The 53,553-nt window shown below is 39.5% G+C and overlaps 1 protein-coding gene across 9 annotated transcripts; it reads left to right on the top strand.

Moving 5' to 3' along the window:
• Positions 1-6,954: 6,954 nt before the first annotated feature.
• map7d1a (MAP7 domain containing 1a) lies at positions 6,955-39,643 on the top strand. 9 transcript variants are annotated; one of them, XM_067510584.1, is made up of 19 exons: positions 6,955-7,331; positions 19,295-19,495; positions 21,962-22,030; positions 22,671-22,691; positions 25,575-25,738; positions 25,974-26,085; positions 28,183-28,287; positions 29,572-29,727; positions 29,805-29,950; positions 30,463-30,593; positions 31,259-31,497; positions 32,461-32,713; positions 33,014-33,194; positions 34,006-34,110; positions 35,373-35,423; positions 35,506-35,554; positions 36,480-36,561; positions 36,905-37,140; positions 38,704-39,643. In XM_067510584.1, exons 1-19 carry the CDS (start codon positions 7,262-7,264, stop codon positions 38,712-38,714), a joined length of 2,382 nt encoding a protein of 793 aa, XP_067366685.1. In that variant the 5' UTR covers positions 6,955-7,261; the 3' UTR covers positions 38,715-39,643. The 9 variants fall into 9 exon arrangements, with proteins under 9 accessions (XP_067366685.1, XP_067366683.1, XP_067366691.1 ...); XM_067510582.1 differs by having other exon boundaries at positions 6,956-7,331; positions 32,434-32,713; XM_067510585.1 differs by having other exon boundaries at positions 6,957-7,331; positions 29,572-29,694; positions 32,434-32,713.
• Positions 39,644-53,553: the final 13,910 nt, after the last annotated feature.

The raw sequence follows: 53,553 nt of genomic DNA on the forward strand, positions 1-53,553 counted from the left end.
ACACTGATATTCTTCACATGCTCAGAGTAATCACAATGCTGCAACGTAACACCACACGCAGCAGCTGTCAGCTCAAACTCATTGCTTGTTACAGATAATTGAAAGTAATGTGAGTGCAACAGCATGGGTCACCTTTATTCTAATACGCTTTATAACACAATAGCATTAGGATTGCCAAGCTAATGGGAAGCAAATGGTTCGCTTTCAGAAGATATAAACAGCAGCCATGTCACTATCAGCTGGATCCTGTAGGGGAATGTGTCTATTTACAATGGAGAGGGTGAACAGTCGAGGTTTTAGTGTTTTCTAATTGTTCACACTGACAATGTAGTATTTGTGCTCTTGATTAACTTTTCCTGAAATTCAATGTATTTTTTCTTAATGAGGTGGAATTTGGAGAATATAAAACAGTAATATTTTTGTTGTCTTTGTTTTTCTCAGCTCTCCCTTTGCTACTCTGGAGGTGGGGCTAAGCCACTGATAAATGAGGCAAATAATGGGAACTTCTATCAAGGGGATTTTACTTGGGTCTGGGGGATTTAGGACATCACACTGGGAGGCCTAGAACCTCAGGGATTACTGAGCTCACCCTCTTCGGCTCCCATGGGTCGGGTCCTGGACTCCACCTGTGCCAACATGCATTGGGAGAGCTAAATCTGAGCATTTCTTGCAGGGTTTTTAAAAAATTCAGCAGTGGGGTTGCTGCATGAGTCACATGTCTGCACTGAGGAGTATTTTATAACGTTAACTAACAAGCTGGCTGCCGTGCTTGTCTTACTGACATCTGTATAAAACATGCACTCATATGTTTAAATGCCTGCAGGTCCTCACACATACATGTATTATATGCATGCATAAATCAGGGCCATCATCCCCATTATTTCCTTGATCTGTTGGTAAACAAGTCTGCACTCCATATAGTGTCAGTGCAGTAAAAGTGTGCAACATTATCACAATAACAGACACATGAGATTATGAGCACATTCTTAGCACTCCTCTAAATGTTGATGATACTTCAATGTGTTGGAATTTTGACCTGTATATAAATCAGAAAACCTTAGAAGGCTGACATAAGAAGCAATCATTTAGATGCCGACTTAGTTTAGGAAATAGGTTTTGCTACATCTTTCTCAAGAGGTTTTGTTATCTTTATAACCCTTAGGGAGAGAAAGGCATAATCTTCAAAGCAATTAACTGGAAGTTTATATATTGTCACTTTATCTCTTCTATTCCAGTCTGCCACATTTTAGAAAAAGAATAGTTTGTAAGGTGCAGCTAGTTTTACAGGATCGAAGGCTGCAATAGTTACAGCTGGGCAGAAATATTCCCTCATCAATTCTACAGGCTATAGAATTAATCCTGGCTCTAATCCAGGCAGTTGAATTAAAACAACTAATCTCAATGAATGTGTATGTATAGAGAACATGTAAAAGCACGTGTCTTTGTATATGTGTCACAAAGCTTCTCGGAAGGTTGACCTCAAGAGCTTTCACCCTTTATCTCTGCTCTGCTTAAATCACTGAATAACATTTATTCATATTACTCTGAATAATTTCTTGAGATTGGAGTGATTCTGTGACTTTTTGAGTATTATTAAAGCTTTTCAACAGTGTCAGGGAAAATACATAGAATAAGAAAATACTTCTTTTTGTGTTCCTGACAACTAGTGACTATCATAACATCAGCTACACACATCCATGTTCTCGACAGGAAGAATTCTGACGATTGGTTACACTGTAACTTTCATGTCCTATTATTATGTGGAAATTTTTATTTGCCTTATAATTGATACTTTAACAAAATACCATCAAAATGAATTCGCATTTTCATATTTTTTGAAGTACCAGTTAGCAAATGTTTGCATATTAACATGCAAAACTAAGATGGTGACCTTCAGAATGTTTGCATCTTTCTATCCTATGTAGTGCTTTGCTGATTCTTTCTTACAAACATAAATTAATTCTCTTTTGTGCTACTTAAGGGGCACCTTGTATGATGACTAACCACTATGACGGCTGGTTTCCACTGCTCAGTTTAACTTCCCTGAAAACTCATTACAAATAGTATTAGGGTTCAAACTGAGGCATTTCCACCATTTTATTTCTGCCTCTGCTGCCCCCCCCTCTTCTTCCTTCATCATCAGTTGTCATGGAAATGAAAGCACAGGGAGGGGGACGTCTATTATTGAAGCGGTAGTGGGATTGGTAGTGGGTTGGGAGCTGGTTATAGTGAAATGGAGCGATTCATGCACTCATAAACAGAGAGTGCGCTGGAGCAGAATGGAGGTGGAGGGGCTAGAGGAGAAAGAGACGATGAAAAGAGAGGGGCCCTGGGGGTAAGTGGAGAGAGGAGCCAACTCCACGTGTTTTGGCCCTGCTTCTAACTGATAGCATGTTTTAGGCTATTACGTCATGGTCTGCCAGGCTCTCTGCTGTTTGAGACACAGTGCTGCAGAATCACATTCCTCCTGAAAGACTGGCAAAATGAGCCCCTGATAATGCAACCTGTTGATGAACAGGTCAGGAAAAACTGTTCATGGAAAAGCAAGAGGCGTCTATGAGCAGCGGTGGGCTGTGTTCATGTCATTTAACCTTAAAATGAACAAATCCATAAATATAAAATGATTCTGTGATTTATTATTTGACATCGTGGGTTAAAGTAAAGTGTTACAAGACTTTTATTTAGGCTAACAGGGAAAAAGAGAATTTATAGGAGTACAAAACTATGTTGACCTAAACTCAGCTTCATTAGAAGCACCATCCAGCCTGTGAAATAATTATATAATGTTTAATATGGTTCTGGAGGAATGCTTTGCAATGTTTGAAGTTGGAAACCTTTTTTGGAGCTTCTCCCACACTAGAAACTAGAATTATTATTATTTATGATCATTGTTGAAGTCCTCAGCTTGATGGGAATGCATATTACTTACGTTTTGGATCATGGACATTAAGCCATTTTGATAATTAGCATTTATTTATCCACAACACTGCACAGTGAAGGTGCAGGTTCAAAGATGCTATATTTAAAAAATGCAAATTACATGACTTTAAATATAAAAGACCTCCTAACTGAAGTCTAAACTCCAGCCCACAATGAGAAACAGACTAAATTCAGATGATGAAGACCAAACAGTGCTCTTTTTTCCCCCAAGCACCCCAGAGAGAAACAGAAAGAAGCAGACAACTCTCCCACAATCTGTCTCTCCCTACCTCTCAGCTTGCAATTACACACATTTTCCCAGGATGGCATATGATGTAGTGCCTGGTTAAATCACACTTCAGGAAACAAAAGACAACGTGGCTGTAAATTATATGAATCCACGGCCCCCCACAGGTGCTGGTGACCTTTGATCCTAATAAATGGAAACTGCAATGAGAAAACAAAAAATACAATACATGTTTTAAATCAGAAAGCAAACAACCTCAACTTTAGTGATGACTGATGAAATGTAATAACAGTGTCTTACTTATAGATCATGCACATACAAATAAGCATATGTCAGTAGCAACTAATTAGCCTCATAACCACCATTTTCTTATCCCACGCCACCCCTATTGGTAAAAGTGCTACTATTTGCTTAAGGCATAGATATGGTATGTAGTAGTCCATAACATTGACCGGGTTTACGCTCTCATTCTGATCATTCCTGCTATTGTTATTTCATTCAGTCTTGTAGAATGACGGTTATCTTTGCCGTTCACAGTAGCTAATCTCTACACTGACCAGCTGCAGTGATGTTTTGTCTTTGTAATAAGAAGTGCAGGAGATTAGGAGCTCTTTCTTTGGTAAATGTTTTTGTAGATGGTGACCTGTTCATGTTTTATGGAAAGAAGTTATTTCACCTATGGCTAGAAGCCTTATTTCTGTAATTTAGTTGCCAACTTTTTGGATTCAATTGCTAATTCAATTTTGTATCTATTTAGCCAGGTTGGCAGTGTAACTGAAATATTGAAACACATACTGGACAAATTGTTGTGAGATTTTGTATGGTCCCCTGATGATAAACCTGCTGACGCAGGGCTGTGCCGAAGTACAGCACCTGCTTTGTCTAAGTACAGTGTTTCAGAGCCTTTAGAATGGTCGCAGACCTGTTGATAAATTATATGAGTCTGAATGAGTATGAATTATATGAGTATGATAAATGGCTGAAACTTACGCTGCTATGTCCACCAATACAGCCTTTCTAAAATGGCCCTTGTGACTGTTTAGAATAGAACTAACTTTGCAGTATCACTAATAGAAGCAGAGGTGCAGAGGAAGAGGCACACTGAGCTTCAGAAAGCCACCTTTCCACAGATATGCCACATCAGCAGCTCTGTTTTCCCCTACAGTATTGGTTGTCCCATTTAACTCCCAGTCTTCTGTGGTAACTTTGAGGTGCTCATAATGATTGTGTGCGTGTGTGTGTATTTCTTTGCAGAGGTTTGTGTGTGTTAAATGAGGAGTGCAGCTGCAGCACCAAAATCAAGAAGTCCTTTCGTAAGCAGTCAGAGACCCTCACTTCCTGTGTGCACTGAGATCACACTAGTGGTTTGAGTAATGGAGATGACACAGATTCACAGGTTACTTAAAGAACTTCAAACCAATCACAAAATTTGAGAGGCTAGAATGCACTTACATTAGTTATTATTTCAGCCTGTGGAAGGACATGCATCACATCACTACTTCTATCCCCAGCCCTTTCATTTTCCTATCAAACTCCTGGCTCCCGTACACTGAGCACTGTATAGTAACGATTCATTTGTAACACTGGCACACGTTCTTAAAAAGGGAAGATTACCTTGTTTGTGATAAGGTATAAAGCATCCAAAAAAGCAAAAACCCATTTAAATTAGTAAAAACTGTTACATGGCTTTTGTCACACCTAACTCAATAAATCTTTGTTACAAGTAGATATTTTCAATTTTACATTTCTCGATTATACCGATTCTTTGTGTGCCTACAGGTGTTAGCTGGTGCATATGTGTTAGCTTGTGATCCTTGGTATAGAAACGAGAATGAAAGTGTGAAAGGAATGGAGGGTAACAGCACATGGACTAAAGAATCAGCACAACAGATGCTGAGCACATAAAATTTTTATTCTTACATTTTTTTATTTAATATTTATAGTGCAAAATCCAAAACAGTGAGATAAAAAAAAGCATTTTTTTGCCCCCAAATTAAAAATTTCACTATTTATTCTTTATATTTGCACATTAGATTATTGTTTAACAAGCTGCAGTCATCTTATCTGCCACAACTTTGCCTTCTTCTTGCCATGTATTGTTTGCTTATATGATTCAATTTTTTCGAAATGTTGAGGTGACTTTGTACGATAATGACATGAAAGAGCTTCATAAAGGTAAATCAATCTGTTTTGCTTCTACTAGAAGCAAACGTGGTGATATATTACTTATATGGATACATTAAGCCGGGTGCATTCTAATATGCTCCAGAAGTTTCCAGAGATTTGGTTGCGGTGTGAAACCACTGCTTTTCATTGTCTTTCAATATGTTTCATCAGCAGTTAAGGGCATTTCCTGATCTACTTAAAACCTTAGTGGAACAGAGTTTTCCAGTGAGATACCACACTTATCTGTGATTGAATTACAACTGGTTTAATCAGCAGTTGTTGTGTGAATTAATCATAGACAACGAGAAGACTGTTATTATGAGCACTAGGAGACTTTCAGACATTCACATTAAACAGTTAAATCTCTTAGTTTTATTTCAGCAAACACACACACACACACACACATTTCAGCACACCCAACCCCCATCTCCTTCAACATCCCCCACTTTCCAGTTGCAGTGACAGGTGGCTCTTGGGGGTTTGGACAACTCAACAGCTGCACAAAAGAGTCCTACTGGGGTCCTTTTGATGGGGGGATCCCTCTCAAGCGTGCCGATCAGCCCCTGGCCCAGCCCCCACCTTGGCAGATGCTCTGCGATCCACAGGTGGTAGATGAGGGGCCACTCGGGTATTCTTGAAACTGTTACGTAACAAAGGTGGATTTTAGGTAACTACTTTGAAACTGGTATGTGTGAATATGGATCTACTTTGGGTAGATTAACTTGTTTAGCACATCCTCATTTACATTACACATCGAAAACAGCAAACAAACTCAGGAAAGTCTAGTTTTCATTTAAACATATTATGGTTAAATTCAAATAAAAGGAGTGCTAAACATGACAAAGAGGCAGGAGAACTATACATTCCATTTTACTGTCTCAGGAACAATGGAGCAAATGTTTTTGATACTAAACAGAACTGTCTTGCCTGCTGAAGAGCCTGAACACCAACAAACTGAGTAAAAATATTTTGGGAGGTTGCAATATTAAGTGTGTAAACTTACTTTTTGGAACCTCTCTTATTACCCCCCTAGTTTAAGGTGGCAGAGCTGCAGTTCTTAACTAGATAAACTTAGATTGAATTAAATTTTTAACAATGCATATTAATTCCGCAAAACAAATAAAATGTCTTATGTTGTTTTCTCAACAAAAACATTTGAAAACGTGATGCGTGCATAGTTTTGTTCACTGCAATCTTAAAGCAATTTCAGGTTAGAACTATTTGTTTATTAGTTTGCCATCATGTTGATGGATCTATTTACAGTATATTTCACCTAAATAATAACAAAAAATAAAAATACAGATGCTATACAGGAATGTTTGCAGAGTTGAATGTTTAATATGAACTGTGAACTCCATGTGTGAGCGTTGGGGTTTTGTGAAAGGGCGGAATCAATCTGGTTGGAGGTGATTTTTTTTGTGTGTGTACCTAGAGACATTTATTTTTCTTTCTAATTGGTGCCAAAAAAATAGAATAAGGTTGCACTGGAACTTATCCATCGAAGTATTTGGCTTTCATAACCGCACACAATGTATTATTTAACGAAAAATAGCAAACGTAACGGTCGCACCCCCTGTTGACAATGGTACAGTCCCATCCTGAGGCCAGCGAGAGACCATCCGCACGAGCGGAACTTCAGCTGCGGCGTGTCGGAGAGCGAGAAAGTTCCTCGCTGCTCCTCCTCTGCTTTCAGTCTCCTCCAAGTCCTTCTCTCATTGTGGACCAGCCGCAGCCACCTGTGCCTCCGCGAACAGCCTGGTTCTGGCCGGGTTGAGATCTTTTGTCCCATTTTCCCGGCTCCAGGAGGGTTTTGCTGCCCAGTTCGTTGAAAACATCGGGAGCAACTGGACCAAGTTTCTCCCCCCCTCTCGTTGTGCCTAAGGAATGAGAGGAGCGCCGGGGAGGACGAGCCGAAACTCGCATGTTTGAATGAACAAAAGGACAGAAAACAAGAAAAGAGCTTTCGAAATGGAGGAAAACACTCCACAAGGAGCAACATGTAAGTCTGTATTCACTGTAGTCCAGGCTCCAGTAACACGTTTCTCTTTAAAATCCCAATGCTGTGTCATTCATGTGATTTTTCACGTTGTGATGACCTCTCAAGGATTTCAAATGTCTCGTTAGTGTCAACTTTCTAGTTGTCTCAACCTGTGAGAGACTAAGAAACCGTGTTGCAATTTAGGTAAAGCTACAGTGCGCTTCGTCAGGATGCACTGATGAAGTATGAATAATCCATTAGGGGGTGCGGATATGGGCTACTGTCCACACATCATAAAGATAACACAGCCGCGTTGTTGTCCACAACCTGAACACTCTGTGTGTGTGTGTGTGATTAAAAAGAGGGGACTGATCAGTGTGCAGATCATTTCGGGGTTAAAAATGTGTGTCGTCTCTTCTTTAGGACAAACCTCAGCCATCAGGGTGATAATAACACAATTTGTGCTAGATGAGGTAATCTCACCAGTCCCATCCCATCCCCCTCCTTATGTTATGTTTAGCTCACTACTAACATGATGCAGGCTTAAGCAGTCTGGCGTCCTGTTCCTATCCATTCTTTGCTGCTGCTCGAAGAGAGGAGGCTTTCCGAATAGAGGTAATAGTTGTTGGTGCACAGGTGCAAGTCATGCTCATTTTCCACTGGTGCAGAGATGCACCAATAAAGTCCTGAAATCAAGAAAATCTTTAATGAGATCAGCTCAGGGCCAAAGTGCAGGCAAAGGAATCTGCCTCACAGTCTGGCCAGATCCAGCTTACAGATTTATATGTGCAATTTAAAGTGAGTGTCATCCAGTGATCATGCAGTTCAAGGCCCGTGTCATTCTTACTCAGGCATAACAAATGTCTCACTTTGAGACAGCATGAAATACCCACTTTGGAAAGCTGCCAGTAGGAAGTTGGCCTCCAGATTTGGTATAATGGTTGAATCTCCATGCTAGAGTTTTGTATACTGACATGTTGCCTGCTTCTGAAAATAAAAGGGGACTCACAATGTGACCTCCTCCTTCTAACAACACAAAACTTCCTTCCTGCTGACATGGGGGGGCTTCATGGAGGGAGTTCAGATTGTTTTGGCTTTGCATCAGGCAGGAGGGGAATTGTGCTCCACCCTGATTGTGGGAATCTTGACTGTATGGTACATTGTTGTGTCTTTAAACAGCCATGGTTTACATTTTGTATTTATAACAATAAAAATGGATATGGATGTCATCATAGGCAAAAGCTAAGACATACAAGTGTGATGCACACTGTGTCAGCCTGACTGTTTTACTTTTCATGCTTCCAGATGGTGATCCAAAGTTGTTTTTCCAGCTTGCTCTGGTATGTTATGGTCTTTTACTCTGTGAGCGTGTGTTTGTCACACCTGCACAGGTGTATCAGATATGGATGACGTTCTCAATCTCATTTAAAATCGCAATGTTGTTCTTTAGAAGGGTTTTACTTTTATGGTGAAACTGTGTTATGAATAGACAGGGGGAGCACAGTGATTACCATAACTGTGACAAAACTGCTGCATCAGCTCACTACTGTGTGTTGCAATCAGTGAACATCCCACCTGGGCACAGCAAGGCAACTGTCTCATTCTGTTGTTGAAATATATAGGCACTAAAGAAAGCTCACTTGATCTGTCTCGGTTGTGAACCAGATGTTCTTGCCGGGGAACTGTGGAGAGCCCAGGCCTAGCATTTTGAAGGTCTGCTGTCTGGAATTTGTTTTAGATCTCCTAATCCCTCTTTAACTTATGCAGAGTTTCACTCTCTGCAGTCTCTGCTCTCACAGTCCCTGACAGTACAGTATTTTCTCATTCATTTTTAATCTCTGTACAGCTAAGCTATGACCAGCAAAGATGAATAGAAATGTTTATTTTCCTTTATGATTAGCTTTTTCTAGCATCATGATATTAGGTTTTAACTAAAAAACACAAGCTGCTTCACTTTGCAGACTAGGAGACAGATCATGTGTAGTCCTTGTCTGTTCAGTGATATGGGAGAATCCACGCGTTTGGCTGTCAAGCCTGTAGTGAACAGGATCAGTTGACTACACATCTTCAGCTGCAGGAGATTTTATGTAATTGGGGAATATGTGCATATGTGTCCCATTTGAGGTGACAGCTGCTTTAGTGTCTTTGTAAATGAGCAGGACGCGATTGGCCCGCCAAGATTCACTGCCTAATAATGTATCCTGATAAATACAGGAGAGCTTCTACGGTTAACTGTCAGCAACGTAGAATAACACAAAAATAGGATTGTATATTTGTGAATATGAGCATAGTTATTTACCTCCATGGTTGTATTTTTGAGAGTGCAGTAATATTGCATGCTACTTCAACTCTATAGATATTACTGCATATGTCAACCAACATTACAATCAGTTTTATTGGCCAATTATCTTTGTGTCTACAAGTTTCAACTACAGTTTCTAGTGGCTCTCACGGTACTCCCAGTATTCTTGGTTATGCCAGCATTTTGTCTTGCTGTCTTGTGGGCTGGACATTTGAAGTGCAGTGAAATTGAAAATCCATACCAGAGAAAGACTAGCATGGCACAACCCTACCTAGCCTATGCTGTTGTTAAATTATATTTGTGTCCAATGTATTACTGGAGGTGCAGACAAAAGAGACCAACCTATGTGTGGGTTTTATCCTGCATAAAAAAAAAAATGTGTATATATGACCATAAACAGAGATCATTTTGACAGTCAGTTGTTTGTTTTCTGGCGTATTAATCCTCGCCCTCTTTCAGATAAAATCACAAACTGCTTGTGTGGTTAAAAGGATTAGAGTAGCAAACTGCAAATTATTACACTACACCACATCGTCTTTCATAAGACACGTTTTTTCTTTTGGTGTGTAGAATAATTGATTATTCCTCTAAACTTATGTTCATGAAAGAGTCTGGGGGCTTCCCAGTGTTCACGTGTTCAGATATGTTCAAAGTCCACATTCAGCTAGTTTTGTTTTAGAAGGCTGAGCCCTGTTCCTACAGGATTTAGGAGACGAGAAATGAACAGAAACATCTGAGTCACAAAGACCTGACTGAAGTCACGCCAGCACTGTGGTGTTGAGGTCTGCTTTTGAAACAACAGAGCAGTTTTTAGACTGTGACACATTCTCAGCTGTTTTGGCTCCTATGTAGTCTGTAAGGCTGGATTTAAAACCCTAACCAGTGTTAGACAGTTGAGTTACAGCTTTAAGAGTGTTCACGTCATACTAGTTTGAACAGTGTCGGAATTGAATTCTTTTCAACCCCCACCCCATTTTTAACAAGCACTGCTTTACAATGATTGGTCTACAGTTTCTTTACTATTCACCTAACAAGGATGTACTGAGTGGTTGTTTATTCGCAAGTTAAATTGTAAACCTGCAAAGTCATGGTTTTATTCAGATCCAATAATTTGGTATATGGAGCTAAAATTGTTTTCAAACACTAGTGTTGTGAACCTAATAGTTTAAGTATGGTCGTATTCCCTTTGTGCTAATGAGGAGAGGGGAGGTGTTTTCACAAGGGATGAACTGCTTTTACCAGAGATCCACTCCCCATTTAGAGGAGGCATCATATCTGTGCTGGTCCACTCTCTTCGCACCAGCGCCCAGATGGTGTAGTTCACCCTGCTGAGAGAGTGACTGTCAAGGGTCTCATAGGGGAACGGAGGTGAAAATCTAACCCAGGAAAATCTAATTGTGTAGAAATCCTTGCTATTAATCTGCACTCAAAATGTGCAAATTCTTTGTTTTGAGTATTCTACTAGGAAATTTAGAATACTGCTACTGAAAGCAGTTCATTACATGTTTGCTGTAAAGATCAGTTAAAAGACACAACTAATTGAGATTGTTTTATGTAAAGTTATTGAATTTTGACATCTTGACAAATGCAGTGTTTAATGTAAAAACATGGACTATGTTAGGATTAGACTTGAATATGCCTACCCATGATCATTTAACCTGTTTCTTTTTAATTCCCTTGGAAGGTCAAGTACCACTGTGACCTTTTGGACATTCTCAGTTAATATATAATTTGCCTTTGCCTTTTTTGATAGTTAAATCATAAATCTATTATATCCCCATCAAGATATAGACTGTAGTAATTCACTGACTTTGCGTAGTTTCTTTAGTCTGATTTCATTCACACCTCATTCAAAAATCTGTGGGTCTAAAGTTGTAGTAAACGATCTGAGCCAAACGCATATCTCATTTAACCCAGAACTGGGCTTTGGAAAATATGGCTTTATGATGTATCCACCTCTAGAGCTACTTTGGTCTTTTGCTTGTAACAAGACCCTTTTCATATAAAATATAGTTGAGCATCCTGAGAGCTATGACATGTCAAAGACCAGCTGTGATTACTTTGAGTTAAAAGACTACAAAGCTGCTAGATGAGCTGATATTGTTTGGTTGGTAATTAGTAGGTGTGCTAAAAAATGTATGTTGCAGCATAGAGGAAGATAATTTGTTGAAGGCCAACATAATTCATTTGCAGCCAGTCCAAACTGTAAAATAGCGTTAAAATAATTATTCACCAAAAAAAAAAAATAGAATTTCCTGATGATAAATAGGATTCTACTGTAAACAGAGAAAACAGAAGGGCAAAGCAAAGGTTTTTGAAATTACTGGACCAAGTAAAAATCAGGCAAGTTTATTTGCCAAACTCGAATACAATTCCAAGTTCTCTAAAACCATCACATACAAAATCCGGTATAAGACAAAAGAAACAAGTCAGGTTAGTCCTAAGTTTCCTTCTAAATGTCCTTTCTGTCTTCAGTCTTGACTTTGACACACATTATGAAGGCTGATGCTGCAATGCTGCAGCCCAAATGTATTATTAGTTTGTACTGCTTTTCTTTGCTAGTGCACTAGAAGAAAGACAAAGGGAGGGAAGTCTTATTTTGCACAGTGCTGCTTGCTCCTACCTTCTCCATCAAATCTGAAAATATCCCAGACGAGACTGTTCTCTGCTCTGTGGTTGTTTGAAAGTTCCAGTCACCAGACCTATTTGCTAATATTAGACCTGGTTCAGTTTAAGGACGTGCTTCTTCTACTGTAAATACATCATGATATCCCTAAAAACCCTTGGCAGGTGTACTGTATGCCAGATGCAACCCTTCTTTTGGAACCTATATTTTTTTAGGGACAGTTAAACCTTTTCACTAGGATAGTAGAGGGGATTGGACATTTGGCTATTCTTGGTTACCTGTGTTTATCAAATCTATGATTGGACCGTGTTGGCAGCAGTGAGGTTCTTGGTTTTAGAGTGGGGAGACAAAAATCCAGTTAATGATAACTGTTGGTTGTAATTGTATGTTAAACACTGAAGATTACAGCTTGCTGCTTAACTTTTGCTTTAGCTAATGTTTACAAAAATAACCATATTTGAACAAGATGACAAACTCTGACTGTAAGTCTTCTCAGACAAGAACACACACAGTCACAACTCTTTCCAATTGTCAGCAATATCTCACCAGCTGTATTAACTATACATATTTACTGATTGATTAGTGAGATGCTTCCTTAGTACAGAGAGATCACTCCATACTCTCCACTCTGTTTTCACCAAATGTATAAATGAAAAATGGAAAGTTACCCAAGACTCTGAAAAAGTCATAAGGGATTACAAATGACTGAGGTCTTTGTAGTGGCATTAATGAACAGTTGGCCATGGTTTAGTGATTATCTGGCTAACAACACACCTCTGTAGTGCATCTATTTCAAACCTAATATGAATATTTTTATTCACATTACGTTTTATTGACAGGCATGAGTTTCCTGCTAGTCATGCTGTAGCGACTTTACCTTCCACCCAAACAATTTACCAATCAATAGGAATATTAGTTCGAATTCTTAACCATTGTGGCCTTGAAGGCTTAGTGGAGCACTATCTTTATTTTCAAAATAAAGTTGGTATAATTTTTTTTTTAATTTTTAACTTACACCAGAAGCTAAATTACATAAAATCAAACACTTTAAAAACTAGTATGAATGTTCTGACTTAAAAAGTTCCTTGAATGGGACGCAGGACCTGGGAAGAGATAAATGAGGTCCCTAAGGATGAGATCACTTGCCAACCCCCAAAAGGGACATGCAGCCGGTTGCCTGGAGCAACTAGCTGGCATGCCAATATATACAGCTTCTGGTTATGAATGAAAGCCAGTACTGTCCAAAAATGTAACCTTTCCTTTTTTCTCATTAAGAAAATCTTGAGTTTGGCAGTTTTTGACACTTGTTTGCCACCACTATTTGGGGTACTTATCCATTTGTGTTGAAGCACTCCGTTATGTTGGACCTTGCATCTGCTGCTGCAGTGGCAGCAGATGCAAGGTCCCAATGGAGCTGCTGCTAGTTTAGATAAGCAGAGTCTTTCACCAGTGAAGTGGCTTGGGTACGTACACAGGTGCAGGAGAGAACAGTAAAGAGCAGCAACTAAATGCTAGGCATTGTCCTAGGCCTAGGCCAGGTGATGGGATAAAAGCTGTTGCAGTCAAAGGCAGAGACATCAGTATTCACTGGCTCATGGGCATGTCATGAAGGAATCCTGTCTTTTGATTTTTTTTTTTTTTACTGCACTTGATTGATATGCAGAACCACTTTTGTATTTATAGGCAGGCATCAGCTGTAACCTGATTCATTTTAATCATTCTTTATTCTGTACTTTAGTCTAGGGCTGAAAAAGTGGGATTTGAAAAGGTAACAAATCAAAACTTATTTTATAATCAGTTGTTTTCAAGCAACAATGTCAAACATTATTTGAAGTGCTACTGTATTCACATTTTGGAGACCAAAGTGTGCATATTAAACATCACTAAGAGCAAGTAAATAGTAAAAACAATCCCGGTAGCATTTAAGTGCAGTCACATATATACTTATTATTTAAAGTTTTTCACAGTTCCCATTTAAAAAAAAAAAAAAGTACTCCTTAATGCTAAGCACATCCAATGAAAACTTGGGCTCTAAACACACACATGCAGGGCCCGGTCTGGCGTGAAGCCAGTGCTTGTTGTTTACACTGTGCTTCCTGTGTCTGCCCCCCCCCCCCCTTGTCCGCTTACATCACCCTATTTGGTGCTAGAGGGACAAAACGGGGTGAAGGGTTGACAGGTTAGGGGGTAAGCGATGAGGTAGTGCACTAGTTCCTGGCCCATCCCAAATGATATGCAGATCCATTTTCTGTGTTTCCAGAGTTCCTCTTTTTTTGTTTGCTGTCTTTTCTCCCCTTTTGACTCATTTGATTTTGTGAGTCTCAATACTGCTTCCTTTCCTCCTGTTTGCCTCTTTTAAATTTTTTAGGGTGTAAATGCAGGAGACTGTCCTGCATTTACACCCAGTTTAACATGTTTTTTGTAATAGATTATGTGTATTTACATTGCATATCTATTGTGTATTACTGAAATATAAAAGTTAAAGTTCTTTTGCTGGTCTGACAGTGTGGTAGCTCCTTTTCTTATCTGTGAGATAGAAAGAGCTGCATTTATAAGTACAGCTCTTGGTTTCATAAATATTCCATGTCTTGCCCTATATTTTTTTACTCTGTACAGTATGTTGGCAAGATATTTGCCACACTGTGTGTTGCATTAAAGAAGAGCAGCAGTTGTAAAGTGTGTTCATTATGACTAACCTTTAACATGTCATCAAGAACATTTTAAAGCCGACCATGATTTCTATGTATTTTCTTCAAATTGGGAATATCTGCTTGTTTTTCCTCTTGCTTCTTACAGCTCGTCTCAACCAAAAGTATCTTTCCTTAAGCTGTTAATGAACAAACGGTGTCATAACAATATGCTGTCATAGTTTGCCGATGCTGTCATACAGTGAGTCATGTGTTTTGACCTGATGAAGAGGAAAAATGCTTTTCTTACCCTGATATACAGGACCCATATAGGTAGATAAACTAGTAGAGAAATAACAACTTGCTATGTTGTCTGAAGGTTGTGGTTAGTTAGTGTAGCTCTGTGTTACATCTTAAAGCCTGGATAGCTGTGTGGAAATCAAAAAACTTTTATAATGTCTGCATATACTTTTCCATGGACAAATCCCCTCTTACCTCTCCTTTTGCTTTAGATACGTTTATTTAAAAATGCTTAGGTTTTACAACTAAATATCCACACTCCACACTATTGATCTTGACATACAGAAACAAAACTGGAAGGGCTCCTATGCTCTGCAGTTCTGGAGATGACGGTCTAATTAATGGCACTGGGGCAGCACTACATGAAGAAGCAAGCTTTGTAGTGTGAGTATTTATAACCTGCTCTATCAAAATATTACACTGTGAAATAGGATTTCTGCTAAATCACATTATGTGTGGCAGTATTACCAGTTGTCCCAGTTTTAACTTGGCTCTTTACTAACAGCAGTGCCAGCCAAACTGTAAAATAAAACTCGTTTGTAATTGTACTGTGAGTAAATGTACAATAAGCCTTTCAGAGATTGTGCTACATTTTTCCAAACTATCATTTGAAGTTGTACATATTTTGTGTAGTCTGTCATACTGGGAAATGGCATGGAGTCTTTGCTAATTACCTGCTGATTCCCAACCTGCCATTCTGCTCCCACACTGTGCTTATGCATGCATGCATACACCTACCCCTGCATGGGGTTCCTTTAACAGTTCGTCTGACTTTAACAGATATCTTATTCAATTATTTTACTTTTGCATATGAAAGATTTGCAGCTAGACAATCCCATAAGAGGACATGAAGGGACCAATTGGCTGGTGCAGGATCATGGTGTGATGTCCAAGCGGTTATTAGTGCACTGCATGCCCCAACTCTGACCCATTTCGCAGGATTTCATAGTGCCCATTTAATACTTAATAGGAGGGTTAAACAAAGCCACAATGGCAGAACCGCATTACATTAAGATGCTCTAATGAACAATTTACTTTACATCACCATGTTGGTAAGACATTATGCTCATACTGTTAATAGTATTCTATCTATCTATCCATCTATCTATCTGAACGATTATAATATGGAAAAGATCCATGCCAACAACAAACCCCTAGGGGGAGGATGGACCAAACACAAATCTTTACATTTAGTCAGTGAACTTTTGAGTTGATCACCCGTCCTTCATCTTCATTTTAATCTTTCCTTTGGAAAAATTATGTAGGACAAATTGCTTTTATTATGAAGCTTATTGACCTGTTTGTTTTGTTTTTTAGAATGTGTGCAGCAATACTTGAAATTTAGCTCCCGTGCCTCCCATTTCTCTTGATCGTTGCTAAAATGTTTCTATACCTTGGCTGGTATCCACCTCTGGTCAATTAAATTCATTGGATATGATTTGGAAAGGCACACACCTCTCTTTAGAAGGCCACACAGCTGACAATGCACACTACTAACGGAGCAAAATCCATGAGGTCAAAGGAACTGCCTGTAGAGCTCAGTGACAGGATTATTACAAGGCATAGATCTGTGGAAGGCTACAAAAAATTTTGCTGCACTGCAGGCTCCCAAGAGCGTAGTGTGCATCAAGGGCCTCAACAATTCTGAAATGGAAGATGTTTGGCACAACTAGAACCTTTTCAGGAGCTGGTGATCAGGCCAAACTGAGCACTTGGGGAAGAAGGGTCTTACTAAGACAGGTGACCAAGAACACAGATGATCACTTTGACTGAGCTCCAGAGATCCTTTGCAAAGATGGGAAAGAGTTCCAGCAGGACAACCATCACTGCAGCACTACACCAATCTGAGCCTTATGGCTAGACAGAAGCCAAAAAAATTTAAAAACACGAACAGGGTCTGAAAACTTTCTGAATGTCTACCTCTCTATCTCTTTATATGCTGGAAAAATGTTGTCATTGCAAGTTTTGGCAATTATTACTTTGAAAATTCTCTTCAAAGCACCTCATGTGTGTCCCAATCTTGTTTGCTGTAAGGGGTCACTGGTCATTCTGTAGATAGGTTTCTAAATACACTACACATCACTGTGTCACGCTAGGACAGGCAAAAGGTTTCTGAATTTGAGTGATTCAGCTTAGCTGATTAACAGTTATTTTCATTATTGGTTAGTTAGTGTCATAGTATAGTAGTACAATACTTGTCTTATATTTTATACCCCTCTAGGTTGTCTATTGTACACTCTGTTCCTCCAGTTATCTGGTAGCCCAGACAGTTGAGTGCTGCATCAATCAGCCCTTGTTTCACTCCCTGGCTACACAGCAGCAGTCCTGCCTCAGCTCCATCCCATTTCTTCTCCTGAGAGCTTCAGGTTTCATTGGTATTCATTGTCAGGCCCACATACATACCAGAGTACATTACATTTACAGTCTCTCTTTCTTTGACAGTATACATCACAGTGATTGTATGAGAAGTCACCCAAAATCCAGTCATCCAGACAATTCTTAGTAGCTCCAGTTCCCAGGTGTATGTTAAAGTGCTTCCAGAGCATGAGGCAACACAGTACCTGTCTGTCAGTGCTACACTTACTGCGATCGCCTTTGGTACCCAACCTATGATATTTGCCCCTAGGGGTCTATGAGAAAAAGGCATAGGATGATACATTCAGAGACAAAGCAGATATAATTCATAAATTCTACTGAGTAGTCATATTGGTATAATGTAAAAATGTTGTAGTCATATGGTTGTTAACAGCAATATAATAAGTAATAAAAATAAGTTTCGCTCTGTCCTAAAATTCCACAGGAAACTCACAACAAGGTGAGAATAGAGGAGTATTCTTCCTCTACTTTCACTTCATCTCACTACCGTTACGCTTTCTTCCTTTCTCCTCTCACTGTCATTTGGCTGTGTTTGGCTGCTGTCCCGTTGCCATGCTGAGACCACGACAACGGACCCCTCTCAGTCAGAGCACAGTGCTGCCTGAGGAGTGCTTATTTAATAGTGGCATGCTTTGACAAAAGAAACACAATGTCTTGTCTCCCAGCTGAAGTCTTTCATAGATTTATACTGCTAGAATCTCTCTCTGCCCAATCAGACTTTGTCCAACTTGGGGTTATAAGTAACTGTCTCCATTTCCCAAACAGATGACTTAGCCTTTTTCTATGCCAAGAAGGACTCAGGCCTTTTTTGCTATAAGGCCTGATATTTAACTAAATACTAAGTGTCTGTACCTCTCAAGGATTTTATAATATCTCAATTTTACTGACATAGTGTTAGTTTGTATGGGGAACAAACTATATGGCCTTCTTAGTTGTCATGGCTTGAGAAGCATTCAGTTGCATATTCTATACAAAGTCATAATCAGTTGTCTTTAAAGTTGCATGACATTAGTTATGCTCTTTATTGGTACTCTCCCTTCTTTGCAAACTGTTGAATAGCACAGCATTTGTATAGTAAATCTTCAGTGCACTCAGTGCTTCAGTGTGACAGCCCCCTACTGTCTGTGTTGTTTTTAGCCAAAGTCTGAATAATTTACAGCATGTTGCCCCAGTGTTTACCTTCAGAGACTATGCAGAAAGAACTGTGTTCCTACATGGTTGCAGAGTGAGCTCAGGGGTACAGTGCTGAATTGACAAAGCCAAGTGTCTCTCCCATGAGGGTCTTTGTTTGGCCGTCAAAGCCTGGGCAAACTAATGTTTGAGTAGGAGATTCAAGTTCAGCAGGCTGCCAAATGTGAGTCATAGAGCTACTGTCCTAACAAACCAGCCCAGCTATTGTTGTTTGTTTTTTTTGTTTTTTTTTTTATGTTAGTGCAGGTGACTGAGCTGCTAGAGAATGGTTTTTAAAGAAATAAATGGCTAGTTTCTGTAAATATGATGCAATTACTGCATTTTGCTTTGCCAGAGAGTCAAGCCGTTTGCTCCGAACAGTCTGTCTGTACATCAGCTTTGCACACTAGAAATGGGGTATATAGAATTAGAAGAGAAGACTTGAAACCTAGAGGAAGATCACGTCATCTGCACTAATGAATGGAATGAAGAACAACTAGTTGAGTACCATATCTGGGCTTCTCAGACCTTTTACCTTCTAATTTCACCACCTGTTTTTCACCTTGTCTTTCTATTCAACCAGCTCCTCACTCAGATCAGAAAACGAACCTCGTGAGGCCTGACCCAGAGGGGGAAAGCAGCCCCCCGAAGTCTGACAACACCCAAAGAACTGAGTCTCCAGCTAAGAAGAATACAGATCGGAGACTCACTACCCCCACAAAATCGGATTTCATCCCTCGATCACCTGGATCACCTGCATCACCTGTTCAGAGGTTGAAACGAGGTAAAGGAACAGCAGTTTTACTGTTTAGATATTCCTTATATAGAAACCTGAATGTTGCCTGGTTTAATGCAGTTCTATGATCTGGTGTTATTACGTCCGCACCCTGATGGAGTTAGGTCAGCCCTCTCAAGGCAAGCAATGCTCCAGTATCGAAGTAACCGTGGCCACATGCTTTCAGATAAGAAGCTAAACCCAAGATAGCTGCTTGAGGAGTTGAAACATGCATTGAACTGAAGTTCCTGTGGAAGAACCTCAGGTTTGGGTTTGAAAATTGTATGCAAAATTATATTAGTCAGGAAAATATCCTGGTTAATTTTGGACAAATTAGCTTTATTTGGAAGTTGAAACTTTCAACTTTATTTATATAGCTCCAATTCACAACAAACTCATCTCAAGGAAAGCTTTTGCTAATCACTGACAATGGAGAGGAGGTAAAATGAACATGAATAAGAATCTCTTTCCTTTTTTTTTTCTTTTTTTTTCTTATTTTAGCTAATTATGCCATAAAGAGCATTTACAGCATCACTGTTACTTCCACAAAGCCACCACTTGAGCTCGGTGTACTGACTGACTAACAGGACATGCAAACTCTAAAGAACACATTTGAGGGTTTTGGAGTGTAACCTGCTTTTTCCCCTCTCTCCCTAATTCTTTATTAATCCATTCATGGTCTTTATTGTGTTAGTGTTAAGTGATGATCCAGAAACTATAACAATAAAGTCAGTTAGATACTTAGTGATAATATTTTGCCAAATCAATCATATCAGTTTATAGTATTATTTATGTATTTGCCAAAGGCTAGCCTGTTTTAGACAAATATATTAACTGCCAAGTGTCTCGATTCCAAAAATGACCCACACCTCCCTTTGTCCTTCAAGTTCCTATTCCACTTGTTCTTTAAAGCTCATTACTTGTGAGGCTTTGCACTACCCAGAGGGGTGAAGATGAAAAGCACTCTGCAGCTACTTAATTAGTAAAATTAAATCCTGAAGCTTGTAGTTCAGTTGCCTCTTCTAGTTATAGGCTTCTCAGACATATTTTATTTTATATCATTAGCATTTTTCTGAAAATGCTGTGATTTTCTTCTTGTGGTGATTGTATGAGGATTATCCTACTGTTGTGACTTAGGTTTGAGTAAGATTTGTTGGAAAGGGTAGTATCATTTTTGTTACCCATTCTGTGTCCATGGTGGCTGCACCACTAGACAGTATACTTTGCACTGCTCCAATTGTTCCCCAGTGTTGAGCCAAAAAATTACATACAGCTGATATTTCAGTTAGATGCCAGAGTGTATGTGCATAATCAACATGTTGGTGAGTTGCAAACAGCAGCACCTTACAAGACTGTCAATGTGTGCTTTCTAGTCCTCTAAATATAGTGGGTCCACACTGAAATGTATTCTATATGAAGTATCAAAGAACTGATTATAATTTCAGCTGTAAAACAGGTTAATTAGAATAATATTTACAAAACTCACATAGGAAAAGTGTAACATTGGGACATCAGAATGCCATCTTTTCCCAGGGAGAAGCGGCAGCTAATGCTGTAATGCGGTTTAAATTCTTGAAATGGCTCAGTGTTTGCTTTCACTGCTCTCCCTCTTGGCTTTTTCACTGAGTGGTTCCACTGAGGTATTTGGAAAGAATGTTGTGTGTGCAGACACTGGAGATGTCACAGAGAGAAGAGATATATGTACGTGCACCCCAGTAGTCAAAACATATCGTAGTCAAACCTACACCCACACCCAGATGGCAGAGGAGATTTATTGCGCCTCCCATGAGCTGCAGATTTTATATAGGAAAGATTGGCATCCTTTCAGAATTTCGTTCAAACATTGGTCTTTTGGGCTTTTCATTAATATAGGAAATATATTACACATCAGCTTCAGCCGAGTGTTCTTGTGTATCAACATTGCCAGTTTCCTGTCATTGTTTTGTGGCATGCTTTTCCTTGATTTTCTGGCATTTAAAATTTTTTAAAATAAGCACATTAATGTGCTTATTTAGCAACAGTGAATAAAAACAGTCATGTATTTGTTTATTTACCTGTGTGGGTACAATTCCTAAAACTTTGTGTCAAAAATATAGATGGAAAAATTATAAGAAATGCACTGTTCTTTTCTGTCTGTAGAGCTGTGTAAATGTACTTAATTGTGTTAAATATTCTTTGCTTAACAAGTCCTCATCAAGGAATGATTCTAGCTAAACTGAGTTCAACAAATGGGCTTTAATTTAGCTCTTAGTAAGAACCTTTCGATCTTAATTTTTCATTTATGTGGAAGTATGTCATGAATCTCATTCTTAAATAAAAGTAAAAGTTTCACAGGGATAAAGTTAACTTATTTACAAGAAACAATAAATGAAATGTTTTGTGACTAAAGGCTGAATGGACTGGACATGGAATATGACACCTCATTCACACATCGTCTCCCCGTTTTTCTCTTTTCACCCTCCATTCTCATTTCAGATATCATGAAGTCAGAGGAAAGGCAGAAGCTTGCTAAGGAAAGAAGAGAAGAAAAAGCAAAATATCTGGGTAAGTTGAGCCAAAGTGTGGAAGGAGAAGCCCTTTACACACACAGAGAGAGAGAGCACCCTCTAGTGTTGGGGTGAAAGAGGTTCCATTTGTGGGTTGTGTTGTTAAGGGCTGACTGTATGCTGCAGGTGGCATGTGCATGAACCAAGACACCATTTTACCAAATATGAGCATGTTCATGTTTTGCATATTACTCCTACTACGTCAAAATGCATGCTTACTGTATTTAGTTTTCTTTAACATTGCTCTAGCTCACCTCGGCAGTAAAATCTGTTTTTATACAATTTGAATTAAATCAGATATTCCCTACATTGACCAAAAAATCAACAATTAACGATTTGTGACTATGTAGCTTTTTGCAGTGTGATGAATCTCTCTCTGTGACTTAAAATTTCTTGCATGGTCCCAAACACCATTTCCTATGATTTATCCCAACTTATACAGATGCTCTTTGTTTGATGCCACAAGTTTGCAATGAATGCCACAGCTGTGTGACAGCTGATACAACATGTCCCTGCTCATGGTCTATTATACTTTTGTTTAACACATGGCTGTTGTCACGCAAATACATGCTGGTCGTGCACTGCTTTGCATGATTGACAGATGCCTCTGTCTTCTCTCTCACCCTTTCCTCCTGCAGAAGAGCTCAGCAAGTTACAAGGTAAGTCACTCACCTATGTTTATGTGGTGGTGGTGGTGATGGTGACTATGAGGACCATTTCAGATTATTATTGTTTATTATTTTATTTTCTTCTTAGTTTGAACGTCTTAACTTATTGAAATTGAGTAGTTTTGATTTGAGCTGGGCAATACCTCAGACATTTCAATATTGAAATTAGGAGTTGGAAACGTAGTTCTGGTTTTTAAAATATGTCCTCAAAAAAGAACCAGTACATGACAGCATCTATTCACAATATGCTTGGACCACATCCCTTTATGTTTTCCAATAAAGTGAAATCATTGATAATTGGGGACTATTGTTTTAATAAATGAGCACATATTGAAATAGTGATTCAAAGGTCAATTTTGCTATTATAAAGAAACGTGCATTAAGTACAATATTGAGTATTGGTCGTATTGTCCAGCCCTAGTGTTTCATTCACCTAATCTCATGTTCCTTGTTTAAAAATCATGGTTGTTTCCTATTTGTTCTTGTCATATAAATTTCATCTGATCGTTCTTTTTAACGGTCTGAATGTCATCATTGTGTCTTTCACATAAATTCATGTAGCCATAGACTGATTATGTTACCAATCATTTTTGTGTAAATAAATTCTGGTTTTTAAACAGGGCTAAGTGGCTGACCTACAGTTCAATTAGAAGAGCATGTGTCATGCCCCAAGTTTGACCTTTGTCCATCCACGTGTCTTGAACTGCAGACACTGTGGAACAATGTGGATTTTGTATTTAAAAGATAATGTTTTTAAACCACTTTCCACAGAACCACTATGATTACCATCCTAAAGCAAACATTTGAGGTTTTTGAGGCACTTGAACCCAAATATATCTTGGCTGTGAAACAGAAACCACATAGTTCACAATTTTCTGAAATAGGAAAATACGTTAACTAGTGTGCACTTGTTGTGATAAAGAATAGAATGATACTGTTTATCTGAGCTTGCATATATATAAAATTTATAAAATATATAAAAACAGAAAGAAAAACAGGCTTTATGCATTGGAAATGTATAGATGGTATATTTATTAACTTGGAGTTAGAGAAAAGCAGACTATAAAATATACCACTTTGCCCTCATTAGAGCTTAAAGATCTGGAAACATTTTTTATATTTAACAAATGGATTTGTGGAATAAATGCAGAATAAATTCATAATTGTAACATTTATCATCTCACATTTCTTTAAACTAGTTGTTTTTCTTTCAGTAATGCCTTTAGTCTAATCCAAGTGTGTGTTCGACAGCAGTAAGATGACACACGTCATAGCATGGATCAGTCTAATTGCACGATAACTGGGGCATGCCAGATGGCATGAGTCTGATCTAATGCTCTGTCGAACTTGGATAAAAGATCAGATCCTGCCAAATCTTGTGTTTACAATATCAACTTAAAAGAGATCTTAGCCAGGAAGACTTAGATGACCAACCAAACCCTGTTATATCTGTAATTCAGTAATAAGTAACAGTGTGATTAAAAGAAAATCTTATCTACATATTACAACTTGTGTCTCAGTGGTTCCTTGTTATGTTTAGTTAAAGCTTTGAAAGACTCACATCAGGGAATTGTTAGTGACTGCACTGATGCTTTTCTCTTGGCCGGGTATAAATACTTCTTGTACCAGGATTTATAATTAGTTCATGATCTCTCCTCTGCATTATCCTTCTTGCAAATAGGGCCTGTCTGGTTAGGTATTACCATTGTTGGGCAACGGTCTGGAAAACCATTGCCAAACACTTTTGCAAAATTATTTAAATTCAGATATTTAATGGGTGAATATTATATATGGTCACTTTTTTTAATTGCTTAAACATGGTATGTGCACGGTTTCGTTTACAATAAATACGTGACTAGATGCTATGGATGTGGAAAACTAATCTGTCTTACAGCCTTAAACATTTAACTTGATGGCAGCTGCAGCAGTTTCCTTCTCCTTCTGTTTTCATCACAGTGCAATGGCTGAATGAAAAAGCTGTTTCCAATGCACTTTATATACAGCACCAAGCTCTAGAGCTTTGTAGCACTAGAAGGGCAAGATCTTTCAAATCAAGGCCATTGAGCTGTGATGAGCTGAGATAAGCACTGCAGCAGATATTTTCTTTGCCGCAAGGTTGGCAAGCAGTACCTCAGTAAAACTTAATTTCCTTCTTGAACTGTTTGCCTCACAATAAATATTAACCCCTCTAGCCTCCAGCCCACCACCAGTTGCTTTTGTTGCATCAATTGCCTTAGAGAACTGAGCATTTGCCTGATTCTCCATGGAGGTTTTACTTTGTAGTTTGAAGAAATATGGCAAGTTGTGTACACACACACACACACACACACACACACACACACACACACAGAGAGAAAGGCAGCTGCAAACAACTCCTTTTATGTTCTCTTTGAATAGCTCAGGCACAAGGAGACAATTTCAATTTCAAAGTGTGTGATTTATTGGAGGTGACATGCAAACTTGATCCAATTAGTGTGGTATAAAAGTGTCACTTCAGAAAGGCTGTATTGGTCTAACATAGCATTCTGCAAAGAAAGTCAAGGAATTTAATTTATTTTTCCAAACACAAAAGTGTTCTTTTCAAAGACCGCTTTAGGTGTGAAGTAAACATTGGTGTGGCTTTAATCTTTTTGCCTTAAGCTTACAGCTGTATTTTGCCTCAAATTGCTGACCTGTCATAAGATGTTTTTCTTGTCAAATAATGACTTTTAACAGGTATCATGTTGTTCTTTCAAGACAAAACCTGTCATGGGAATCTTTGAAATGGATTTGTACTATCTGTATTTAAAAAGATGGGGATGAAAAAAGGGATCTTTTGACCAGGGCTCTTTTGTAAAAGTCTCATTCCTTACCATGTCTTTTGTCCCATCTTAGCTTCCAAAAAAACCCAGTGGCTGGAGAAGGAGGAGAAAGCACGGCAGCTGAGGGAGCAGCAGCTGGAGGAGCGCCGCAGAAAGCTTGAGCAACAGCGGATCAAGGCAGAAAAACGGCGAACCGCACTGGAGGAGAGGCAGAAGCAGAAACTGGAGAAGAACAAAGTATGTTGGGCGTACAACACTCTACATTAATTAATTCTAGGGGGAATGCTAATGCCCACTTCACTGTAGTGGGAGCTGAACAGGGGCAGTTGCAGAAGAAAGAAATTAGGGTATTCCTCAAAGACCAGCCAGGCAGGTGCTTTTCAGCTGAAGAGCCGACTCCCTAAGCACTAAACTTGCACATTTGTTTTTGTTATACATTTTAAATGACTGTTTTCTTCTGTGCCCTGTCCAGGAACGCTATGAGGCTGCCATCCACAGGTCAACAAAGAAGACATGGGCAGAAATCCGCCAGCAAAGATGGTCCTGGGCTGGTGCGCTAAACCAGAACTCCAGCCAGAAAGAGGGTGAGTACACTGATCCTACCTGGTTACGCGTCATAAAATCACACGTACCTCATTTAGGTAATTGAAGGCAGTAGATGCAAATTGGATTGGTGAATACAGTGCAATGTGTGATCACTTTTACTGGCTATAGTTTGTATGTTGAGGTTGTTATTTGTCATAACTGAGTTTTGAGTGACACTAGCACAAGGAGCCCACAATAAGAAAATCCATCTGCTATTCACTGAAAAAATGCCATTTAAATCAAAAGCATGACTGACGCTACTTTCTTTGTCAGTGAATGACCGGCTAAAGCTAATGTCCTTACATGCTCTCATTTTTCTTTGACCTGATATGCCTATCTTGCCTATCAGTTGTAAGGGATCAATGTCAATTGTGATTAAGTTTTATTCATTAAACCTAAAAAGGTTTGGCATTTTTGCTTGATAAATTTTAAAAAAAAGTTTTTAAAAAAGTTTTTTATTTGTATTATTTTTTTGGTGAATCCTTAAGGTAAAGGCATTGCAGCCTGAAATTAGTGCATATCATCCATATCATCTTTTTCAGGTGATGCCTACATTAATTTTGTTGTCTGCTTTCTAATCCCCAAATAGATAAATTAAGTGTTTGTGTTTAATGCTCACTGTTGACATGGTGCTGGAAAAGCTGCCAAACTGATATAGAAAGCACACTCATTTTTTTTATTTTTAATCTGGTGTGTTCATCCACCATCAATTACACTCCTCCATCTTAACACAGCAATATTCTCTGCATTAGCCAGTGCAGTTCTGTCCTTGCAGACTGTTTGCATGTGAAACATTACTTAAGGTCATCAGTCCATCATCATCATCCGACTGTATTGATCATAAAAAGTGAAGATTTATTCATCTGCTTCATTGCAACAGTTGCAGTAAAGAGCAGCAAAGTTGAATGTTTATGTGAATTACTAAATGTCTTGATAATCCACAATCTGATTTTATTCCACCTGTAGAAATGTGTTAGAGGTTTCAGTTAAGGTGGCACAGAGTGACAGTTCTAAACTAAGTCTTAAGAGTATATAGGTTCATCTTTTGCCATGTAATCACCTCTGCCATATACCCAAAGAATTATTGACAATCACATCTTCATGCTTTCCTTTCCTAACCAGTCTGTTGTCTATAGGAGAAGGAAATGGTCTGATTGTCACGATTAAAGTAAACGAGTGTAAATGGCCTGCATTAGAATGGCAAAGGGAAATGCTCTGAAATAGGCCTTCTGGCCTCTTTCATCTACCAGACTTGTCTATTTAAATGACATTCATGCTCTGCCTGTTTTTAGTGCTTCCATTACTGTATTATACTCTGATTCAGGTCTGACGTCATTTTAGGAAAGAGTGTTTATATGATTGCAGTGTATTAGAGGGATATACAAACCTGGGAAATGATGCAAGTGTTGCACATGGGTGATTTCACAGATTCAAGATACTGTTCCAGTTCACATCATCAACCAGGAAATGTGTATACGTTTCCCAGAAGTTGCTTTCCATCACTTGTTCCATCACTTCTAGCCGTCTTTCTTTGTTAAACAAGTTTGTGTTTGGACGTTTTGTAATGGTTCTTTTGTTGGGTATTTAACTGATCTTTTTGCATTGGAGTTGTTGGCATAGACATAAACTTGTGCAAAATCAGTTGTAAAGGGTAATTTCCCCCAAATCACAACTAAAATGGTTTATTTCTCTTGAATTAAATTGAATTTAGTATGCATACTGCATTAAAGACTTGCATTTAAAATATGAAATATGTTTCCTGGATATATGTCCATGTTTAATGTTTTAACATTACTACAGTATAAAGTTTGTTGTATAATTTTGGCGAAGTTAACCTTTGATAAATGATGTTTGAAAGACTGTCCTCTGCCATAGATGCCTGCCTGTGTGTTTGTGGTTGTGTGTGTACTGTAAAGCAGTGATTGTTATACACAAGGGCATTACAAATAAATTGTCATTGGTATTTGCTCTCCTTACATATTTGTTATTTTACTTGCCTTTACAGTAAGTATGTTTGTAGCATGGCGCCACAGAAGTTCGCCCTCTTCCTCTCAAACCTGTATGAATATCTGTGTGGCGCTGTTTTGGCTTTTTAGGCGGATGCTCTGTGTCAACGGTCAACCTGCCCAAACATGTGGACTCTGTTATAAACAAGCGACTCTCCAAGTCCTCCGCCACGCTCTGGAACTCCCCCAGCAGAAGTAAGGCAGCATCTGGAATGCCCGCCCCACTCCTTAAATGTGTCCATGACTCTGCCCACTGCCCATATCTCCAAACACGTCTGTCATTGTCCTCTAATTTTTTTTTTTTTTCAGTTACCTCTTCCCATTTTGTTTACAGTCCCTCTCTCCTGTTCTTGATGGTTGACAGCTGACCCATTTCCATCTTCCAAAACCACTGAGTTCTTTTTTTGTTTTTACTCTCCAGATTTTGGCTCGGCGTTTTGTTTGACATGCTCTGCATGTTCATATTTTACTATGCGTTATGTACAGTGTACATGTTCTGTTCTGTTTAACTACCCTTTGGTTGGTTCATTGTGTGGTAATGGCCATTTCATTTCTGGTTTGTTTGCACAGAGAAATGAATCATTTTGTGCTCATTTTCATCACAACATCCTGGATGTGGGCTGACTTGTCTGTCTTAAATGTGTTTTGTTTTTTGTTTTCAATAGAACAAATTTATAACCTACATATGTATTTAGAGCAGAATTTGTTTATGCTTAAAATAAGGGCAGTTCTCTTATCGGTCCAAAAAGAAGTAGGTCATGGTGTACTCCTGCAAAGACGGAGAAACTTCTGAGTTTGAAAAAAGGCAAATTAGTGAGTGAGTCAGCATTTTTCAGGAGACAATATATTCCCCCCCCCCCCCCCCCCCCCCCCATAAAAATAGATGGGTAACAATATATCCCCATGCTCTACTCTCTAGCCAATTACACACACTGTTCATTCAGTATAACATCTTTCTTGTCTTACAGCTTACAGCTGAAGAAGAAAGTTTCTCCCCCAAATAAATACTGACAAGCTGTGGTTATAAATAACTGACTCAGTCTCTAGATGAGCCTTTCAAATAACTCACTCTTTTTGTCTCTCTGTGTACACATACATGCCAAGTATATATCTGTTACACTTACTAAGTTTATTTTTCTCCTTCTTCCTCTCATATATTTCCTTTTCTGGCACTTTGCTGTCTTATTGGGATTGGTGTATTTGATTGGGTCCTTATGGCTTGTAGACATTGTTACTTATGATCCAGAATCCAAGAAGCTGTTTCCTTTCATTTCTCTTTGGTGTAAAAAGTTTAGACTTTATATTTTGCGCTCTAATTTGGTAATAAAGGACATTTTAAAATGTGTCCAGGTTCTACCAATACTTCAACTGTGGTTTCGGGCTGATATCCTAAAAACTTGTTCAACCGAGGACATCCATTTAAGACATGGACTAGTCTTTTAAGGCAAATGTTTGTTTTTTTTCTTTCCCTACTTGCAGCACGTAGCCTTGCCCTGTCTCCATGGGAGAGCAGTATAGTTGACCGGCTCATGACACCGACACTGTCTTTCCTTGCCAGAAGCCGCAGTGCTGCCAGTGTTCTCAGCAATGGCAAAGATGGTCGTAAGTTGGAAAAAAACAGTGACCATAGTTTAGGTAAATGTGTCACAGTAAATGCTTACACTGCTGTGTGAATGCTGGCAATCTTTAATAGTACTCCACCCTCTCCTCAGACACTCATCTGTGCCCTCGTTCGACCTCGGCCAGTCCCCTCACTTTGTGCGCTCACCAGCCCCACCACCGCTGCTCTGACCGCTGGAGAGTGACCTCCAGCACACCTGACATCACCCAGCGTCAACACAGACGGAACTCTACGCCTGTATGTCTTCCTAATTAGCTCTTAATGTGTGGAGCATATTTTCTGCTCACAGCCAAGTGAAGTCATAGTCTTCAGGAAGTTGCAATAGGGGATGAAGGGAAAAGCATTTTATGTCTAGAGACTCATAAGTAAGCCCTTTTCCAGAATAAGCATGTAGTTAAAATGCTATTAAAACTATAACAGGGGATCTTGTTTTTGCAAGTGGGTTTATTATTCATCTAACCCTGAACGAAATTTTAACAGTGTTAGCAATAGTTTCTCTAGCGGTCTATAAAGCAAAACATGATCCTTGCTTAAATTTTTTATTTTATACATTTACATTTAGTCATGGGGGGAAATGCTTCTATCCAAAGCAATATACAAGTGAGGTATAAAACGAGCAACAATGGGTAGCTTGTTTATGTTTAATAATATATAGCATTATGTACTGTCTTTGTAATTGATATTATATAATTGGTCAATTCATAGAATTGAATTTGTGTTTACACTTTTTTTTGTTTCGTTTTTTTCAGATTGATAAAAACAAGAAAGGAAAGAGAGACAAAGAACGAGAGAATGAAAAGGAGAAAATTGCACTCACTAAGGAGAAGGTGCTCAAGAAGAGACAGTCTCTACCTATTATGAGACACAGACCAGATCCAAGGTAAAACAGTTTATTTATACAGTTCTAATTGCACTTCATAATTTACAAACTAGGAAAAACTCTTTATCCTTTGCATATGAAAAATGTACTTTAATCTAAACAGAAGAGCAACCTCATGATTGTTCATAATAACCATCAGTCCCTCATCTAATTTTGTTAGTCAAACCAAACTTAAGAAAAAAAAACTGTCAGCACCATTGAATTTATTTATTGAAATATTTTAATCTTGAATTAAGACAATTTGTCAGTTATTTAAGTAGAATTCAATATTTATCAATTTTAAGGATGATTGTATAAAACAGGACATCTGAAGATATGACCTTGGATTTTCTACATTACATTAAAATCAGTGCTGAAAATAATTTAAATGATTTCCTCCCTTATATTAAGGTGACCCTGATTGAATATGCTCATAAAGTGTAATAAGCCCTAAAATGTCTTTAGCATAATGGATGTTTGCTCTTTAAGAACTGCTAGGATGCTGACAGATAATGCATTTCAAGGGTGTCTTTGTCTGCTGTAAACCTGTTTGTGGAATTACGGTTAAATCAGCAAATTCGATTCAAACCAATATTTCAGTTCACTTCTAACAGAATACTGTGAAAAGTTCAGGATGAAACAGTTGACATTTTGTATCAGCGTAACATTTTTCTTATGTATTCTAGTCCCAGTCCTTTAGCAAGACAACGACCGTCATCTCCAGCCACACCTAAGAACAGAACTGCATCTCCCAGCCCTGCTGCCTCCCCCAAGCCTCCATCAACACGTGGAAGCCCGTCAACCCCTAAAGGTCGGCCCAAGAGAGCTAGGACCCCCGCCAAGTTTGACCACCGAACCTCCTCCCCTGTCCCCCTTGAGAGAGTGAAGGAGCCTCAAAGGCCTGCCACCCCTGAGGAGAGAAAGGGTGAGTGCAAAAGAAATGGATAATAGTGGTAAATGCTCAAATATCAGTCATATTAATAGTAAATTAAAACAGCTAAATTCCTTTTCCCCAGTAAGTTAAACTTAACAGCCACTTACTGCCTTAATCCAGAATGCGTCTCAGTTTTCTTTAGTTGTCGTCGTTGAGTTTGTCCCTAACTCAACACTCTAGTAAAAGTAAAAGTACTTTGGTAAATGTACTTACTCCTCTGGTTAGTTGACTAAAGGTTTTAATTAGACCACACATTTATATCTACATACTGATAAGGAACACGAGAAGTGGCCCTGAAAAGCTAAAGCAAAAATTGGCCTTTTTACTTTTACTATTATTGTGGAGTAATGCTGCAGTGATTGACATACTGCAGATGGTTACTACTTTCACCAACTGTCATATTGTGCAATCATACTGTGCAGAACATTTGGGTTGAGTCATACTTATTTTTATTATTTTGTTATAAAACCGCAGCTTTCCTCACTGTTTGGCTCTATCTCTTCCTGCGACATTAAACAATCTAATGGAAAAAGTGAATCAGCTTCTGGAAAATCTGAATTTTTCAACGAGCAGTGGGTAAAGATTACCATCAGTCTTAATTAGGCATGAAAACAAAGTGAGCATATTGAGGGGGACGGACACACACACACACAAACTTACTTCATGGTCTGTCTTCTGACACACAGCACTAAGAGGCTGCAGTAATCAGCCATAATTACGTAATTATCAAGTTCTTAGGCTGAGGCTGCAGCTGTTTACAGTCATCAGTTGCTGAGTAGCGAATGTTTCACTGTGCATGTGAAAGCAAAAAAAACTGTTTGCCTTAATAATACTGATCTATAGGTCATTAATGGTAAACAAATAGTTTTATTGAAGATTGGCTAATGCATGTTGACTTTCCTTTCACAATATATTTTCTTGTTTTAGGTTCCCCAGTGGTTCCTGCCATTACAGTATCCTTAGCATCCTCAGCACATGTGTCAAGCACACCAGTAACAACCACAGCCAGTTCCTCCTCACCTGAGGGGGTCCACTCAGCTCCTTCTGTCCCTGCTGTATCACCTGCACCCTCTCCATCAGCCAAGCCCATGGCAGGCACCAATGACCCAGAGGAGGCTGCTCGCATCCTGGCAGAGAAACGCAGACAGGCCCGAGAGCAAAGGGAGAGGGAGGAGCAGGAGCGGCGTGAACAGGAGGAGAAGGAGAGGTCAGAAGGATTTTATATGCCTCAAAACACAAAGAGTGGGTTAGCACAGTGATGACCGTGGCAGGACGTGTTTCGTAATTATTAAAAAACACATCACTAACACTAATTAAAAATGCTCAGTGAAACTAATGTGATCTTTCGTTTGCACATTGTTTCCTTTTCTTTGTTTAATTTCAACTTTGCAGAGATACTGTAAAGCTGAGCAAATGTCCTGTTAGTAGAATCATTTACATTATAAAGTGTTTGACACATGATTCTGTGGCAAGGGCTTAAGCTTAGTCTTATGCTTAACCAATTTAGGATCTTGCGAGACGAGCGAATAGCAAGGGAGGCCGAAGAGAGGCAACGCAGGGATGAGGAAAGCCGGGCCATGGCCGAGGAGCAGAGGGAGAGAGATGAAGCCCAGCGTCTGCAGGAGGAGAAAGAGGCTCAGGAGAGAGCAAAAGCTGAGCAGGAGGAGAACCTACGCCTGCAGAAACAGGTGTAGTGACTGTCAACTCAGAGCAGAGAGTTTTACTGTACCGGACTAGATGAGTAAGGGTTTAAAAGACATTTCAAATAGAGTGACAGGCAACACACACACTTTACAGCATCATCACACTACAAAGCAACTTTTTTCATTTCAGCAAACAGCCAATTTGTTGCCTCTTTAAATGTCACTTTTGCAGTGTCTGACCTCATTAGATAACAGGCTTGATATAAAACACAATCCCATATTTTTTTACGTCAGTGTGATGCTGTTGTCTTTAAGGCAAATATTAATCCAAACTAAGGAGCCAGTAACTACAACAAACGAACCATTTCATCAGATAACCTTCAAGCATTATTGACTTTTCCTGTGTTTGTTGATGTTGCCAGGGAGAAGCAGAGAAGGATGGATGGTTGATAGATTGTCAGTGAATCATGAAATGTGGCTTTTATAGTATTTGTTTGCCATGTAGACCTGTAAGACTGGCGTCTTATGTCTGCAAATGGTCTGTTATTCAGCTCTTATACATTGTCACCCCCTTGTGGTCTTTCACAGACATGGCATTTGTGGTTAAATATGATCCAGTATAATTATGCAAAGGCTTATTTTGCGTATTTTGCTTTAAATGGTCCTCATGAGGCTGTAAATGTTGAAAATAGATCTTTTTGGCTCCAAGGTACAGAAAAAAAAATCCCTTTTGTGGTAGTAAACAATAATTGCAGGGAACCACCACACCCTTGTTATGCAAAGGCATGTCATTTTGGCTGGAGATTTTTCTCCAGCATTAAAATTGTGGTTGGTTTCTTGTCTGTGTGTATTTCAGAAAGAAGAGGCTGAAGCTAAAGCCCGGGAGGAGGCAGAGAAGCAGCGTCTCGAAAGGGAGAAACATTTCCAGAAGGAGGAGCAGGAGAGGCTGGAGAGGAAAAGGGTAGGGCAGGGCAACATCTCTATCCTCCTGTCATTGTTCTTTCATTCAGTCAGAATTTCCGTTTTGAACTAATTTCTATTTTAAATAATATTAAAAAATAGAAATCTGGTCCTATACATTTACAGTGTAGAAATAAGTGTTCCTTAAAATAATGTCTGCAATTTTTTAATTTGGAAATACTGACGGACCCTGCTCGGTTACTGCACATGAGTAATACAAAATACATTCTGTATTCAATTAACAATAGGCTCTATCTTTAGTCAAGGTATTAAATTGCGTTCATTCTGTGGTCTGCAGAGAGAGACAGAGAGAAGCAAGCTATATACACTATTAAAGGAGAGATTACTGTGCCGGTCATCCGTGTGTGGATTTGTGCAGATCTATAACCCAGAGTCTGTCTGTCTCGTGCCCCATCTTCTCTCCATATGTTAAAAGTTCTTATTTATTCGTACAGCCCATGCCTGTTTTTTTACTGAATTAGCCCACACAGTCAGGATATCCTCCTCCCTGAGGACAAAAAAGACTGGCCTACCCCTGTTACTACCTCAACCAAAAAAGTGGTCAGCAAACACAGGTGGGAAGCAGTTTTAGACAAACGGGAATCTTTAGTCCTGAGGCAAAGGGTTTGAAGCCAAACTTGATGCCAAAGCCATGAGCATCGGAGCCGTCCATGAATAACCTTGAATCTTAAAAATGCTTCACTTTTATGAGTGGCAGCTGCAGTTATGGTCGAGCTGTTTTAGACTAGCCGTGTCCTCAAACGAAGGTCGCATCTTGTTTCAAATCTCTGCCTTCTGTGCATGCAAATTAGCCAGACAGAGTGGTTTGTATTTTATGGCAGCATATTCTTATCCTCTTTCCTCTATCCTACTGTCCACTGTTCACCCATCCTACGCTATCGTTCCAGCTGAATACACAAGTGCCGCTTCATCATTATTGACACAGCCCTACACCTGGAGACATAAGTGCCTCAGTTATAAGGGCCTGGACAAAAGAGACAGGAAAACAATTTACACTGTTGGAGAAGCAATGAGTGAAATGTGAAACCTCTGGTTTCAGCAAAGCAGGCCAACAAAGTGTGTGGGCTCATGTAATCCACTAAACCTAACTCCGTTTTTAACAAAGTCAAACAGAGCTATTTGCCATCATAGCACAAATGCATAGGAAATGGGAATCCCTTAACATTAGGATCCCTTATGGACATTTTGTTGTGAGTGTGTTCTTCTTGGTCTTCCTGTTCATCCATTGTCTTCTTTTCTCAGCGTCTGGAAGAGATCATGAAGAGGACACGCAAGGCAGATGGAGGCGACAAGGTATGTTTGCAGTTTTAATCGAGAACAAGACAGAACTTGCCTTTTCAATAAAAATGAATGACATTATCTCCCATCTCTACAGAAAGAGACAAAGTCCCACGTCAATGACAAAGAGGCAGAGAGCACCAAAGGTAAGGAGAAGATTTGGTCTGTAGTAGTCTGTCTTAACACAATATTCTCAAGTGATGGAGGAAATTCCTTACCCACCACAAGCCTTTAATCTCCAGGAGTCATTTTGGCTAACTGGCCTTAGTGGTCTGCCATTAATGTGCTATCTGGCAAGGGATTTGCTCTGTGATTGTTTTCCAGAAATCCCAGAAGTGGATTTCTAACTCTTTCAGCTTTAATTAGCAAATCAACATGAACTACCCGAATACATACAACTTCATATGCTTTATGTTAAAAAAGGTCACGCATATTTAGTTTACTATGTAACTCCATTTCCCACTGCAGCATCTAGTATAGAGAGGTTATTAGAATATATCTCTGTCTCATATCCTGCACAGCTGCAATTTGAGTTGTTTTCTACACAATAAGACCCATGTGTGCTTGCTTGTGGTCCAAGCCTTGGGACTGAGGGAGTAGAGAGGAAGAGTGGGCTCTTGTCAACACCCTTCAGCAGTTATCAAACATTTACTTCTGACACAACTAATAAAATGAGGATGGATGTGACGTTACACAGCTCTGACTCACATCTATTCTCCTTACCACTCTTGGAATAAGTCCTTTCTTAACACAGCTATACACACATACCCACATCACATACAGTAGATGAGGAAGATGAAGGGGATCAATGTGATCAGAGACATATGGTGTTTATGGCAAGGTTAGCCAACGCAGGAAGACATTAGCCAGCCACTGATGTAGTCAGAGGTCTGCCTCCATTCTCCTCAGGGGTGTGGAGATCTGTCTCAACCACAGATATGTCCTCGGTAGAGCTGAGTAATAGGGGGATTTGACTACACAAAACGGGTGCTTCGGGAAAATGTTAGGCTGACACAGCTAAAGAATATGGTTAGTACTGCATTAATTGCGGTTGTACTTTGTTTCTTTCAGGGCCTGATGACTACCAACGAAAGCCAGAGGTCAATTTGCACCATAAGACGACAGAAAACGGACAAACCAATGCGAAAGAAAGGTAAAACCATTTCTTTGCTCTCATGCTGATGCAAGACCACAGTGAACCGTATAAACCCTGTGTGCCAGAAAACTAAGCCGGGAGTTGACTATTAATCAAGTCTGTTGGAGGTTTGCAATGTTGTAAATGGAAAACACTAGGAGCCACACAGTTTGGGTCCACAATAAACAATTGCAATAGTGGGAGAATGGTTTTGTTTCTTGAAATGTTTACTCTTTGAACATGCTTTTTGGGGTAGATTTTAAAAGACTAGTGCAATTGCATAGCAATGGAATGACACATTTCTTGTATGAGTCATTCTGAGCCATCGTAAGTACAACCATACTCTGTATCTCTCCACCAGCCCCCACATCCAGCTGGTCAATGGGATCCAGCCAGTGAGACATGAAAACGGTGTGTCCACTAAAGGAGATGCTGCCCACTTTGAAGATGTCATTCATCTCACCAATCATGGCAACACCACTAATGGAGCACAGGATAATTCTGAGACTAGCTTGGCCACTGAGCCAATCCTCTCTTTTGAAAGTGAGGAGTCCTTCATGAAAAAGGCAGGGCCACTGAAGCCTCAGCATGTAGCAGGTACAGAGTTACAAACTAATTTACAGCACACGTGAGAAATCACTCTATATCATGTGAATACCTAAAGAAAGCTTAAATGAACAATGAAAATATAAAAGAAATATGAAAAATAAGCACACCAACTTGGCTATGATAAAATGTTCAGTCAGGAACTTCTGATCTGATCCCTGATTCTAAAACTCAAAGTGAACCACCGAAGTGGGGAATAGGTACGATTATAACACTATTAGTGTGATCTAGAGAAACATTGGTCACTCGCCATAAGAAATTTACAAAATCATGTTTACTTGTTTATAAATGACTACAATCCAAGAAACCCAATTAGAGGCAGTCTGCTTTATGTTAGAAGCCAAATATCTGAGAACTGGTTATTAATGGATTTATTGTTTTGCAGACAGTGTCATGACTTATTTTTTACTATCTTGTGTCCTCATATGCACTGAGCTGGCTTTAGACCTGGCCAAGTTAACATTACCCACAAAAAGGCTCCAGTACGAGGTACCATGGTCAGTGCTATTTTCCTGAACCTCGATTTCATCTTACGTGCAGGTCTGTACACCCAGAAGAGAAGATGGTGCAGCATGGGGACTCCACTTACACTTTCAAAGGGGTGGAGGTGGGATAAGGAAGAAATAGTGTAGAGAAGCAGGGTATCTTTATACTGATGACAGCTTTTATGCAGCAGCCCCACTGACTTGAGCTTGCACCCAGTGAGGAATTCCAAGAATGACCGAGGCGAGGAGGAGACCCTATCCACATAGCTTTGCTGCCAGGGGTTAGAAACAGGACTCCAATGCAATTAAGCACTGTATCCCCCCTTAATCAACTCAGTCCTAACAGCAACGTCAGCGGCAACCTACTCCTCCATTCCTCCCAGATCTTAACCTTCACCTTTTAGCCTGAAGACAAGTCAGCGGTCATAAATACTGTTTAAAACAAAGAGGACCTTTGCTGGCCCTAATGCCTTCATTACATAATATTTTAATTAGTATTTTCTCCATCATCTTCATAGCACCTCTTACTATTAACCCAGTCCTATAAAAAGTACATTCTCTCTTCTCACTTTCATTCTTGTAAATCGGGACACTTGAGCTGGCAGAACTTAGGCTGAGGGCTATAATCGGTAATAATATGCTAGACTGAGGCCAATTTTTATGATTCATACTTTGAGGGTTTATTTGAATGTTAATGCTATTGAGTATAACCCTAACATGTGGTGTTGTCAGTCAAATTATTCAGTGATAATATCAATCAGGGCTTGTTTCATTTATAGCTCTCTGCTGCATTTGACTATAAAATGTCCTCCACTTGACTCTCACTGCCATCTCATTTCCCTTACGTAAACAAGACGGGGATTTATGGATTCATGCCTCCTGCAACTTGTTCAGGGTCTTTTTGCATTAGTATTGTCACTGGGTCAAGAGGTTTTCAGACCATCGTTATCAGGTCGACGCTTTTGTTTGGCTACAACTGGACACTGGTTTTGCCAGTTAGCATGTGATGATTAACGTTGTATGGCTGCTGCTCTTTATGACCCTTATCCCTTTGCACTGTCTCCATCAGAGGTGCTGTGAGCCAGTGTTGACATGCTCGTCGCCTTAGACCACCAACTTTGCCAGACCCTGCCAACGCTCACACGGGGGTGAACCTCGTGACCTGTGCCAATCAACAACTCCCTAAGCTCCTCAAAGCAAACACACTTCTCTCCTAAGACAAAGCAGGCCACAGAAGATGACACAACGCTAAAGACAAAGCAAGATAAAAGGTGTTGCTGCATGCATCACTGGTGCAACAGTGTAAATGTTCGTAAGGATCTTTGGGGCACTGATTTCCATGCACCTTAATACTCAACAGCATCATCCTTTGTACATTACAGTACAGATGAGTAATTATTATGATAAGCTAAAAAATAAATGTTGTCCTTGTTCTTTAGTTATTTAACTGAGAGGAATTTAAAAGACTGGGTACATTTTTTGTGAATAATGTAAATGAACTTAGCGTGTAAAAGGAGGACAGTGTGTAGATTAAAGTTGAAAGGGAGTCGTTTTATACTACTCTGTGTGATTAGGCCTTCTAAATAAAACCCAGATCTTAAACATCCTGATTTGTAAAAAGCTACTTGTAACAGGTTTTTTTTTTCTGTGAAGTTCATTTAAAAGATTTGGAAAATTTTAAAACTTGACATGCAATGGCTTCTGTGTGTAAACATACTTTCTGTTCATAGGCAAAACTCAACTATGATTGATTGTATGCAGAACTGGATGTATTAAGGAGGGTACAACCTTCACCGTTACGAAACTGGAGGTTATCTAAGGTCAAATCCTTGTAAATTGGGATTTACCCCCAGTTTTCACACATGTAAGCATGACTCTATTTTTGCGCATTTGAATTGAGATTCCATGGACTGATATGTATTGATTGGAATGCTGGTGTGTGTAAATGCTATAAATACATATTGATGTGGGAGAATCTTTAAGTCTTATTAAAGACAAGCTGTCCAATCTGTGGTTTCATCATCGATTTGCCCTGATTAAATAAGGATTTGATGCATTTAGGAATCATTTAGGAGAAGAGAAAACGACACATGTTCTGAATTCAGAGTTGAATCTCCGAGTTAAACAGTCTCTGGTTCATTAATCTGAAACAGGCATAGAAATCGATCATTTGTTATTAATTTCGCAATTTGGAAACGTTTTTTAGTTTGTTCTACTCGTTTACTGCTGGGGCTCAGTAGTATTTTGACTTTCCAGGGGAAATACCCATTCCCACTGAAAGCTGTGAAAAATGGACTGCACGCTAACCACAGGGGAACAGATTTAGAGGTAGTACCAGAGGGTCCTACAGCTGATGTTCAAAGCATGCAAGTTGGCTCAGTGGCCCACTTCAGTTTGGGTCTCCTTTTACAAAATCCCTATGGGGGGTACATGCCGCTGCATCTGTTGGCCCCCCCTTTTCACTATATCCTGGTGCCCAATGCGAAGCCTGGCAGCATTCTAGGCAGCTGAAGGGCCCTATAATATGATTAATGTCCCCTTCTTCCAAATGCTAAGACATGCCACACCGATCATCATGTAAAACTTACAGTATGTGATTTAAATGACTTATAGCCCTCTTATGAAATAGAACCTGTGAGGCACAGACGGCTCCCTACATCCCAGTGGGTTACACTACAGTAGATCTGATCTGATGTAGTCCAGTGCAACGGCATGTGCAAAAGTCTGAGAAATGCATGCAAACTCAACTACCAAGCTTTTAGAGATTTACATTTAAATTGTTTCTAAACAAAAGGAAACTGATCGAAAAGGCCAAGACCCATCGTGCTGCATGCATGAGACAACTTTTAAGTAAAAAAAAAAAAAAAAAAAAAAGTAATTTTTTTTAAAAATGCTCACAAACATGACACTAATTGGAAACTGTTAATCTTACAATGCTTTGGTTTGTACAAATGATCAGCCACTTTCTGACAAACCAAGCTTTTGTTGAAACGCCAACTTCATTTCCAAGTTATGTCTGCACAGCTGCCTAAATGCTGTTTTGCTTTTAACAAAACATTTGGCTTCTCAAGCTTCCTTGAGTAAGATGTGAAGCCCTACAACATAAGTATAAGTTAGACAACGTGATCTTATTAATGTGTTGCTACTGCAGTTACACAAAGAGTGTGCTGTTAAAAGCTGTATTCATCAGCCCCACCAGAGGGTGCAGCACCTCAGCATGGAGTGGACATGTTGAATTTGTCTGGATTCGTGCCTGCTCTTAAGTTTGATTAAAAAAAAAATTGCAACATTGCAATTGCAGAGTACAAATCTAAATGTCTATGTTATAAATACGTCATTTTATTAAAAAAAGAAAATCACTCGCTCAAAGTCAAAATTTGATCTGCTAGTCAGTCCCTGGTAACATGTAGTACTTCTCAGCAGGGACTTGAAGATTAGTGGGTACTATTTTTAGGGAGGTGTCAGCGAGGGAGTGCACAGTTACAGGGGGAGTGGTGCCAAGTTTCTGAATAAATTTCTACAGAATGAGGGGTGGGAAAAAAAATGTAGAACTTGATAAAGCCGAGGGTGAACCAAAAGCCACGAGCTTTTCGTTAAATAAAAAGGGGCTTTCTGCCCGTTAAGGTATTAACGGTCATTCGGAATAGCCCAGCTGGCAGGAAGGGAGCTACCCCCAGTGTTCATGTCCCTTTGGTTGATGGGTGTATTATCTCAGCCCACAAGTGCGCCAATGGGTCACTATGACTCTATTCTTACTCCACTCACTGGCTGAGGACAAATAGCTTCTTGTTAATGTACTTTATTATTTTTTGCTTTGTGTTAAAGCTTTAAATATGCAGCCAGCCAGCCAACTGTGGGTCATAGAAACTCAGGACTTGATGAAGCAAATGTTTCAGAGAGGCAAGAGTGCCTGCCCAGATCTCATTTTAAATAAGATAGATGGGTCAGAACTGGGTCACACCTCAGAGTCCCACTCCAGATAAGACCACTGCTGTTACAGTACATCGCAAGTATCAAAGCACAACAAGTCCCAACTCTGTTTAGTGTTAATGCTCACGCCTTATCCCTGTGTCACTGAACTGTCTTTATCTGCTCAGCAACAAGCTCTGTTCACACAGCTGCTCTCAGATGGCGGTACATTAATGAGAGGCCACAGCACAGCCAGCACTCACAGCAAGCCTGCGTCTTGATCCCTGTCGGAGCAGGGAGCTATTCCAATGGGAAATGGCAAGATTTAGAGAACCACATTATACCCCTACAGGGCCTCGACACCAAAGAACTGCCATCCGAGGCTGCAAAGATAACTCAAGGCCCAACATCCTATCAGGAGTGGTTGCTGGGGACAAGGAGCAGCTGCTGGATCATTGTCACAACCTGTCGGATAGCGACACTCTTTGATGACGTCCTGCTTGAGTGTATGATATTTAACCAAACCTCGAGACCTTTAGCAGCCTGACCTTATTGGTCAGGATTTAATAATGCATCCACATTATTGTGAGCTGAGAGCTGAGAGCATGCACATAAAAAAAGGCTTAGAGAACGTGGGAACAGATTTATTGGACAAGTAGGCATTTGCTTTATTGGTGCATCTGCTTGATGGCTGACTGGTACCGAGATTCTTCTGTTAGCAGCTAGTAACAAAATGTAGGCGTGAATTACTGTGTTGCTAACAAACACATTGGATCTGCATGATGACAAACTTTGCATTATATACGAGAAACAGATAAATGTTCTACTTACTGCTAATTATACAAATCGAATGAAAAGAAAACAAAGAAGAAAAAAAAGATATGTAGATGATAAGAATGCTCAGAATTATTATTTGGTTTTGAACAAACGAGATGTGTGCTTGCAGATCAGGTAGCTGAACAGCCTAAGAGCCTTAAGCCTGAGGAGAAACGTGAACATCTTTTAAAAAAATATTATGCCAGTCAGTCCAATACAGCAGAAGTGCACAAACTCACTACCCAAGTAAAAATGCAATTAGTTGCCTAAAAATATACTCCATAAAACAACAAACTTTAAAAACTACTGATCTTAATGCGGTTGATAACATGAATGTGCACATCTTAATAGAGAACCTGCATCTGAAAATTAGCTACTCAAGCTGTTAATGTGGTGTCATGTAAAGTTCAAGTACCTCAAATCTTACTTAAGTACAGCATTTTTAAAATTGAAAGACTATTTCCCCAAAGCACAGATGTCGACCCCTTGACGCCTCCCCAGTAGAGGCACTAGAGGGGAACCCGAGACTTATTTCTGTGGAAAATCATAAATGTCTGTTGAAAATTTCATGCGAGGAAAGCAAATAGCTGTCAAGACACGTATAAGAAAAAAAAAAAAACCCGAAACACCAGTGGATTCCCGATTATGCCTCATCCTCTGCGGATTACGTACATGTGTAAAATGTCCATCCAATATTCACAACGATATTTCAGTCTGAACTAAAGTAGTGCACAAACCAGTGATGGTGGCTAAAAAGCAGTAAACTACACCCCAGAGGTTTCACATTTAGACAGCGACACAGGTTTAATTTCAAATATCTGTTGTCTCTTAATGTGGGAGCTGACAGTTTTACAGCATCACTGCCAATCAGCACACAGAGGACATGCAGCTTCAATTTTGCAAGCTTGCAGGCTTGGTTATTTTCAGTTCATGCGATAACTGAGAATTAATCCCTGTAGCGTGCTCGCTGCCAGACACAGCGAGGGCCTTTTGGATTGCTCCGTAATCTTTTTGTTCTAAAAGAGAGAGGAGTCCAGGGGGGATGTTCATATGGAGCAAAAGAAGAGGCCCTGTAAGTGTAAAGTAAAAAGCAGATCCTCACCGGTGTCGGCCTCTGTTAGCACCGGCTCATAGAGGTCAGTCTCCTATCACAACATGTACGTCTAGTGTCTCTGTGAAGTACTGTATAGCGTCACTCCACTAACATGTGTCGCGGTTGCTGGGAAACTGTGGATCATCACAACCAGGGGAGCAATGACATGAAGCCACGCGGACTAACTTTTTCTTTTTAAAACCATCGGGAATTTCTGTCCATCTGATTTAAAGTTATGGTATTTTCTCAAATTTAGTACCTTTGGAATTAGACTGCGGTTACTCACATTTTCTGCTCCACAATAGTTATGACCCCTATTTATTAAAAAAAACAAACAAAAAAAAACATAAGAACATAAAAAATGTTTGAAAATAATGACTCAACTCATAGCAATCAATTTAGTACCTGTTGCTAAGGCACTAAATCTTGCTTTCCCTCATTTATGTTTGTAGGGAGAACCTACACAAAAGGGATTTCTATTTAAAGACGGCATTAATTTATTGTCAAGGGGTTAATAAGTGTGTGTGTGTGTGTGTGGGTCATTGTGTGTCAGCTAGGAAAAACATACATCACTGAGGCTGTGGGTGAGTTTGTTTTTGCATTCCCACAATTCTGTGTGTGTGTGTGTGTGTGTGTGTGTGTCATGAGTTTGTTTGCATGACACACAAGAACAGCCGCCTGGGACCCTGGTGAGCAGAGAGTGAGGGAGGGGGGCTGCAACTACCAAGTGCCCAGCGACAGCGGCCCTGAGTTGTCGTTGCTGTAAGAATGAGCTCTTTTGAGCAGTGGGAAGCTGATAAACAACATTTGGACAAAGATTAACCCAGTTTAGATGAAAAGGTTACTGAAAAAAGGAACTGAAAATGAAAATTTCCACAAATAGTCGTAAAACACTAGCTGAGTATTCTCTCTGATGCTAGGGAAAAAACCAAAACACCTGCTTTTGACTTCTGAACACTCAAGGTTGACTGCAACCCAATTTTTCCTGACCATCATTCTTATTCTCCTGTAATGTTTGGCTGCTCCAAAGATCAAGAAATCCCCTCAAGGCATTCCTGAGCTGCCGTGTTCACGAGAACGGGACGTGCAGATGGACAGACTACCCAAAAACATAATACCTCCAGACACAGCTTTTGGCAGTGCAGAGGCATAAAAATATTTCACCTAGATTAAAAAAAAAAAAAAAAAAAAACTACAAGAATTAGAACACATAGAAGATAAATATTACTGTAAGTTACGCTCACGGTTCTTTTGCTGTAAAAGTTAAGTGTAATTTGCTGCATTAAGGGGGAAATGATTAAGGACTCTAGAAGCTTATTGATATCGATTTATTTGATTTTTCCAAACTAAGCTCTTTGGAAAACATAGGAAACTATAAGCAGCTGTGCTGCTGTGAGACTGATATAAGTTTGGTGGAAAGTGGACCTGCAAGTACGAATCTCCAGCAGCTTCTGAACAGTAGTGGTAACAAATGTAACCCTGTTGCTCCAACACACCTAATACTGAATTATCTTGCGTATTAAGATGGGAGCATGGTATCCTAACCTACCTACCTAAATCTATACTTTAAACCTTTTTCACTAATCTGTAAATAAACTAAGCATTCTCCTGATTTATTCAACATTTTCTTGTTTTTCCCCATTGGGGAACTCAGACCCAGCTGGTTCTCACTCTGAGAAGTGGAAAGTCCCCCTCTTGTTCATCACTGTGCTCGTCCCTCTTTTTAGTTTCTTGCTCTCTTTCTCACATGTGAGACTAATCCAGCTCACCAGCAGTGTCAGCTGTCTGGGTCTTTTGTTTAGAGCTGCTAGGTGTGACATGGCTGAGCATTTTCCTGCAGATGACTGATGGTGTCTGGAGGTGTCCACCACTGACCTATATTATCCTTTTACACAGAACATTTTTTTTTTAAATAAAATTGGTTTGTTAAACAGCATCATATTTAGGCATCTCAAATGTAAACCCTATAACCATTTCACGTGGAGAGCAGTTGATATTCAACCTAAAAAATTGATGAAATGGGAATTCCCTACTCACTAGGGGATTTCGCTATGCAAATCCACACACAAGCACGTCTGTGTTCAGGTATGGGGAAAAAAAAGGAGGAAATCCAAATAAGTTACACAGTTTGAGGCTGAAATAAGAACTAAGAACACATGTGAACTCAGGACAAACACCAAGTCTCTTGCTGTCACAACCATATTGAGACCATACGGGCTGCATAATCACCCAACCATAATCACAGGGTGCACATCTAAAGAACAGGACAATGGCTCATCACTTGTGCAGAAAGTAAATCACTTAACCTCAGGCAATGATTCATTTTTTGCACACTGCAGATTCGTGTCTCCTCGGCTCTGACCAAACTTTTGTTTTGTTTTTTCAGTGAAATTTGCAGTAATCCACTGCTTCCGTTCTCTCCAGCCTGCACTAATTCAAAATAAACAGCAGCTGCCTGCAGGACACCTACTGCACCCATGAGTCTTGGGGCCACAAGATTGGTCTCCATCTCCATAAAGTAATGCCTGTACCCTCATATCGCATTAAAGTAAAGTACTAAAAGGCCTGTGCAGAAGCTTCAGCCTGGCCCCAGAGCAGGTTTCTCACCTGAACGTATCCATTTGTTCAGTTCTGTCTACTCAAATTTTGTGTGTCTCTCCTGCCCCACCACATGTGATCCTTTGGACTTGTACTTAGTCAACTACATTTACTACAGACACTTTGATGCAAAGTGTGAGGTACATGGTAGAGCAAAAATCAAAGCCAAGGAGAAAACATCAAAGCAAAGTGCTATGGGAAATAATGCCGGGTTGCATCTTGCCTAATCGCACCAACTAGCTCCAGACTGTTTGAGTTTAAAACATCCTGCAGAAGGCTTTTCTGTTCCCCCTGATATTACCAAACAAGGAAACAGTTGCCTAAAGTTGGCATGAATAATGCAGACAGGCTGGCATGGAGGAGACCAAGCTGGTCCTGGTTACTTTAAAACTGCTTTGGCCTTGATTGAATTCTAGAACTTTCATAACTCCGATCCAAAAACAGGTTGCACAGCCAAGCAATGCTGCAGTGAGCCAGGAACTGCCGCTTGTAGACGTTACCATAACTACACACACACACACACACGCTATAGGTTCATAACACTGGACAACAGTTAATAAGTGCATTCTGTAAGACGTTTGTTGCAATATAATAAGACTTAAAAATGATGCTTCACTTTGCTAATGGGGACAGTGCAAAATGTTTGTCAACCTTCTTTGTGATGATGATGCACATTTCGGTGGATCAGAAGAAAGAACACACTGTGTTCCCATGAGTATATGATGCTCCAACACTCGATGACATGCAGAAAAGAAGCTGAGGCCAGCGCGAAGCATTTTACAGGCTCAGAGAAGAGATAAAATTTGTGTTATTTAGAGCGAAGCCAGTCGTTACCTAGTGATAGAACAACATGGCATCATACATCAAAGTCAGGAGTGCTTTGTCAAGTGCATGATGCAGACATTTATTTGGCACCCTGGTGTGTTTCTTGGGAAGCTGTCCAAATACTAATGATAAACGGATGTTTATGCTCTACTAAAGATGAACGACAGTTATTGCTCACTTCTGCACAAAAAAGAATTGTCCTGCGTTTTTCCTTTTCCGTTAAAAAATGACCTGGAAATCAGACCAGAACCAAACGTTCTCTACATGTGTTCTTCATCTGGTGTGAAAACGGCACTAAATCAACAATCTGCAAAAAATAAAAAAAAATAAAAAAGGACGATCTCAGTAGACTGTGGGAGCTGTGGGAAGATGAAAAAAAAAAGTCTGATTGAGAACACTTGGATGGGAATTGAGATCTGGAGGATCTGGACTGCCAGGGTACTTCCTTATTTTAGCATTCCCCAGGAAAGTCAAGCATCTCTGCACACTGTGTGATCATAAAAAGCCATTTCACAAAGACTGGTCATGCGTAATGCTTGTATGGACACCAAGAAGGTGTCCAACTTATGCAACAACTACGGTTTTATTGGGACAGGGGGGAAACACGTACAAGTTTCAAGACTGGAGGAAGACCAAAATCACATCAATCTTAACAAAACCAGTTCTCTCTAGCCACATTTACTGAATTAATAGCAAGATCGAGTTGAACAGGGCTGGTAGCAGATGTCCAAACATGCATTTCACACAACACTTCTGTAATATTTGAAAATGAGAACGTGTAGACTGCTATAGAATGACTGAAATAATGTTTTCTTATGGCACCTATGAAAAGCAGTTAGCCGAGTTGCTTTAAGGCCTTGGGAAAATATTTAATAGGTGCAGGGGCGAGACAATTTTAACAGAGGTCAAGGTTATGCCCTTCTAATGAACCTGTTATTTATTTCAGCCTTAGGAGCTGTATGTTGTTTATGAGAGGAACAATTTTGGAGTTCCGTGCGGGTCTACAAAGGTGTAGTGTGTCGCCATTGCTATTCCTGAAAGTACTAATGCTTTCCGAGTCCTACAGCATTGGATGTGATGCTGGCAGACGGCTCACTTTCTGTCCTTTTACCCCTCAACAGTCACTTGTCTCAGCTGAAGCAAAGAGGAAACTGTGACTGTGGCCGCTGGGTAGAAAAAAAAAAGTGCCTGTAATTTTAAAGATTCAACATGAGTGAGAAAATTATGGAACATCTGTGACAATATGGCTGCTGTTTGCATTACATGTAAAAATGAGTGTCTGCAGCACACATCAGACAGACAGAGGGGGAAAATGGGGAAATGCTGCTAAGCTGAACTTTGGAGCAGGACCAAAAGCCACAAAAGTAGCTCTGGATCCAGCATCCGTGAGCCCTGCAAAGGAGACTAGCAGGACAAAACAGAGCAGAACAGTGGTTCTATTCAGACCAAACCATTTTTCCCTGGCTCTGCTTCGAACGGGTATAATCTTTTTTTTTTTTTTCTTTTTTTTTTGGCAATCACAGAAACTTTTCAATGAAAAGAGAAGAACATTTTCTGAACAGCAGCTGAAGCTAATGCACTGTGCAGCTGAATGTAGAAAAGTTTCACTTGTTAAACTACTAAGGTAAGAGGGCCACAAACCAATCTGTTTTTGGGTTGAAGCATAAGGGGCTTCAGATCTTTCTGGTGGAGCTGGTTTTTTCCATAAGTAAAAGGGACTGGAAATAGGGGCGCAATGCTGACTCCCTACTGACCATATGGGTCGCGCCCCGCTCTTCCCGACCACATGCCGAAGTGTCTCTGGGCAAGACACTGAAGCCCCAACAGCCCATCCCCAGCAGTGCAGTGCCAGTCCCAAGCCCGGTAGAAGTCGGGCAGGGTTGATTCAGGAAGGGCATCCGGCATAAAAACTGGGCCAAATCAACATGCGGACAAATTAGCTGCTGTGGTGACACTGCACTCACAGGATAAGCTGAAAGGACAAAAGGAAATGGAAATGTTTCCCTGAGAAGTAAAAGTCCCTTCTTGCTCACCTTTTGTCACTACTGTTTTTTGAAATTCATTTCCAACAACAGGTACGACAATTCACCCATCTGACTCATTTCGAAAACACCTTGCACTCAAACCAAAACACCAGAGACACAGAGACACAACCACAGAGGAAGCCTAACCAACCAATTTTCATGATAACCCTGGGCCCATGGGAAAAAACAGGTGGGCTGGATCAGCACAGCGTCCACATTCTCAGTGATCTCAGTCACAAGCTGGTCTGCCTTCCAGGTGCAGTGTGAAAAAGCAGAATGGCATGCAAATTCTCCTATTTTCTCCAGAAGAGAAAACAGCAAATAAAGATATGTTGTTACCACACACACACACACACACACACATACACACACACTTTACAATACTGAAATGTATTTAATTTGGCTTTTAAAAAAAATAAAAGCTAACAAAACAAAATTGACTATAAAACAATTAAAATTAGTTTAAAAGAGTGGAAAAGTTTACTATGTTTTATTATGTTTATTTTAGTCAACAAAATATTTAATACACATTCAGCTAATAAAAATGTTCATCATGAATATTATAGTTTTTATTATTTTACTATATCAGTGCAAATGTTTACATCCACCTAGATAAACTCTCTCTTGATAATTAACTTAACAATTTTTTACACTTAATGTTTGATGAGGGAAACCAGGTCTGTTAAATTGGACTTGGTAAACCTTCACAAAGCTGGAGGGGGCTATAAAATATTTCAAAGGGTTTAGGGATACTAGTACCAACTGTAAAGACCAGAATTCCGAAATGGAAGAAACAGGGACTAGACCAAGACAAGTAACTGAAAGAGATGCTAGGATACTTGTAGGACAGCGATGTAAGAATCTAAAATAAACTGGCAACTGCGAGAGAAGTCAACAACCCCCACAGTCAAGCTTAGTCTGCACAATTCTGGATTGTTTGGGAGAAAAGAATGCAGGAAGCCATTGCTTACTTCCAGACATGAGACAGTATTTTTGGAGTTTGCTATGAAGCATATGAACAGTCATTGGGTCTGATGGAGGAAGGTCGAGTTATTGGGTCATAAAAAAAACAAACACCATTTCTACAGTCGAACATGGTGGAGGCGCTGATGTTTTGGGGCTATAGAGCATGTCTCCATCAGGCACTGATAATGCAGCCCGATATCAGAGGTCTGCAAGGCCTCACACCAACAATCAAAAAGCTCCAAGTAAGGAGATGCAAATTTGCATTCAATTGTGCAAAACAGAAAATAATTGACTGCATAGGAATTCATCACTTTTACAGTTGCTCATGTATGTCAACACTGATGCACCCAGTTGGTTTCAAAAGTCACAATCAGCTGATCTGAGATTACTGGACAGCAGTGAATTTGTTTAATGGATTTTTAATAAAAAACAAACGTGTCTGGCAGGTCCGGTTACTGGTGAATCAGTGTCCTGACTAATAACTACACCGTGAAGACAAAAGAACACTTAGAAACAATTCCAAGTTACTGAATATCCCCTTTGACAACAGCTGAACTCATCAGTAAAATACGACAATTTCAATGAACTATGATTCAATATTGTAAAAAAATAATCTAAAACTTCGAAAGGAGGTGAATACTTTACGGTACATAAAACCCACAGTATATTGTACATTCCAATCTAACGGACTACTGAGCTCCATTCAAGGAAGAGGAATAAATTACTTCCTGATTCCTAAGGAGGTACATCATGGCTTACTATGATAAGTGAATAGCTACAAACTAAACAAAATGATTGACAATAATGATGTTATTAACTTTTCTAATTTAGCATAATTTCAGCATGTGAACTCCATTACTGTCTTGGGAACCACCAGCACTCTACCCAGGTCGGGCTGTCCATCCAAACAAGATGGAGAACAAGGAAAAATATAGGTCAGAAAGGCCATTGACAACTTTGAGTAATAGACCTTTACGGCAAAGACTCATTGCTTGCACATGCACATGACCACAATATCACAGGTGATCCAGAATTCTGGCTTGTATAGGAGGGTTTTTAAGAAAGGAAGTCACAATCCAAAAAACACCATACCTATAGCGAAGTACGGAGGCGGTAGCATCCTCCTGTGGGGATGTTCGCTTCAGCAGGACCTGGGCACTTGTCAAAACAGAGGTGAGAGGAGACGGAGTAAAGTACTATTAAATTCTTCTGGAAAACCTGCTGACCTTTGCCACAAAGCTGAAGATGGGAAGAAGGTTCAAAGATTGAATAATGTCAACTGGACTTCTTTCACATACTCCTCTCTCATAGGTTCATGTTTCAACATGACAATGACCCACAGAAAAACTGACCATAGAGTGAGTGGAAAAAAAGGTCAATGTCGGCACATGTCCTAGTTGAGGTGGTTTGTCTTGTCAATTGTCATATTCTGGATCTAATTTCACTAAAGTGTACGACGGGATTTTAAAATTAGGAATTTAGAATGATGAATGGCAAAAGCTACAGTATCTGAAAATGTTTTTTATTTATGTAGAAGAACGGAGTGATACCCAATCAATGAATCATCATCACATATGGATCAGAAGGACCATAATAAGAAAAATAAGCAGTTTTTGGGATTGCAAATTGCCAAAACCATGACCCTGAAATAATGCATAACATACTTTTTTTAAAGGAAGGATCACACAGATATGCAAATGAATAGAAGAATCTGTCACATTTGCCCAAAAGCCCTCAATTAAAACAATATAAACCAAACCTGTTTTTAAAGGCCTTCCAATTGGTAAAATGCTGGGAACTGGGACTGAAAAGTCACTTTTTTAATCTTGAGAAACTTGATTTGCAGTTTACCATAATATTCTACAACAAAGGCTCAGAAAACAAACATGCAAACAATTATTGGTGTGGCTCCCAAACACCCTTAAATTGAATCCATGGTTCAAACACATTACACGTTACAAAAGCACATCCACATGTTCTCTACTTTTTAAATAAAAACGGTTTCGTTGCAAGTTAGAGAAAAGTGAAAATATTCAGTCAATATGTGAAGCACAAAATCAAACCAGTCTTCATTTAATGCTATTATCTAAACATTTGCTGGCATCGGGGAGAATTCCTATAAATTGTGGCAGACAGACAGAAGATAAGATTATGTTCTTATGGACATTTTACCTAGAATTCCCCAAGTGACATCCATCAACAAAATGGTTTAGAGGGTGTGTTATGAAAGACTTGGTGGACTGTCATCGGCTTAAAAAAACAAAAAACAAGTTGGGCCCTTTCTATCCACCACGGGGCTCGTCCAAATTCGAGGATGGCCACAGAGTGCAGGTATAACTTAAGATTAGAAATGGTTTGAATTTGACTGCAGTAGAACTTCATTTTTAAATTATTTTTAACAATAAAGCTAAAAATGCACAAACTGACCTTCTGCATTCACACAAATCCAAGCAATCCAAGCTGAAATGACAAAACACATAATATCTTATCTTCTATTTTAGTTTGGACTGACAACAGATAACTGTGTAATACAGCCACCAGAGATATTGCAATTACAGTTTCTCATGACCTCAGCTATTTCATATGCCCTGTAAACCAGCACAATTCTTAAATCAGGCAAACCATGAAAAATCGATAATTTAACATCCAAACTTACCTAACATTATGTTAATTATGGAGGAAACAAATTATTACATACTGGTCTGGAAACAGTCCTGGAATAAGGAATAATAGGCGATTTATGAGAAGGTTGCGTAATTGCATTACAGCCGATGCAAATAAATTCCTTTTTTAATCATTTGTATGTACCTTAAGTGAATCCCATCTCTGGGAAACAATTCTTTTCAGTTAGGTAACATAGTGTGAGAGGGAATCAAACCCAGATGGGATTCTGGCAAATTACAGTGGATGGGAACAGCTCCAGGAAAAGAACCAATCACCAAACTGAATACTTGGGTTTTTTTCTGTGGGATTTCTCAGATGTCCTGCCTGCTCTGCCTGCTCCCCCTTAAAAAAAGCTTTAACTAGGCCAGTTTTTTTAAGCTATAGGACATGTTTGATTTTCATGGTCATCCTGGCTACAAACATGTAAAGGACTGGAGATCGAGTGAGCTCATATTACTCTGCGTCTGCTTTTTAAAAACAAATTTCGAGTTGGTTATCCAAAGTTTATGAGAAGTTTTTGACATTTTTGGTGCAGTCTGTTTGTTCAAAAACGTGCTGAGATGTACATTTGTAAAAAAGATGGCTTCTTTTAACACATTCACAGACATACCAATATCAAGTTAGAGTCTAAATCCTGTGATGCATCGTCTTGAAAATAAACAGTCTCCTTAACATGAGACTTAACTTGCACAAAATAGTTTTTAAAATGATCTTGGTAATTTTGAGGAACACTAAAAACTGTTATGCAAAACATTAAAAATGACACATCTCAGTCCCACTGCATTTGTAAGTAGTGTGTGTGTGTGTGTGTGTGTGTGTGTGTGTGTGTGTGTGTGTGTGTGTGTGTGTGTGTGTGTGTGTGTGTGTGTGTGTGTGTGTGACACATTTGTAGATGTGATGATTTCCCCACTGACTTCCCTCATTAAAAGGCTGAAGCTCAAACCGGCAGTGCTGTCCTTTGGGGTTTTAACACACTGAAAAACAATTACACGTCTGGCCATCTTATTTTGGTAAGAAGTTTGAC

This window comes from Channa argus, chromosome 7, assembly GCF_033026475.1.
Source record: "Channa argus isolate prfri chromosome 7, Channa argus male v1.0, whole genome shotgun sequence".
In the NCBI taxonomy this organism is placed as follows: Eukaryota; Metazoa; Chordata; class Actinopteri; order Anabantiformes; family Channidae; genus Channa; species Channa argus.

Excerpts from the sequence above, each read along its gene's own strand:
- map7d1a (XM_067510582.1), top strand. The coding sequence starts at position 7,262 with ATGAACAAAAGGACAGAAAACAAGAAAAGAGCTTTCGAAATGGAGGAA. Across the intron at positions 22,692-25,574 it reads AGAGCTCAGCAAGTTACAAG|CTTCCAAAAAAACCCAGTGG; the intron begins GTAAGTCACTCA and ends GTCCCATCTTAG. Across the intron at positions 25,739-25,973 it reads AGAAACTGGAGAAGAACAAA|GAACGCTATGAGGCTGCCAT; the intron begins GTATGTTGGGCG and ends TGCCCTGTCCAG.